Source organism: Olea europaea, chromosome 18, assembly GCF_002742605.1.
Source record: "Olea europaea var. sylvestris chromosome 18, O_europaea_v1, whole genome shotgun sequence".
NCBI classification, from domain to species: Eukaryota; Viridiplantae; Streptophyta; class Magnoliopsida; order Lamiales; family Oleaceae; genus Olea; species Olea europaea.
In genome coordinates, this window is record NC_036254.1 from 30,870,963 (window position 1) to 30,943,051 (window position 72,089).

The 72,089-nt window shown below is 36.1% G+C and overlaps 2 protein-coding genes and 1 long non-coding RNA gene across 3 annotated transcripts; all 3 read right to left on the reverse strand.

The window, feature by feature from the left end:
• Positions 1-13,081: 13,081 nt before the first annotated feature.
• Positions 13,082-19,431, reverse strand: LOC111367006. The gene is made up of 7 exons (XM_022987684.1): positions 19,351-19,431; positions 18,520-18,789; positions 18,029-18,181; positions 17,777-17,873; positions 15,930-16,007; positions 13,965-13,972; positions 13,082-13,219 (listed from the first exon to the last, which is right to left on the reverse strand). Exons 1-7 carry the CDS (start codon positions 19,429-19,431, stop codon positions 13,082-13,084), a joined length of 825 nt encoding a protein of 274 aa, XP_022843452.1.
• Positions 19,432-47,986: 28,555 nt separating this feature from the next.
• On the reverse strand, positions 47,987-48,939 carry LOC111368144. Its single transcript, XR_002697959.1, has 2 exons — positions 48,777-48,939; positions 47,987-48,022 (listed from the first exon to the last, which is right to left on the reverse strand). It is a non-coding gene; the product is annotated as an uncharacterized LOC111368144 (long non-coding RNA).
• Positions 48,940-56,487: 7,548 nt separating this feature from the next.
• Positions 56,488-56,994, reverse strand: LOC111367007. Its single transcript, XM_022987685.1, has one exon. It carries the CDS (start codon positions 56,992-56,994, stop codon positions 56,488-56,490), a length of 507 nt encoding a protein of 168 aa, XP_022843453.1.
• Positions 56,995-72,089: the final 15,095 nt, after the last annotated feature.

The window sequence follows — 72,089 nt, forward strand, 5'->3', positions numbered from 1 at the left end:
CCAGATATCTTGACTTGTCCCCAGGAAGTGAACAAGTCTTGGATGAACCGCACAATCTTATCAGCATCCTGCAAAGAAAATTGCCAATACTGAAGATTCTCACTACAACGAACAAGATGAAAATAAAAGTGAAGCAAAGATTACCTCATCAATAATCTTGGAAGATGGCATATCCTCAGCCAAGTCTGCCACCTGTGGCTCCACCATTCGCGAGGACTTCCCATTGTCTGAGAGAGAAGATGTTGCCACAACGGGCAGACTCATAGGAGCATCTGCAGAACTCAAAAGCAACAAATCAGAAACCAATAGCACAAGCAAAGGTAAAGTATCAAAAAATTGAATTGCCTTCTGCTTCGATGTTTGGGGGGTTGACGCCCTGGGAAGAAGGTGGCTCATCCATTGGTTGTGATGAAGATTCTGGGACTGAAGACGTCTCTTTAAGCGTAGTCCCTTTATCAATTGGTTTGGATGAAGTAGCCTCAGCGGAGGATGATGGAGCAGGAGCTGCCGATACCAAAGCCTTTAAAAGAGAGGCTGAACTTTTCTGAGAAGTCCAAATAAATCATCAGCACACAAGAAAAGTTTCAAGTATGGAAAAGTATGCTTGTGAGTAAGCCAATTTAATTACCTTCCTCCTGATGATAAGAGGGGTATCATCATCATCATCATCATCATCATCAACATCATCCTCCAGAATGAGAGGTGCTAAGGCTGGCCGTTTGTGGCTCGGGGCACTTTTGGCTGCAGTAGGCTTGGCAGGGAGAGAAGAAGATGGACGAGCAGACTGTTTAGCACGACGAGGAGGAGAAGGACTCCGGATGGACAAAGGAGTGACTAAAATAGGAGGAGGGGAAGAAATGCTCGGCTGGTCCAGTGAATGAAAGGCACGATTGGCATCAGTCGCAAACAATCTGCGCATCACTGACGGCCAGAGCTGTTCAAAAAGGGGATGGATGGCATGGCTAGAATTGAAGGGGGCTAATGAAAAATGGCTCATCAAAAGAAGATTGTGAGCATTTATAACCTCTGCCTCCGCCTTATTAATAATATGGGAACGGTCTATCAAGTTCCTTGAATAGCAAGGAGGAACAAGCCAGGTTTGGCCGAAACCAAGTTGGCGAGCAAAAAATTGGGGAGCATATATTTCTACCCCTGCCTTGGCATTGGTTCCAATCAAAATATCATGAAATAACTCCCTCCCGATTAAAAACTGGATCCAAATGAGCAGAGAGGTGCTCGCGCTGTCTATAGTGGAGGGAGGATGCACATAGTCTGGAGTCAAAAAGGGAGGAAAAGGAAAGAAGGAAGGGATTGAATCCAAAGAATAAAAGAATGAAAAAATGTCCATTCTAGACATATTTACAAGAGCCAGGGGCTCAATGGCTAGCCTATAGCAGCTAGCAGAAGGACGAGAAATTGATGGAGCACCAAGTAATGGAAAATAGGATCTCAACCACATTTGAGTGAACCAAAGAGATCCACTGTCAGTGGGAGATGCACCATTCTTCAATTAGTTTGAAAAGAAGCCATGCCTCTATAGAGGGCAGCCAAAAAGAAAGAACATAAATTCAGAGGCCTGCCACGCGCCAATTCATGCGCTATGGGTAAAATAGCTCAGGGAGGGCTTTATGCTTGGCACACACAAAACATATTTACAAAGCCAAACCAGAAGAAATGCCACTTGCTCAGTATGGGAAGGCTCAGCGCTCGAATGGTTATGAAGGGTTTGCAGGCTTGAATAAGACTCGGTGAGGGTTTTACCAAACTTTAGGGCGCCACCAAAAACCAAGATACCAGGAAAAATGGTATCGCCCAAAGGTGGCAAATTCACTAGGGCCCCAACATCCCTTAAAGTAATAGACATGGGGTCAAGAGGGAAAATAAAGGTATTATATTCAGAAGACCAAAAACTTAAAGCGATCGAAAAAAGTGCTGAATCAAAAGTAGGGGGGTTGAAGAGAGATTTCTAACAAATCAGAAATCCTAGTATTATCAAAAAGTGCCTTAGTAGGACCATGGTCCACAAGGCGAGCATGCCACCTACGAAAAACTACATCAGATTTAGGCCAAGTGTGAATACCTCTTTCGCGAAGTGGCCTCAGCGGCAGAGAGTTTAGAAATGGAGGGCCTTGAGTACAAGGAAACAGCTGGCCCACCGCCACTTGTTCGACTGCCTCTGTATTATTGAAGAAATGACCTAGGTAGAACTCATTGAGTTCGACATTAGCAGGTGCGAGAAAGTTCGGAGTTTTGTATGGACGGTTAAGGAGTTTCTGAAAGTCATCAAAACTAAAGGAGTCACCAGATTGAGATTGTGAAGTAGCTATTAGGGACGAAACGGAGTTTTTCAGAGTTACGTAGTATGGAAGCAAAGAGATGAACAGTAAATTGTGGGAGAGAAATGCTAAAAAGTGAGGCGTGATTTAATGGTGCAGTGAAATGTCGTATTTGGGGGTTATAAGGGTTTGCAAAACGTCGCATCTTTTTAAGCTATGGAAAAAAACAATGATTGAAATTCTTGGAAATTTCGAATGTTGCTGAAAACACAAAGTGAATATGGCAAAATTTAATAATTGGTATTAATTCTGCCATATTAGGAGGTAATTGTTGACACATAAAAATTCAGCCCAAATCAAACGGCCCAAGGAATGAAGCCCAATTGGAGGATCCCCAAATTAGATAGCCCAAAGAACGAAGCCCAATCAGACAATTCAGGATGAAGGCCCAAATAGGGAAGCCCATGAACGCGGTAACACCATCGCCCAAACTTGCAAATCGCTCAGGATTTGAGAGAATGGAGTGCCATGCAGTCGCCCAGAACTGCTACTCTATTCTCGCCCAAACCTTCGAGTCGCCCAAGGTCTTAGCAAATATGAAGTGTTGTGGTTATCAAGAAGTGCAGTTATCAAAAGCAGTTATTAAGCAGCCCTATCACGTTCCACGATTCAAGGAATTCAATTGAAAACGGTTGAATGACAAAGAGTAATGATAGCAGTTAAAAAGGCAGTTCCATGACAAGTTGGCCATTACAAGGAAAGTGGGCAGTTATAGAACGATCAAGCAGTTTTTAGGCGGTTGATCACAAAGAGATCATCCGGGGAGTATAAAAGGAAGAAAAGACATAGAGCAAAAGGCCCGAATCAAAAAACTCTCGAACAGAGAATATGTAATTTTAAATTTCTTAGTTTAGATTTAAACACTTCTTTCAGTAACTCGTGTGTTTACGCCCCTTGGAGGCATTCTGTTTTTACTTTTCGATTGTAAAGACATCGCCAATAAAGAACGCCCCTTTCTGGAACTTTGTCTCAAGAGGTTTGTCCTTTACACAATAGTCTGATCCCTTTTAATTGTTAGCGACGAACACGCACGAAACAATTCGATGCTGATTTTAACTTGTTGAATTAATTGATAAGTAGTAATCTGCATGTCTGTGCATTCTTGAAGTGTCTTAATCTTGGGATTTTCAATCTTGTGTGAAGGTCGGTGAACATGATTGTTGGTAGAAATTTGTATTTTTTGACCTATATCTAGGCATAATCTGAAATTTGAAAATTTTCTGTCTTGTGTGAATTTTGGTATAATTTGCGAATTTGGCCTTTACTTCTTGTAAATTCAAAATCTGAATTTTCTGTTGCTAAGTTTTGGTCTAAGCCTTGGAAAAAAAAAACATTTAATTTTGTGTTATAAGGTAGGTTTGGGGTAGATAATGATGTCTACTGAGTTTGGATTAGACTTGTTTGACGGGAAATATTACTATCCCATTTGGCAACAACAAATGGTAGCCAATTTGGCTCAACAAGAGGTTGATTATAAGGCTATATAGATAGAAGTTTCGGACCACTTATAGCGAGGATAAAAAGAAGGAGGAAGATGGATCAGCTTACATTTTTATAATAGGTGATAATATATAAAGAAAAGGTAGGTAAGCTAGACAACACTATGGCTTTGTGGGATAAACTAGAGGAGTTGTATATGGTTAACACTTACTGAATAAACTCTTCTTGTTATAGAGGTTTTTTAGTTTTAAGTTTGACCCAACTAAAGACCTAGGTAAGAGCCTACTCTTGTTTAACATCACCAAGTGTGGTGAAAAGGTCTTGGATAAGTATAAGGTCATAATCCTTCTAAATGCCATGTTTTGAATCCTTTAAAGAGGAGATTAAGAAAGGCATTGAGTTCGGATATGGCGATTAACTCACTAAGAAGCAGGGAATTGGAATTTAAGAGTGAAAGAATTGAAAATCAAAGGTGGAGGGGTTAATGGCATGAGGTAGGTCCATTGTGAAAGGACAATGATAATGAATCTGGAAGGAAGGGTACACGTAAAAATAGGTCAAAAACGGAATCCAGATCTAAGTGTAGAAATTGCTATGAGTATGGCAAGACGGGTCATTTCACAAGAGATTTCTATCAAAAGAAGAATGAACTTAAGGATAAGCCCAATGAAGAAGGTAATGTTGTCAATGGATCTTCTAGTAATTTAGGAGAAGTATGTGTTCACGAAATTATTTCTTTCGATTTAAAACTACTGCAAGTGTACGGTTCGTTAACAAGTAATAAATTGTATTAAATGAGTCCGAATATCGTTTCACAGAGATTGATTAGTTCAATTTTACCTATCGTCACCTTAACCGAAATTAAATTACTAAAGTGAACATGAACCTAATGAAAACCTTAATTTTGGAAAGAAAACCTTACTTATGCAATTTTTATGATTGAATTAAATTAAATCACAAAACAATATTTTTAATACTCTAGAATGAAATCAACTGTTGAGAACACACGTTTGTTGTAATCAATAGGAATTAAACATACTAGGATCACAATTTCCCATACAATTATCACTTTAAAACCCTAGCTTCACAATGTGACAAACACAATTCAATTGTGACGAATCAATGTTTCTAAGTCTATCCAATACTCTCTCTCGAGATGTATCGAACCTATTTCTATATACCACCGACCTATATTTATATGATAAGTGCATATATAAAAATGCATGCGGTTTTATGAACACTTAAAGATTCACGTAGGGCATAGCGATATATTTTTATCCCCTATCGGATCCTACAATAATTTATGTTATGTCGAACCTATTTCAATTCTCTCAAATGCAAGAATAAATCACCCAAACTCACACAATTACGGACCCTTAATTGCGGAAACAATAATTGTATATAAATCATTCAAAACAATAGAAATATGTCTAAATATCAAATTTCAAAACTAGAATATTAAAGATCAAATTACATGATACATCGATCTCCTAACACATGAAAAATCTAGCCTAACATGCTAAAAAGAAGAAAATACAAAAATAGTTGAAGAAACGTCATCACCCGAATCAAGTTTCAATCAATTCTTCAATTGGCGCGATATTTTCCTCATGTTCTCTCTTCGTTTTCTCCTTCAAAATCTCTCTTTTTCTTCTAAAAACTGCGTCCCCTTCGTTCTGGTAGAGTTTTTGTTTATATAGGGCCCTAACAATCTTATTTCCATAAGAGTTTCGGCGAAATAAGGAAACTGCAGATTCGGCCTCCGAATTGCTCTATGCGATTGCATAGTACATTTTTATGCGATAGCATAGAGTAAAAAAGATTTGAGAATAATTTCTCGGGATGCCTCTATGTGACCGCATATGAGTTTCTACCATGCGACTTCATGATTATATCATTCTTTCCGCCAGACAGCTTTTAGTATTTCGGCCATAACTTTCTTTCCTGATCTCCGATTGAAGTGATTCAATGTGCATTGGGAAGAAAACTCAAAGGTCTACACTTTTGATAGAAATAGGATTTCTAAAATTCTGATTTTTACTATGCCAAAAATGAATCTCAAATAGAGACTAAAAATCACGAGCATAGTTTTTTCGACTGAAAGTTGATACTTGATAATACTTCGACCATATTTCACCTCTTTGACTCCTTTCCTGATTTGACTGACCTCTAACACTCTTGAATCTTCATTCCATTTCCCGTCTCATCTATAGATTATTTGCAACTTGATCCTCGAACTTTCAGTTTGATTCATTTTGGTCCTTTTTACTTGTTTTTTTTTTTTTTTTTATTTCCATCATCTCATAATATCACCAAATTGGTATTTAGCTCATTCACTTCCTTGATTTGTCCTTCGGACCACCTTTTGGATAATTGCACTTTGGTCCTTGAACTATCACTTTGCTCCATTTTAGTTCTTTTTTTCGACTTTTTTTCTCCTGAATTCTACCATTTCCATAGAAACACCTACATTGCATGAATTCAACGAGATTAAGTCACAATTTAAATATTTTTCTCGTAATTAAGTCATGTTTGTGATCTAAATAAGTGTACAAAAATACACTTATCAGTATGTATTACTCAATTAGTAATTTGGAATGGATCCTAGACTCAGGATGTTCATTTTATATGACATCTAGGTGGGATTTACTTATTTCTTTGACCAAAATAGAAGAGGGGTAGATTCTTATGTGCCATAATATCTCCTAAGATTGCGATAATAAGAACTCTCTCACTTAAATTGGAGATCGATATAGTATGTAACTTAGAGATTGTAAAATATGTACACTAGCTAGGAGGTAATATAATGGGAAATTTGTTGGTGAGGTATTTAAAGGATGAGAGGTTCCTTAGTAATTACGAAAGGCATTATTAGAAATGGGCTATGTCATTAGGGCAGAACTGGTACTTGGCACAAAGGGCAAAGATATATTAGCTTAAAGGGGCTGCAACTTCTTGAAGCACAAGGGGTGTTTGGAGGAGAAGTAATAAGCAACATAGCTTTTGTGAGCATTGTAAAATGGGTGAGCCACGTAGGGTGATTTTTAAAGTATACAATGGTCGGATTCCATGTCAGATTAATTACCTACATGTAAACCTTCGGGATACACATTAACACATTTTGGACATAGGTTTTTCTTTTTCATTATAGATGATTTATCTAGAAAAGTGTTAGTTTTCCCTTTAAAGCAAAAAGCCAAAGCTTTAATGAAGTTCAAAATTTGGAAGACAGAAAAAATCATTTGGGAAAGAAAGTAAAAGCCTTAAGAACCACTAAGGGTTTAGGGTTTTGCAAACAAGAATTTGATATTTTTTACAAGACAAATGGCATACTTAGCCACAGAATAGTTACATGTACTCCACCATAAATAGAGGAAGCTGAGAGTATGAATAAGACTCATTAAGAGAAAATTGGGGGCATACTAGATAATTTGGATTTGAATAAACTTTTTAGGGAGAGATGGTAGTTAGAACTTACAACTTGCTGCTTATAGATAGATTGCCCTTTGAGTGCCTTAGATGATAAGACACAAGAGAAGATGTGGACTAGGATGCAAGCCGATTATGATAACCGTAGGGTCTTTTGTCATGCTGCCTCTACACAGTAAAATGAAGTGGAGTTAGGACTGAAGTCACCCAAGTGTATGTTTCCATGTTATCCTGAGGTACTAAGGGTTATATGTTGTGGTATTAGGGGTTGAAGGGTTAAGATAGTAATAAGTAAGGATGTCATATTTGACGAAAATGACAATGAAAAACTTAGCAGCTAAAATCACTATGGAGAGTGAAATTTAGTAGTTGGTGGAGGTAGAAAATGCAGTCCCGATTGTTACAAATGATGATACTTTAATTGAGGTGAAGCCTAACTTATGACCAACCTAAAATGTAATATCTCAAATCTAGATACCCTAGGTTTACAAGTATTATCATTTAAATTTCTCTTAAAATCCTAAATGCATAAGTGATTTTTCTTTAACATAATAAAGATTAATGACCTTCATTTATGAAAAGAACTACACACACACACACACACACACTTAACTAAATATAAGATAACAAAAAAAATGTCTACTTTATTTCGAAATGAAGTCATTATTTAAATGTTTAGTTCTAAGTCTATTTCACCACAAGCTGTCGTCTCGAATTGTTTTGCCTTCATAATATGAAAATGGAGAGGGATAAATGAAATGAGTTAACTTCTATAAGCAAATTGTGAGTTTGGGTCTGGGACGCTGCAGACTACTTCAACTTTTAAGATAACCAACTTTATGTTCCAAATAATTTATTAATTCAACCTTACGTGTGGAATTGACTAATTAGAGAAATAAGTCACTTTTAATTAGGTTTCTAGATGATTAAACATACAAGTCAAATTTCCCTATGTTTGAATGCAGCAATTATAATATGGAAAATAGTAATTTGTTGACGGAGAAACCCAACGTGGGAAAAGCTCTGAGACCAAGCCAATTACCTCAACTATAGACATTTAGGGATACAGTGCGATTCCAGTCTAGCAACTTCCACTAGTTCTAGTTTTTGTGATTCCTGTAATCTCTAAGATTCGCTGTCAATCTTCCGATCTCACGATCTATTGTCGTAGATACTGTCTAACCACTTCAATAGACTTCCCAATCTACCTCCTACAGCCTCCAAGATCAACTATCTTATTCCAGCCTCCTGATCTTATACCAATTGCCTTTTCCAAGTGGAATTCCAAGAACCTCATGTTCTTGTGCTTTTTCTGTGCTTGAAGTTGACTTCCCTCAACCCCAATGAGAGAGTCCATTCCTCAAAGAGTTAAGGAAGCCAAGTATTTTGGATTACAAAGATGTGATGTTTTCCTAAAACTATGTTGCTGGATCTTAAGAATGAATGATTGATTCTACCAATTGAATTGTGTTCTTGGATCTCTTAAAGGTAATATGAAAGTATTTCTCAATGATAGCACAATGTAGCAACCACCCAATTTTCGTCCATGACTTCTGTATTTATAGTTGGAGGTGAATAGGTATCATGGGTCGTGTAAAATTCTCGAAAATTGCAACCTAGGGATTGGTCGGATATCACTGTCGCTCGAGCAACGACTTTTCGCTCGAATGATGAAGTGGTGACGAGCTCTTTGTTTTTAACGCTTGAGCAATGGTTAGGCGTGAGGTGGGCGAAACTCCAATGGGTCTTCTACCTTGTTCCATATTCAAACCCTAACCTAAACATCTATACAAAATTACAACCCGAGTCATTGACTTTTACAGAAGTTCAATTTAGTCCTTTTTTGGTCATAGAATTGCCAATTAAAATATTGGACCTCACAATCCCCCCTTTGGCATTCTATGACAAAACTATACAAAAAATAAGTCAAAGGATTACACTTAATCAAAACTAAACTACCTAAGTACTCTATCACTGATACTTGCATTTTTTGTTAAACCTGTTTCCTGAAATTCAAAACTCAAATATCAAGTGTAAAAGCACGTAATATAGGAAATATAATAAATAAAGCACTTAATCACAAATCAATATGTTAGTTTGAAACGTGACATTAATGTCAATCAAAACACCAACTGAAACACCAACATCACTAAACATCAAAACTCAAACAGCAATGGATATGACATGGAATGCACTGCAATGGTCCTCCTTACTGCAAAATTTCATGAATTTTATGCAGTAACACAATGTGTCTCTATCTCTCCTCAATGACCCCTAGATATAAAATGCAATCGCTCTCTAGTTCCTCCCCCCTAGTAACATATTTCTCTTCCCTTTTTTGTCGCAAATGCTGAAAGGAAAGATATCAAAATCAATCAGAACAATAACATCTAACAGCTTAAAATGCAATTGATAGCATGTACAAGTATAATTGATAAGTCATAAACCTCTCCACATACTCAATTTAAGTCAGAATGAAGTAAATTGTATAATTGACTCATATGTGTAAAGTGTTACTAATCCAATGTAAGTAGGACTCCGAACCTTTATTTTGTAAGAAATGACATGTTAATCATTGCCAATAAGTATATTATCCTACTTATGAAACTCGATTTAAATAAGCGCATTAGGACCTATATTTATTATTTTCATTTTCTCCCCATGACTTTGAGCATTCTATTTTTCAAATTTTCAAAATTTTCAAGCTCATTCATTTTTCATCTTAATTGCAGATTCTTCTCAATTAGGCGACTGAGATGACCCTGTAGCAAGTTTTAGGCCAATTAATCCAAGTCAATTGATCATAGGCACTAGGTTTTAAGGAATCCCGTAGGCTTAATTACTCGAGTCAAATAGACCCCGAAAAAGAACATTAAGATATTGAGCTTTTATATAATGGGAAATATTTTTGAGCTTAAATTTAATAAATTCGGTCAATTCATGTTCAAAGTCACCCTATTAATATGTGACAGTCATCCTAAATTTTACACATGCGATAGAGTTCCATTAACAATTTCACAGTGTGTGCAGTGCATATAGTACATGAAGAAACCCATACTAAGTACTTCACAATAACCTAAGCAAGCAATGAAAATTATGTTATAGCTTATCAACTTCAGTTCATGCATGGTCACAACATACAAATTCAAGAATTATATATCATGCTATAGTGAAAGTTTCCATTTTCCTAACTTTTTTTTTTGTTTTTCATTTTTCAATTTCTTGTGTTTTTCTTTTCAAACATGAATACGCCACATACAAAAAAAATTTGAAGCACACAAAACAAAGCGCAATATGCATACGCCAATGCAAACATAATGAAAATGCACATGCAAGATACCAGAAACAAATAAAAAAAACATACAAATACAAGTGATGCATGCATAAATCATATAACAGTTAAGAATAAGCAGGCATCAAGAATACCAAATCAATTAGATATATGAGTGCACTTTCCTTTAAGAGCATCATGATCTACTTCAAGGTTTTGTAGGTCACTTTTCTTCACCCATGCTTGCTTGGTGGGAGAACAGTTCCCCGACAGTTGTGTCACCAATTTGGTTAAACGATTCACTTGATCAGTAAGGAATCTAATCTGACCAACACACACCTAATTTTTGTTCCTATTGAAGGTCATGTTCTTATTTCTATTCATGTAATGATGACATTTAGGGCGTATGTGACCTTACTCTTCATAGTGATAACATGTAGGGATAAACCTAGGACCTAAGTTATGTGAATGCTGGCATCTATTCCTAGGTCGGGTCCTACACTGTCTGGTAGACCTATATTCTACAGATCCCTTATCCTTAGGTTTGGGTTCAGGGACATGTTTAGGTTGGTCTAAATGTTGTCTTGGACGTGCTAGCAACATTATGATCTTTACCCTTGTATCCTAAACCTCTTTTATTACCAGTCGACTTGCCCATTTCTAGAATGTTATCTAACTTTGATGAACCACTAGTGAAGGCAAGAAGTTGAGACTTAGAATGCTCTAGATCTCTCACAAAGTTCTTAACCTAGATTTCTAAAGTTTTATTCTCGATGGTCAGCTCACCGACTTTCTTAAAGGACCTCTCAAGTTCACTGGTGAGATTCTTAACTCGAGTTTCCAAATTTTTATTCATAGATTTCATTTCACTTAAGACTAAGGTAGATTCCTTAATGTATGCTACTAACTTCTCTTTCTCAAATTGAAGCTCATCAATCGTTGTACTTAAGGCTTTGTTTTTATTAAGAATCCTTAAGGCTTTGTTCTTATTAAGAATCTTAAGACTCTCCTCATACATTTTCTCATTTGCCTCTTGGATATCTTCCTCACTCACAGAATCTTCTTCAATTTCCTTACCACTGCCTATGTCATCATCTCTATCACTCCCCTGGTTAGATTCATTCTTTACCCTAGCAACGAAGGCTATACATTTTTCACTTTCCTCACGAGTGAATTTCTCACTTTGATTGTCCGAGCTAGACTCGTCATCAGTGAGAGTAGCATTCATAAACTTTTCTTGATTTCTTCTACCGCTAGGGCATTTATTCTTAACATGATCGAAGCTTTGAAAATTATGGCATCTCACTGATTTATATCTTCTCCTGGATTCAATCGGGGTACCTTTTTTTCTCTCATAAGGCTTCTTTTTAATCGTAAACATTTTTCGAAATTTCTTAGCAAGATATGCTAACTCCTCCTCATTCAATAAATCAAAATCAGAAGATTCAGTCCGGTTATTCCTCACAAATTTCAAGGCCAATGACTTTTCTGTTGCAGGTTTATCTAAGGCCAGCTAGTAAATTTGGAGGGATCCAACTAACTCTTTCACCTCAATAGAATCTCTGTCTTTATTTTCCTTAATTGCCGTAACTTTAGGCCTGAATCGCTCGGGTAAGGATATAAGTATTTTTCTCACAATTTTAGGCTCGGGAATTTCTCTCCTAGGTTGAAACTAGAATTTACTATGTTGTTTAAACTCGCATAAAATTCATCAAAAGTTTCATCATCTCTCATTCTAATTTTCTCGAACCTCATGGGTAGCATTTGCAACTTAGAGTTTTTAACTGCCTGAGTTTCCTCATGTGTGGTTTCTAAGATATCCCAAACTTCTTTCGTTACCTCACACATGGACACTCGCCTAAACTCTTCTGGAGAAACAGCCATGAACATGGCATATAGGGCTTTGCTATTCCAATTACATTCATCCAGTTGTGTTTTAGACCAACTAGCTATAGGAGTGAGGGTTACTACATTATCTACGGTTGCACTAGGGGCACTCCAACGGTTAACTACACTTAAACCGAATTCTCTCATCCATAGATTTCAAAAATGCTCCCATCCTAACTTTTCAATATGTGTAATTGCTACCATTAAAATAGGGCGGGGCACACAATGAGGCACTCATATAGACATAATAAGGTCAAGACACATTTTTTTGGCTCTAATACCACTTGTGACTTCGGGCCTGGGACGCTACACACTACTTCAACTTTTAAGATAACCAAGTTTACGTTCCAGACAATTTATTAATTTGACCTTACGTACGGAGTTGACTAATTAAAGCAACAAGTCACTTTTAATTAATTTTCTAGATGATTAAACATACAAGTCAAATTTCCCTATGTTTGAATGCCGCAATTACAATATGAAAAACAGTAACTAACACACAATTTGTTGATGGAGTAACCCAACGTGGGAAAAACTTCGGGACCACGCCAGTTACCTCTACTATAGACAGTCAGGGATACAGTGTGATTTCAATCTAGCAAATTTCACTTGTTCTAGCTGTTGTGATTCCTGTAATTTCTAAGATCCACTGTCAATCTTCCTTTCCCACGATCCACTGCCATAGATACTATATAGCCTCTCCAATAGACTTTTCGATCTACCTTCTGCAGCCTCCAAGATCTGCTATCTTCTTCCATCCTTCTGATCTTATACTAATTGCCTTTTCCAGGTGGAATTCCAAGAATTTCCTATTCTTGTGTTTTTCGTGTGCTTGAAATCCACCTCTCTCAATCCTCTACAAGAGAGTCCATTGCTCAAAGAATTAAGGAACTTGGGTGTTTTGGATTATAAAGATGAGATTTTTTTCCAAAACTAGATTATCGGATCTCAAGAATGAATAATTGATTCCACAAGTTGAAATGTGTTCTTGAATCTCCCAAAGATAATGTGAAAGTGTTTCTCAATGATAGCACAATGTAGCAACCACCCAATTTTCATTCATGACTTCTGTATTTATAGTTGGAGACGAATAGGTGTCATGGGACGTGTAAAATTCTCGAAAATCGCAACCTAGGGATTGGCCGGATATCATTGTCGTTCGAGCGACAACTCGACGAAAAGCGAGCGACGGCTTTTTACTCAAGCAATGCAAGGATGACAAGCGAATGACGAGCTCTCTATTTTAGTTAGGTGTGAGGCGAGGGAAATTCCGACGAGTCTTTTACCTTGTTCCAAATTCAAACCCTAACCTAGCCATCTATACAAAATTGCAACCCAAGTCCTTGACTTTTATAGAAGTTTAATTTAGTTATTTTTATTCACAGAATTGCCAATTACAATATTGGACCTAACACAAACTTCATGCACGTGATGCATATTTATGATATATATTTATTTACACAAATTATCCTTTCAAAATACATATCCATTTTTATCATTTCTTTTTAAAAAAAATACTAACATTGTGAGCTCAATTCTATGTATCCTCTATTCAATCAGAATGTAGTGGGCCATTATTATTTGGAACATGATTCAATTACCTGTATTACTACAAGACAGTTAACAATAAACATTTGATGTTATCATTAGCCGGATGCATCAATCCCCTACACCTTATTTTTCAAGCACATTTTTCATGGCATAAATATATATCTCTTAAAAATATGGGACAAATAATATTCTTTGCCACATTATCAATTAAAAACTTTTCATTTCTTGAAACTTTACTTCATGAATGCTAATGGATGCGATCACATGTATGAAATAACAATTAATGTAAAATAACCATGCATTTAATATCGTAACTTACGAATGAACATAATGAGATATTTAATTACTTAGAATCCTTAGGAATTTGCTTTTAGAATAATAAGTAGAGATATCCTTAATCGTCTACAAAATCAACATACCAAAAGTTCTAGGCCATTACCATTTAATTTATTTATTTTAACCACAGAGACAATTTCTTAAGCCCTTGTTTGAACTCCATTCTTTTCATAAAAATACATTTTTGAATAGTGTATTGATGGAAAATGTGTGATTTAAAAATATGAAAAAAAATTAGATTTACAAGTAATATTATTTTATTGAAAAATGTGTGGTTGAAATGATGTCAAACATTATTGAAGAATGTATTTTTTCAAATAATGGGACTAAAACACACCCTAAGTATCTAGCTCTAATCTTTTTTATTTTATTTTGCTCCATGCACCATAAGCATAAGCACATTAACGCGTCTAAGAATGTGAAATCAAATATGTCATAAGCATTCACATTTTTGCCAAAAAAGACTCTGAAATACTTATCCTAAACATAAAGGGGTAACTAAAAATCAAATAATTTTCTCTCTCTATGAGATTTATAAAATAATATATGACAGATTCATCACAAAAATTATGTAATTAAATGAGTCAAAATGTTGTTTCTTAATTTTTAAAGCAATCGATCAAAAACTTTCTAGTTGCTGAAATTTTTGGACACGATGCACAAGCAAAAATTTTATCTAAAAATTTTGAAGTCAATATTGAACAAAACTTTTCAAAAACATGAGAGACATAATTTATATCATGTACGAATTTTTACAAGGTCTAAAATCATTATTTGTTCCACATTTTCTATTTTACCATCCGGGCTATATGTTCTGCTAGCATTAACACGTTCAATGTAAAGTACTCTTAGAAAGTACATATACAAATTAATTCCTTGGACAAACAACTTCATAAAAATTTATAATCATTCCCAGCATATAGAAGAACAACTATTATAAAAATCAAATCATCACATAGAAAATAAGGTATATTTAAAATGTTAAAACTCAGATTTTCAATCCTCCGGTACAGAAATGTATTGTAATATTCATTCTATATAAAATCGAATATGGATCCAATCGGTCCAAATTTTTAAGATGTCATGCTCAATATATGCAAAAATACGTTGAATAAAAACTACTCTACAAAATTTTACTTAAAATAATTTGAAGAATTCTTCAAAGATGGAGTACAAAGCAACAACATCAAATTTGCAAAATGAATTATAAGAATCAACAATAATTTACACCATATGATAATTACATGCTTAAACATGTTAACAAGGTCATAATAACAACAACAACTACTACTACTTAAAAGGAAGCTAACCTCAATATTTATGTAACAATAGCTAATCTAAGGATTATAAGCACACAAAAAATAAACATATCATATAACTTATTTAAAGTTTAATTGATAAGCGTACTAGATTTAAATTTATTAGACACTTCGATCGTGCGTCCAATGTTTATTTTCATTCCAAAACATAAAAAGTCACAATAAGAATAAATTTACTAATTAAGCATTAAATATGACATTGTAACAATCATAATTAATACACAATAATGTAAAAGGACACGAGTTAGATAAAATAGTCCGAACAAGATGAAAATGCAGATAAAACAGTACAAACTGAAGTAACTAAAGCTGAAAATGGTCAAAATATTAAAAATAGTTCACTAGTTAATTACCAATTACCTAGAGTTGAGGAAAGAAGACAAAACAGACCCTCTACTAGGCTACGATACATAGAGTTGCTCTCAGAAGTTGATATACCTAGAAGCCAATCATTAGTTGATTTCAAATGGTTTATAAGAAGCCAGGGATGACAGTAAAGTTTTTGTAATTAAAAAATGGGTAAGAAGTTCATCTATTATGTTGTAAATAAAGTAAAAGTAGGTTTGATCATGTTATGTACTTAAGAGACAAGAGTAATTACAATAAATTTGTTTTCTTTTTATAGTAATCGAGAATGTCTTTTAATTTATTTGTGAAGTTCATGTTGAAACTGCGTGTTTAAGGCCTGGTGAATCTGAGCTTCATATGCTAGATTTGCAATAGACTGAATCTGTGACAGAAGCTAAGGTTTAGAATCTGAAATTGCACTTGATCTGTAGAAATCCGGTTGATATTTTGAATCTGTATATGGGTTGTACATGGTTCTATCTTCGATTTCTTGGTGAAATCATTTGCAAAATCGCTTTGATCCATGAGTAGTAAGGTTTGAGCTTATTGCTAAAGCTTGATTTCCTACTGCACATTAAGAACTGAACTACTGGCAGGTACTGTTAAGATTTGGGGTCTATCTTAATAAGGTCAATCTTATTAAATGAAGAAACCCAAGATCTTTATAAATTGACATTTATTTCAATATTAAATCGATTTGGGATAACACATCCCTTGATAGGCCCCCGCAAGATGGTGGCTCATTTGAGCAGACCAATTTTAAAATTCACGAGGTAGCTTTGATACCATATTAAGATTTGGGGTCCATCTTAATAAGATCAACCTTATTAAATGGAGAAGCCCAATATCTTTATAAATTGGTATTTATTTCGATATTAAATCGTAGGATAACACATCCCTTGACAGGTACAAGGAGCAATGAAACAAAGGATAGGTGATAGGTTTCTTGAACAGTTTTCTTCTCGAGTCAAGTTGGAGTTTGTGATGAGTTTTGACTCAAAAGAAAAAGAAAGAAAAGTCTTTTATTTATTTTTTATTTTTTTTGCAAACACGTTTCTTGCTGTTGGAACAAATAAACTGCCTATTTTATCCCAGCCATCAGATCAGTCAAGAAGGATCAACCTTGGCAATTATATCTTGGTGATCAGATCCAAGCCGTCCTTCAAAGAACGTAAAATAGGCAGTTAATTTGGTCCAAAAGCAAGATACGAGTTTGCCTTCTTTAATTTTCTTTTGATTCTAAACTCGTCAACTTCTTTATATTTAGTAATCAAATTTATGACGTTAATTGTCCATCCGCTGAAAGTATATGGATAAAAACACAAGGTAAGCGATCATTGTGTTAATTAAGACACCAAATTTTTTGTCACTTATAAATCTTGTTATTCATTGACTAATTTAGCTAATTAATTAACCGCCGATGAACTATATATGTTGCAGTGATTAGGGAATTAAAAAAAAATCAGGTAGATATTTGCACAATCTGAGTCCAAGCAAGAAACTGTAACAGTCAAAGCGCCTTCAATTAAAATGAGAAAAAAAAAAAAAAAGGAAGAAGAAAAACGATATGAAGTTCATTAATCTGTCACTTGTAAAAGATGATGGAAATGCTCTCCTCCTTGAAATATTTTACTCAAATAAACTTTAAAATGTTGAAAAGATAGGCTTAAAACTTAACAGTTAATTAGAAAAACTGCAATCATATATCATCATCAAAGTTTACAGCAATAAATGAAAGAAAAACAAACATTAATGTTCCTTAAATTAAATGCAAAGTTCTTAAATGGAGTTTCCTCAACCTCTAGCATTAGAAAATTAAATGGCAGCCCTGCAAGGAACCCCTTTTCTAGTACGCTTACGCTTGTTTGGATTTGTAGGTTGCACAACCTCGTCCCTTCCATCTGTAAGCATCCTTGTAGCTACAGGAGATTTGCTCCTTTCATAGAATGCTTGAACCTAAAAATTTGGTCGAGGCAAAATGAATAGGTGTTGAAAAAACGTAAAAATTGCTCACTCTTGAGCCATTTTGTGTGTGCGCATCTATGTGTGCATGCACATATATGCGTTCGAACTAGACTAGTTGGTTTTATAATATTTTTAGCATTTATAACCTTGCAAGCTAAGCAGCAGAAGCTATATCGGTCAAAATCATTCAATTTTCTCTTACACACATGGCATGCTTCATCGCCGTCCATATGTGAACCTGAACCATTGTGGGGAAGCGGCTTTAGCGACACAACCCACTTTTTGTTGCATTTGTAAGGCTGCAATCAATATTTAACGAGTTTACAAAATGATGAATTATGTATGACCATCTGTAAAGCCAGTGTATGTGAAATAGTCATTATATGATAGTAAATGCATAATACAGATTCAAAGATTTATTTACTACGTTACAGAACTTCACTAATGCATTGTAAATACTTTTCGGGACTGCTGTTTTGTCTTTGCAACTTTTGAGATGCTTGTAGTATCACATCAGATCCCAAAACATATGTAATTTAGTCAGAAAATACCATATCTGAAAATTCTGTTAATTATTTGTGATGGATTTTTGTTGTCGCAAGAAATATAAGTAAAATACCATCTAAATGGAAAGTACCTGAATTGTTGAACAATCAAGATGACTCTCAATCTCCTTGAGAGGTATCACATCTTGGTAGACATGACGATAAATGGTGAGTAGCTTGTGATCGTTATGTGTACCTGATGCGATGCAATACTTGCAATTTGAGGAATCGCAAGTAATGCAATACCTATTCAAATCATTCTTTGAAAAATCATGATTCTCACATCTACCAAAAAATTTCTTTTCTAACAAACCATCAAGCCAATGGGGAATCACTTTCTCACATTGGATAGTCATATCAACCTAAAAATAAATCATGTTATCAGGAGGATATAAAGCTAAAACATGTTTAGAAATCTAAAAATAAGCACTTAAGTATCATGTAACATAAATAGAGGACTGAGAATTTAACATCAATTTCACTTAAGAAAATCCAGTGGAAAATATGCTGCAAATAAATTCAAGAAAATTGGTGTTGATCCATTTGCAACATCTCTATGCTGCAAATAAAATAAAGTTCGGGTCATTAAAGGGCACAATATTTAGGAAAAAGGCACAAAAATTAATAAATAGATTTATGTATTTATTTTTTTAAATCTATACGTGTTTCTTAATTACACAAAGGGTGTAAGACTTTTAGATATGGCACACGGTACTCAAAATTCTTAGGGCCGATCGTGAGTCATAATTGATTATTACACAATGAATTCATATTAAATACTATAAAAAAATTGTACCCGATATTGTGTATGCAATTATTCCCCTCCCTCCCCCCAAGCGCCGCCGCCCCCCGAAATCATGCTTTCTAGACAAATTGAAATCACTCTCTTTGTGCCTAATTGCCTATAGTTTCATGAATCATACAAAAATTTGGCTGATGTCCCTATCCTTCTCTGTATTCGCTTTTTTGATAATATAAACATGGTTGGGAGATCCTAACCCCATCGACTCTCATTGGTGGAGCCTAACAACTCATTAAGGATGTGTGGATATCTCTGCTAAAAAAAAAAATCTATGAATTTTTCCAAGAAAAAGGATTTCATAAATATTTCAATCAAAAATTAGTTTTTCTTTTTCGTTTAATTTGTATAGTTTTAAGATAGAAATTCTAAAATGGTATAAATAGACCCAAAGTCTCCATAAACACAGATTCAATAATTCACATTTCCCTATCAAGAAGGACATAATCATGGTCCAAAGACAAACGAGACCAAAAAATACCTAGCTTAGAATTACCGTATCTCTATCCTTACCTTTCCTATATATATGCATAAATTTTTTGAACAATGGCTATTTATCACGTCTTCTTAATTCATGCTAAACTTTCTAAATCTTACTGAAAACCTATTCTTGAGGGAAAAAGTCGCAGTTTTCATTTAAAGCTCATCCTTACAGAAAAAAGAATTCATATACAATCAAACTGAATATCAATTGTTATAAGCATTTTAAAGGGAATTATAAATAAGTATTAGCACTTCATAATGAGTGTTACAACTCCATACCTTTCCATGGATTTCAATGGAAGAAGAAGAACAAGACATCTTATTGTAGTGACAAGCACAAAGAAGTTTATAAAAAATTGCCATACTTATAGTGAATCATTATGAGGTTGAGTAGTAATTGAGATTATAGTGATTAATTAATTTCCTTTGTCCAATCATAGTAATTGGCAAATTGAAATTAATGAGGCAGTTAGCTAATTAAATTATCTTATCTGTAAAAGAAAGAAGAATAAATGTTCAAATATTTTTAAAGAGCCTATAGGGTTGAAGCTTTAATTATAAAAAAGGGACAATCAAAGTCTAGATTTTTCATGTGAATTTGACCTTTTTATATTACCTATTGTAGATTTCTTTCCATTGAAATGTAAAATGATAAATTACAGGCTGACTCCCATTAATATTCTACCTTATTCAATTCTTTCATTATCTTAACAAATTAACATGCATCATTCTTAATAGAAATTTCTCTCCGCTGAGTTCATTTTTTCTTTAATTTCAATCCAATACCTTTTTCATGTTAATATTTATTCATTTTTCTTAAAAATTATGAAGTATTCATCAATAGCTTTCTTGCAAAATTTTCTTCCAAAAACTTAAGTATTAAGAACATAAACAAACATTAATATCTATTAAAATCTCTATAGAAAATTCAAACCTTGAATTTATAAGTATATGGTTGACAAGAGAAAATATTTATAGATATAAAAGATGCATATTCACCCCAACATTTTCTCAAATTGCTATGATTTTCTCATTAATAAAAAATTCAATGTTAGTGAAAAATATTTCAAAGAATTGCAATACGCCAGTGAACGCCCTTTGCAGAATTTTGAAATAAACGATAAGTAAGCAATTTGCATAATTTTGAAATAAACAATTTATATCATAATTAAGCAATTATAGCACTTAAAATGAAATGGTTCTTTATATTTAATTCTCTGTGTAGTTGATAAAATGTATTAGTTACTATTGAGTTAAGATGTGCTCTTCAAACTTTTGTTCAATTTGTTGTACTCCTATTGACACATCATTTCATGTTAACATGTCATCAATTTGTTGTACTCCTATTTAACACTGTTCATAAAATGATGTATCAATAATACGATAGGTAAATTTCCTGACTCAAAGAAATAGTGGACCGCATGCGTGAATCACATCATTCCCAATAATACTACAGCACTTTTGATGAAAAGGACGTGCAAATCCATCTGGTCCTGGTGCGCTGGAGGATCAAGATAAAAAAATTGTGTCCAGTACCTCCTCATCCAATAGACGTGCAGTTAATACCAAGTTCTCCGACGTGACAATAGAGGGAACTATGGCCTCGACCCTCAAAAAGTCTTGATGTACTGATCTTTGGTAAAATATGTGATGAAATAATCAACCAGCCCATTCCTAATTTCATCCACATCTCCCATAATAGCATCCCCCATTTTTATGGATGATAACGACTGCAGTGATTTCCTTGCTTTCTTTCATAAACGGAAGAATGCCATGTTTCAATGACTATCCTTCAGCCATTGTACAATATTTTGTTCCCTCATCATCACTTCTTTCTGTTTGCAGACTGGCTTCCCTCAAATAATTCTTGATAATTCCATCTACTGCAATCTGGTTTTGTAACTCCCTTGTACTTCTTGTAACCTGCTCAATCCACGTAACTATATACTTCTCCATTCCAACATCGAAGTTTGCCTCTTAGAAGTTTTGAGTTTCGAACCACAACCTCAAGCAAGTACCCAAACACGTAGCATGTCAAAGCCTTCAGAATGAATCCCATGAAGGAATTATGTGTAGCCACAGAGAATATTAGCCAGCAGACAGCAGACAGATTGCATTAGCCAGCAGACAAATTACATCATTCCAGCAAACATATTGCATTATTCAAGCAGCCCAGATTGCACCAGTCAAGTTCCACAGCACTTTTATTAATATTTCCTTGTGTAGCAGTATCTCTGTTCTATATATATATAATGTAATCCTCATGTACAAAATTAATAAGATAATACAGTAACATACAAGAATATTTTCTCTTATCGTGGTATTAGAGCATCTTGATCTTTGGGATCTCTGAACGCTTGTGCACCATTTTCTTCACCATGGCTGACACCACCGTCACCCCCACACCAGCCCAACTTCTAGTGATCTCACTTCACCTTATTTCTTGACTGCCGCAGATAACTCCGGTGCTGTTTTGGTCCCAGAGTTTCTGACTGGCAACAATTACCCCACATGGCGTCGCTCCATGCGAATGGCTCTCAATGACAAAAATAAACTGGTTATTGTCGATGGATCCCTAAAAAACCTACAGAAGCATCAATTGCTACACTGTGGGAGAGGTGCTGTGACATGGTTCTTTCTTGGCTGCCCAATTCTATCATTAAGTCTCTCCTACAAAGTTTGATTTACAGCCAAATCATTTTGCTTTATGGATAGACCTAGAGCAACGGTTTTCCCAAAGCAAAAACCCACGCCTATATTGCCTTAAGCACGATCTCATTAATCTTCGTCAAGAATCAATGACAGTGACATCCTACTACAACACCATCAAGGGTCTATGGGATGAATTACATGCCCTCATGGAAACCAGCTCTTGCACGTGCTGCTCACAAAGATGACCATGAGAAAGAAGAAGTCAAACAACTCTTCAAATTTCTTATGAGTCTAAATGAATCTTTCAGAAACACCAAAAGTCGGATTCTAGCCATGGATCCTCTGCCCACAGTTATGAAAGCCAATGCCATCATCCATCAAGAGGAGACCCAACGACATCTTTATCTCCCCCTACTTCCTACACCTGATAATTTTGCCATGGCCATAGCTTGGGTTTTCCACAAATTTCTCACAATCGAGTACGGAATGGCAAGAAATGCACAGAGTATGGAAAAGTTGGTCACCAAAGAGAACGCTGCTTTGAAATTATTAAGTCCCCACCCCATTGTAACGCTTCCAAACCAAAGCAAAAGAAGGTCACCTCCACAACAAACGCCACAACAAATGCTGTGTCATGGTCGCCTTCACCTTCTATAGCGAGTGCAATCCTCGATCTCATGGGGAGCCTTTCTTCTTGGCACAGAAAGGAACATCGTGCGACAGTAGTCTGCTCCGTTAGACTATCTTTCGTCTTTTCTCGATCGCATCGGGACGAAAGAAAATTTGATTACAATTCTGAAGAAAGCTTACAACTGAAAATTTAAATGCATTGAAAGTAAATTGAACATTAATTAATAAAAAGTGAACATTACAATTGACAAAAGTAGAAAATTACAATTGCTGGTACAGGAGACGGGGCAGGGCACGCCCCGTTTACTGCCCCGTCTCTTTTTTTTTTCCCCTCAAATTCACAATTTAAAAACGTTAAATTCACAATTTAAAAACTTTAACATCCAAATTAAGTACTCTAAACAAACAATATCCAAAAATAAACAATTACAAATACAATTATATTGTAACTAAATTTCACTTCTTTATCCAAAATTAAATTTGTTGTTTTTCCATCTTTATAATTTCATTCTTCGGCAGGTTCAGAGATTGTAGAAGATGGTTCCTAAAAAACGAAAGAAATATTATACTCAATATCATCATAAATTCATAATAATGATGATTAAAATTAAAATTATGTAATATATAAAATTACTTCCTCATCAACATCCTCATCATTCATCTTGGAGCAACTTCCAAAATATGCAGATGGCGTAGAATTCGCTATTAATAAAATAAAATAATTAGTAATAAGAAAATTAATAAAAGAAACAATATAAACAGCAAATGTTTCTATACATTGTACTGTGAATATCGGCACATAACCAATCTTGAGCACATATTAAAGCCTCCAAAGTTTTGGGGTGAAGTCTATTGCTATGTGGACTAACAAATCTACCACTAGTACTGAAAGCAAATTCGGATGCTACAGTAGATACCGGGATGGCCAAAATATCTTTTACATTTCGAGATAAAGTCGGATATTTGATTGAATTCACTTTCCACTATGTCTATATATCAAAATCATCCGACCAAGGCAATATAGGCTCATCTAAAAAAGTATCAAGCTCGGTTTTCACACTACTAGGAGCTTCAATATTAGAAACAAATTTATAAAAATTCGCCATGCGATCTGATTTATTATTAGCACTCGACGTCTCGGTTTGACAAGAAGAAGTAGAAGACTGAGCTAAAGACTCACTTGAATCATTCTTTTTCCGATAATCGTGCACCAACTTGCCACAAACTTGATATATTTTGTCAATCTCACTTGCAGCATTGTGATTAAAAATACGAGGATAATAAAACTTAACTAATATCATCTTATACCTCGGATCCAACACTGCTGCTAAAGCCAAAACTCCATGAATATCGCTCCAATACTTATTAAACATTTCCATCATATTGGTTGCCATCATTTGATCTTCCACATAAGGAGATTCAAGCCACTCATACAACGACAATTTCATTTCACAAACATTTGTAAAGAAGAGATTAACAGTTGGATACTTTGTTCCTGAAAACAATTCAATAACCTCAAAAAAATCTTTAACTTCTCACATATTTCTTTTGCTAAATCTCAATCACCATCACTAGGGAAACATTTATATCGTGACTCCCTCTGTTTCAAACGCAGAAAAACATCCTTATAAATCAAAGCAGTACTAAGCATCAAATACGTCGAATTCCACCTTATTTTACAATCAAGCACCAATTTTTTTTCTCACAATCAATTTTCAACTGACGTGCAAAGAGCTCAGATTTTTCAGATCTCTTTGGTGTGGCTGTCCAATAAGAAACACTATCACGAATTTCTCGACACTACCACTAATAATGTCCAACCCATCCTTCACAATAAGATTTAATATATGTGCACAACACCTCATATGAAAAAATTCACAATTCAGTACAAGAGAACGAGTACAAAGTTAACTTAACACAATACTGATCATTGCATCATTTGTGGTGCAATTATTTACCGTCAAAGTTAGTAACTTACGATCAATATTCCAGTCCATCAAGCTGCTTAATAGAGTTTCTAAAAGCACATCAGCAGTGTGTGGGCACGACACATAAATAAACCTGAGTTCATTCAAGAACAAATTAAATCAACTAAAAGAATATCATTTTGGTAAATTATGAGAACAAGTGAATGTAATATTTTACTATATCTCATGATTCGACTCTGTAATTTTCACGCATCATCTATGAAATAAGCAGTAATAACCGTGAATCCTTTCTTTTGATTAGAAGAGGTCCACATGTCGGTAGTGATCAAAATTCTACTCTCGATCTTCTCAAGTGCAATCATATTTCTGGCTCTCTCGTATTCATAGATTTTCAAAATGTTGCTCTTCAAACTGTTGCGAGAAGGAACCTTAAATAATGGTTGTAGGTTGTGCAAGAACTCTCGAAATCCAATGTGATCAACCATAGACAAAGGATACTCATGCAAAATCACCATTTTCGAAAGACTATATCTACACTTATCTGGATCGAAAGAGTAAGTACCCATTGTGACCTTGCCACTCGTGGCATCCTTTTTGAAATTTAATATTGCTTGGTGAGTATTATCCTTATAACGGAGTACACATCTCTTCAAATGATCATGCAAATGCTTTGTACCATTTTTTGTTTCACCGCCTAACTGTTTCTTGCAATGATTGCATATAGCTTTTCATTTCTCACCAATTTTCTATCTTTTGTAGTGCTCCCATGCAGTTGAAGTCAATTACCTCTTTCCAAATGATATTTCTCCAATATCACGCTCCTCGTCACTTAAGTTTATTGTCCTTTCATCCACATATGGTAACAGTTCAACTGGATCTTCTTGCGGGACATTGCTCTCCGGTACATTGGTCGTGCTATCTTCCTCACGTATTGGTCCTAATCCAATACTTCCAGCACTACTTTGGCCAAACATCTGTGCAAATAACAAATAGTAATGAGCATAATGTCATGATTCACAAACAATAATTCCTAGGTTCAGAGAATATTTAACTTGCCAAGGATATCAATCTTAAATAAAAGGGACACCTATGTTTCTTAGTCTTGCAAAGTTAACTTTCTATTATATGTTTATGGAAGTCTATCTACTTAATGTTTGGTCATGCATTTCGATCCATTTCGAAACAAGGACACGGGAAGCATATAACAGCAGCCCAACAAACCAACACGCACATAAGCAAAAAAATAAAATAAAATATATTAATAATAATAAATTCCCAGCAGCAGAACATAATGCCATCAGAGTCCATCACAAAAATAAAGCAGATTTTACATTCCCATATTTTCAAGACTTTGTATACTTCATGTATTGTTTTCTTATTTATTGAGCCATCACAAGTATAGTCAACTACCAGGTAAATTGAGTCTAGAGTGAAATATTAATCTTGCAATCTTCTTCGGCAGGAAAATTTTATTCATGAACTTTGCTCGGAACCAAGTGATGCTGCTGCTAGGTGGTAACTAAATAACTAATCCAACCACTCCCTTGCAACTTCTCTCAAAGTTTATGGGAATAACATTAATTGAATTGCATAAGCTAAAACACCTGGATTCTCAATAGATTCACACATATCTATAAACATCAAAAGATAAGTGCTTGGATTGGTATTTGGTTTACTCCAAAACATAATTGCATTCCGAAACATCTTGATCACATTCATCCTCAAAAGAAAGTTTGCTTGACCGAATGCTAGATGAATTATGCAAAACTACTGGAGTCATCAACTCTCTCATGAACCTAGCCTTCAAATTAACCAAAACAGCATTAACCTAGCCTAGTAATCAACTCTCTCCTGTCTTTCCAGAATTGAAGTATACAATGAAATCTACGTTCATCTATCATTGATAACTTCACTTCGGTTAATATAAGATTCTATCAATAAATATAAAGACTCCAAACAGAGGCAACCAAAACAAAGAAAATCTCAATGCATCATATATCTCGCTTCCTCTTGACAGTCAATATCAGGTTGGAAACTATTAAAAGCATAATTAAATCCTTAGTCCTTACAGGCACAAGAGAGCTAACCGAAGAGATGATGCCGGTGGCGGTGCTACTAGCAGCGTATTGGCCGTGATGGAGGTAATAGGTGGTCTCAGACTCTCAATCTAGCTGGTAGAAGTGGAAGGGGGCTTTGTCGGCTGTCGCTTTGTGAATGGGTTGAAGAGACCAAGACTCGAAGTCGAACGAGGAAAATGGAAAAGGAAAAATTAGGGTAAGACTCTCAATCTAGTTGCTGGAAGTGGAAGGGGGCTTTACCGGCTGTCGCTTTGTGAATGGGTCGAAGAGACGAAGACTCGAAGTCGAACAAGGAAAATGGAAAAGGAAAAATTAGGGCAAGTGTGTGTGGGGAAGTGGCGATTTCTGCGGTTCCTTTGCTCTGTCTCTTTCTCTGTAATTTATTTTTCTTTTTTCTTTTTCTTTTTTTCACAGGGTGCTTCGTTCGGGGCAGGGACCCGACGGGGCAGCGCGGGGTGGGGCAAATTGTCATCACTACAGTGAGTTTCAAATATTTTTGAATGACTAATATCCCCTATAATTGCATTCTGAACAAAAATCTAAGTGACAGGAGTAGACGTTTAAATGACGAGGAATCATACTAAATGTTTACTAATATCAGAGTTATTTTACAACTGAAATAACTATTACAATGAAAAGAAAATTACAATTCAAACTTGAACTAATATTTACATATGCGGTCGAAGTTAGGCAAACTGCGGTTGCGATTATATCAAGGGGCTAAGTAAAGCTGCGGTCCTTGACATTCTCCCCCATTTGTTTTGACGACGTCCTTGGTGCCATCAATATATGATATGCTTCAATTAATGGTTTGAAGGCTCCAAGGTCATTTTCTCTTTCCCAAGTATTCTTATCGCTGCTGCATCTAATCCATTTTGATCAAGTGCTCTTAATGATCTTTTCTAGAAGCTCGAGTGATTCAATGGTTAAGAATAGCTTCAGTGACCTTTTTTCCAGCTTTGGTCAGTTCAAACATAGGTCGCTTTGGCTCATTTCTAGATGCGTCCTCCTTATCTGCAAAGTATGGCTTCAGCACACTAACATGAAGGACCTTGTAGATTTTACACCATGAATGGAGTTCAACTCTATATGCAACTCTTCCAATCCTTTTCAAGATGAGTAATGGTCCAATATATTTTGGCACCAATCTTGGGTCCTTCACTCTTGTCAGTTTGTACACATTTCTGTCGAAAAGCTTAATCATTACCAGTTCTCCAACATTTAATTCAAGGAAACGACACTTTAGATCTGCAAACTTTTTGTACTCTTTTTGAGCTTTCTCAAGATAACTCCGAGCAATTTCAATATTTCATTTCCATTCTTGAGAAAAGTTCTTCGCTTAAGGAGATTTGGTACTTTGTTCGATATCCACTGTATGAGGGAGTAGCGGTTGCTAATCAGTAACAATCTCAAAAGGACTTTTATTGGTGAAAGAGCTCTTTTTGACACTGAAGCAAATCTGAGCCGCATCCAAAAGTTTCACCCATTTTTTCTGCGAAGTAGAGATAAAGTGTCGAAAATATTCTTCTAGCATGAAATTGAAGCACTCCATCTATCTATCAGATTGTGGGTGAAAACTAGAACTCATGCTCAAAGTTGAACCAAGAAGTTTGAACAACTCAGTTTAAAATATGCCAGTAAAACGAGGATCTCGATCACTGACGGTGTCTTTAGGCAGTCCCCAGTATTTGATAATATGTTTGAAGAAGAGTTGAGTTGTCTTTTTCGCGGATACATACTTAGGCGCTGCAATGAAAGTCGCGTATTTTGATAGACGATCCACCACGATGATGATAGTGCCAAAATCCTCAACTTTTGGCAACCCAATAATGTAGTCAATCGATATACTTTCGAATGGTTGGGTTGGGACAGAAAGGAGCTCCAGCAAGCCCGCATTTTTCTGATGATCTGTCTTATCTTGGTGACAAATAAGACAGATTTTTACATAGGTTGCAATGTCATCCCGCATTTGAGGCCAGTAGTATGCACGTTGCAGTAGTGCACAAGTGCGTTCCTCTCCGGGATGCCCTGCGCAAATCATGTCGTGACATTCTGTAATTAGTGATTTCCTCAAATCTCCACCCTTAGGAACATATAGGTGGTCTCCCTTTGTCTTCATTAGTTTCCCATCTAGTCAGAACCGTCGAGTTTTACCCTGCTTGATAAGGTCGACCAAATATTGAGTAGCCGGGTCCTTCTCCATAGTGCCCGAATTTGGTATCTTGTGTTCGTGGTGACGGAGCTCCCTGAAAGAGCAACCACGGAGCAAATGGCAGCCAAATTGGCCCGTCGACTAAAAGTATGAGCAACATGATTACTAGATCCGGGACAATACTCTAGCATAAAATTGAACTCAAAAAGAAATTTCTATCAACAAGCCTGCTTGCTCGATAGTTTTGGTTGGGACATGAAGTGACTAACCGCAGTATTATCTGTCTTCACAATAAATGGAGACCCAATCAAATAGTGACGCCATCCTCTGAGACAATGGACTACTGCCAACAATTCCTTTTCATGCGTCGAGTAACGACGTTTTGTTTGGTTTAACTTCTGGCTCTCATATGCTACATGATGTCCTTCTTGTATAAGGACTCCACCAAGTGCAAAATCTGAAGTATCTGTATGAACTTCAAATTGTTTAGTCATATCCGGTAAGGGTAAAATCGGGTTCGACCACGTGGACTTCTTCAACTTTTCAAAAGCAATTTGACATTGGGACGACCAATCCCAATCTTTATCCTTCTTTGTCAATTCGGTAAGTGACAGTGCAATTTCTAAGTAGCCTTTCACAAATCTTCAATAGTAATTGCTTAACCCAAGAAATGAACGTACATCATGTACGCTTTTTGGCGGTTGCCAATCTTTGATGATTGTAATCTTCTTCGAATCCATGCAAATTTTACCTTGTTCAATGATGTGACCTAAGAAATCGATAGATGTCTGAGCAAATGAGCATTTAGACGGTTTGGCATAGAGTTCATTCTTCCGTAACCAATTAAAAACTTGCTCAAGTGTTGGACATATTCCTCCAATGTCTCGCTGTAGATTACCATGTCGTCCAAGTACACCACGACAAAATCATCTAAGAACCCGTGAAGTACCTGATTCATCATAATACAAAACGTTGCTAGAGCGGTTGTCAAACCAAAATGCATCACTTTAAATTTACAGGCTCCATATCTGGTTATCACCGTAGTCTTTGCTTCATCTCCCTCCTTGATCTGAACTTGCTAGTATCCGGATTTAAGATCAATTTTTGTGTAATACTTCACCCGACTCAGTCGATCGAAGTAATCTGCAACCAGTGGGATAGGATAGCTATTTTTCACGGTGATCTTGTTCAAAGCTCGATAGTCATAGCACATTCTAAGAGAACCATCGGCCTTTTTCTGAAACAACATAGGAGCTCCGTATGGTGACTTTACAAGCACAATGATTCCACTCTCCAACATTTCTCCCAGTTGCTTCCTAAGCTCTTCAAGCTCAGGTTGAGACATACGGTATGGTGCCCTAGCGGGAGGTTTGGCACCTGGAATAAGTTCAATTTCATGATCAATCATCTTTTTTTGTGGTAATTTTTTTGGTAATTCGTCCGGCATGATGTCTTTAAATGCCCGAATAAGCCTTTTAACGGGTTTTGGAATAGGACCAGTCGCCTCTTCGATCTCCTCTAATCGAAGAGTGCACAAAAAGAATGTTCATTTTTCTTGAAACCCTTACTGAATTGCATGGCTGAGATACTCTTCTCGCCCTTCCTCCCAACTTGTGTAGGGATGACACACGGCTTATTACCCATCATCATTAACGAATCGAAATACGGCAACACTGTTGTCTTAGTATCCCGAAGAAATTTCAATCCTAGAATAAGCTTGAAATCATCCATCTAAACTGCAAATAAATTTGTCCTTCCCTTGAAGAGACCCGCTTTGATCAACACTGATTTCGCCACTCCAGCTATTGGTTGAGCATATGAGTTGATTGCTTTGACCTTCCCACTACCCTTTTCCAAAACAAGCCCGAGTCGCTCTACTTCAGTACATGCAAGGTAGTTATGGGTAGCACCAGTATCCACCATAGCTCGGATAGGCTTCGTGTTGATCTTCACATCAATGTACATTAAGCCTTTGGCCCAAAAAATTCGAGCCTTCGCTTCTTCCATCCTAGCCTCTTTTAAGGGGACATCATCCTTTTCAGCAACCCGATGCGACAGTGTGTTGCACAGATATGAGAATGCCCAAATTACGTCCTCATCCTCTTCGGAGTCGGTCTCACCATGACAACTAGCCTGTGGGGCCTTTTATTTTGAACTTGACCCGCCACTTGCTAGCTAACAATATGTATTCACCATCCGTTTCTGAGGACACTTTGACACCCGATGAGGTTCTTCACATAAAAAGCACATCAATTTGGGAGTGGCATCAATTTGGCTCTCTGTTGCTTTTCCTTTATTTTAGTTGTTAATTTTGCTGCCGTTATAATTTTCTTGACGACTATTATGATAATTTCCCTGAAAGCCACGGGTGCTTTGATAGGCTCCTTCCTTATTCTGAGAGTAACGCTCTCTCACATTTGGGTTCGAGCTGGGTCTGTAAGGTCTGTTACCACCTCCAATTGCTTGATTACTCCCTGAAGGTCGATCTTTTCTGGATTCCATTTGGTAGTCGCTCAAACATTCGGCGACTCCCATGGCCGTGCTCAAATTAGTAACCTTCTATTTCTGAAGTTCTGTGCGGTTCCACGGTTTCAACCCTTCTATAAAGGTGAAGAGCTTATCCTTTTCCGACATATCTCAAATATTTAGCATATGCCCTGAGCTTTCACATACTCTTTGATAGAGCCTGTATGTTTCAGGTCTCGAAGTACCCGTCGAGCTTGATACTCGACATTTTCTGGGAAAAACTACGATTTGATCGCTTCCTTAAGGAAATCACAAGAATCTATTCGGACCCTATTGGTCTGAATGTCAATATATTTGGTTCCCCACCATAGTTTTGCATCTCTACCCAGATACATGGTAGCTATGGTTACCTTTCTAGCTTCGTCTTCGATTGAGACTGCGAGAAAGTACTATTCCATGTCAAACAAGAAGTTTTTGACTTCTTTTACATCACGTGTCCCTCCGTAGGTACACGGTTCAGAATTTCTGAGTCTAATAGCATACTCAAGTATAGGAGTTTTCCCATTGCCCACCACACGTTGGAGTACTCGTAATTGAGCTCTCAACGCTTTCATTTCATCCTGTAGATCAAGAATGATTGTAGCAATTTCAGTCATTGATGTGCAAGCTTTGGCTTTCATCCAGTTGGATGTGTAATCCACGAATCTCGGATTCTACCATCTCGACTTTTTCCTCAAGACCATCCATGGTATAACACAACCTAGTAGTTGTCTCATCAAGCGCATCTATGCGCTGTTTAGTAGTACTCTTCTTTTGAGACTCTTCTACCTTAGTGGTGTGGGATGTAATTGGATCCATAGCTTTTTTATTGAGGGTCGTGAACCGCAGCTCTGATACCAACTTTCATGGGGTGCCTTTCTTCTTGGCACCGAAAGGGACACCGTGCGGCAGTAGTCTACTCAGCTAGACTACCTTCCGCCTTTTCTCGGTCGCGTCGGGACGAAAGAAAATTTGATTACAATTTTGTAGAAAGCTTACAATAGAGAATTTGAATGCATTGAAAGTAAATTGAACATTGATTGATGAAAACTAAACATTACAATTGACGAAAGCAAAAAATTACAATTGTTGGTACAAGGGCGGACACCAGTGAGTTTGAAAGATTTTTGAATGACTAATACCCCCTATAATAGCATTCTGAACAAAAATCTAAGTGACATGAGTAGATGTTTAAATGACGAGGAATCATAGTAAACGTTTACTAATATCAAAACTATTTTACAACTGAAATAATTATTACAATGAAAAGAAAATTAAACTTAAACTTAAACTAATATTTACAATGTGCGGTCGAAGTTGGGCAAACTGCGACTGCGATTGTTTCAAGGGGTTAAGTAAAGCTGCGGTCCTTAACACTTAGTCTCTTCAATGAGCAATATCAACACCTTATGGATCTTCTGCAACCTGACCATTCGAATGACTTTTCTAGTAGTTATATTTCTATCTCTCTTGCAAATAATATGTCGTTTCAACCATGGGTTATGTCAAATATACTCAAAAAGACTCGATGCCCCTCGATATGAGAGGTTCTCTCATTATATAGAAATAAAATCGAAACTAAATATGGTAATTATCAATTCCAATATTAACTAATGGTAACCAATAATTTAAATATGATAAAAACAATCCATTTATATATAATATAATTATAATGATAATATAGAGTCAAGCCATAAACCTCAGTTACATCCCCATAAATTGATGCTACACGATAAAAGCATCAATTTCCAATCATGAATTGGTGATGGGGACAATGCTCGTGCTCGCACGGAAGAGACCCAAATTACAGAGCGACGACAAGAGACCCGTGAAAAATAGCCAAGATCACTTCAGAAAACCACCCAAAAACACTCCAGAGATCTCATTTCCCAAGAAGAATTTTACCCAATGAGCTCTATTAGTTGGGAGAACTCAATTAAGCTCATAATTTGTATTCCAACAAAAGCTCTAACGGCCAATGCACTGGCAAAAAATCTAGCAATATATTGCTGGCCAAAATACTGCAGTTGGAAGAAATTCCACTGAATAGCCCACACCACAAATCTAAAGATGATCCTCTTTTGAGAATTCAAAACCACCCGATGATTCTCTTTTGATAATCCAAAACTCTAACTCATCATCCGATCAACCAAAACTCAACAATCCGCCCTCCTATCTATATGACCCCATGGATCCGTTCTTGTAACAAAGAGTTGAAGTTGAAATTCCCAAGCAGGATTTTTTTTTATTATTACTTTTATCGTAAATCACATCAAAAGAGTCGGAACTAGTGGATGATGTGAAATTATTATCATAAAATAGGCGAAGAAACCCATAATAATGTCTAATTAACACAACCTAATAATTTCAATAAGTTGCCAAAATTTTAACAAGGCAACCCCATATAATCAGTCTAATAGCATGCAATCGTTCCAAATTCACAAATAATTCAACCCAACTTGACACTCCAACACATGTGGGGATGGCAATCGGGCTTGTTGACTTGAGCCACCTGTAGCTCGGTTCAAAAAAAGCCCAAGGTGGTTAAACTCGAGGCTTAGTTCGAGCCCCATTTTGGATTGCCGAGCCTGAGCTGACCTGTGTGGCTCACCGACTTGGACTCACGGGCCTTAAAAAAAATAGAAGAAGACAGTTTAAAGGCAGCTTGCTGCTGCCTAAAATAGGTAGCAGGTTGCTGCCTTAAAAAACTCTAAGTTCATTGAAACACTGCAACATATAAAGTCAAATGTTATGAAGTCATTTAACTGTTGGGAATATAACATTTGAACTTCAAATGAAATGAAATGCAAAAAGATAAGCATATTACTCCATTTTGTCTCCCAGACCACTTTTGAAAGGCGAGCTGCCTCTCTGGACTAAAGTCACTAATAATCGGAATTGGATTGCGATCTACTCTTTCTTTAGATATCTTCTTGCCCTTCCCGTGTCATTTGTCTAAGTACGGACTTTGTACGGAAGTCGTTAGTGTCCTCACTCTAGTTGGACAACCAGTACCCACTGTTACATTCTCTGGGCCCACCAGCAATTGGATTTCTTACTGTGCCACATCCTTCACGTCGTCGTCTAACACGTTGTCGCTTAATTCTGCTGTCGTGCCTGTGCCTTCACAATCCTGTCTATTACTCATCAGTTGCCGCACTAAGTCCTCTAACAAGCTTCCCATTTTGCTAGTTACCGGCTAACAGCTCATAGTGTGCACACAAACTGTCAAACAGACTATCAATTACTTTCTAATATTTTAGGAAATCATAAAAATTAAAATTAAAAAATTGGATTTAGCACAGCCGCTATGTTTAAATTTTTTTTCAAGAGAGATTGAATTCTTAAATAATTCAAAGAAATTGCTCTTTTTTAATTTAATGTATATAGTTTATAAGAAAGAAAATCTAAATATATACAAATAGACCCTATGATGAAGTCCATAAGGGATTAGAGTTTATGATGAAATGGGACCGTCGCAAGGCAAAATAATGATTTTTGATTTCATGATAACTTCGAATTTGTTTATTTTTGGCGAATTACTAATCTAATTCGATTGGAATCGAGCCAATGAATAAATCCATCGTTTAGGCCCTCGTTTAGGCATTTTTGCTATTTATGGTAATTTTTGTTTTTGCAATATCTTTTTCCATAAAATTCGAATTTATATTCCGTTTGTTGAAGGATGATTTTGAAGTTAAGGATTTTCCATCTTAGTAATTATCTCATATTTTTCTATTTTTGGAAAAATATCTTTTTATTCTATTTTTCGAATTTTGCTAGATTTTTTTTTCTATTTAAGCCATTTGAGGCGACAGTTCTTAAATTCAATAAAATTTTCCTGGAGAGTTTTCTCATTTTGTGATTGTTCATCTTCTCTATAATCTTCCGCTACGTCACCCTAAGTCCTCGTAAAGCCAAAGTTTAATAAACTGCATTTCCTTATCAAGAAGTACATAATCCTGGTCCTAAAATCTAAGATCTCCACAAATTGAATATTGTTGGAAAAAATAATCAGTTGCAGTAACATTCAGAACAATAAAATGCAGAAATATAAAACTTATCGTCCAATTGAGTCTCATGATAACACGGTGTCCTAAAGTGAAATTGCCCGTCGATAACTGCTGCAACATCCGTGGACAATCACTCTCAGAATACAACAATCGTAAACCACTTGTGCAGCAATCACGAATGGCTTTCAGAACTATTAAAGGTACTCTAGAATTTATGTAAAAAAAATTGAACATAAAAAAATTCAGAATATGAGAAATAAGATTTCTTTTCAAATGATTTTCTGTTTTTTTTTTATGTGTCGCTTTCCCAAACCAAAACATAAGTTTATATAGGCAAAACTGAAAGTAACTATCTCCTCCATAACCAGAGAACAATGTAGAATTTTAATGGCTGTGATTAGTGGGTATTTTGAAGGCTGTGAGTAGTGGGTTGTTACAAAAAAATCAGAAAATACTGACTAGTTTGACCCATTAAATAATTTTGAAAATAAATAAAAAAAGAAAAAATTGATATCTAATAATTGCGTGGGGAGTGACCTAAATCCCTGATATCCTACACAAATGCCACATTTCCCACCATTTGGGTACTTCATCTAATTTGATTATTTTTTTTACATTTTATATTTATACTATAAATATCTAAAAAATATCAGTTGATAGCTATATAAAAAATTAAACTAAATTATATATAAATATTAGTACTTCATAATGGATTTTGTTGCTCCATACCTTTGGAACGATTTCAATCGAAGAGGAAAGAAGCCATTTTTCTGAATTGCCAACCACAAGATGAGTATGAAAACTGTCGTACTTATAATGAATCATAATTAGGTTGAGTAATTGATACTATCATAATTAATTAATTTGCTTTGTCAGATTATTATAGTAATTGGTAAATGGAAATTAATATGGTGGTCAGCTCAAGAATAACAAAGTGAAAATCATATGAAGTATTTTTTATGTGAATTTACCATTCTTTTAAACAAATCAAATCTTTATCAATTGAAGTCGCCAACAATAAACGACGCAATAATGATTGGTTCACAAATGACCCACTTCGAGGCAAACGGGGAAGAGACAACAAATAAGGCAAGATGGTGGGACATTTTATTCTCCTCGTGAGAAAAATTGGCAAGATCAATATCCTACTTCATGAAAGAGAGCTAGATTATCTAAAAGAATCAGTGCATTTGGCACAAGATAATGGATGCAATTCACATTATTGACAACTTTCCATGCATCCCACTCAACCTCGTCAGTGTTAAAACTTCTTCTATGTCAAAAAGAAGGCCCAAATTGATGGTTGGATTTTGTGTCCTTTCTCGTGAAGCCATTCGTTAACTTTTTATATTTCATTTTGATATATTTATATTGATTGAGATGTATCGTCTCTCACTAATGAAGCTGTCAAACCATGATAAAATAAGCAAACAAAGCAAAATAGAAGGCTCATTAGTGATTCTACTCATTAAATCAGTGCTCAGTATTCATGTAGAACCAATGAGATCTTAATTTGAGTTTGTTATCGATATTCAGATGAAATCAATGATCAATGATCAATGATTGATTAATTGATTCTCGGTATTCATTGGAACTAACATAAATTGTCCATTTCTTGTTTCATATTTCATGCTACATTACTATATCTTAATCTTAACAGGACATTCAAACCTATATGCTTTTATAAGATATAATAATTGTACAAATCAATGCTCTCAAAACATTATAGTTTCCTCAGTAATAATTAGAAAATCTAAAATTCTTAGAAGAATATCGAAGAACTTAGTTTATCAAAGCAGTTCAATTTATAATGTCCTACAAATATATAGCAAAAGGGTCTTTCATGGATAACACGATTATTAAGATACAATCTAAAAGGTTATTGGACTGTATCACAAAAAGAAATATCTAAAAGTTAAATTTATTATATCTTGTCAATACATCTAACTTGCCATCCGCGTTTTGCCCAAGAAAAATGAACTACTGGAATTATAATATCAAATTGTTAAAAGAAAATATTTAAAAGGGAAAATTATTAAAAACACCAATGCTTGCAGTCTTAATTTTTGAATGATTTCTCACAATATGAAATGGTTAAAAAGATTAACTGGAATCATATATTATTTTTGAAGTTCAAACTTCCATAGACTATCTTTCGATGTTTATACTTTATAGAAATAATTAAAAGAAAAACAAACATTTGCCATAAATGGAACTCATGATTGTGCAAATAAGTGACATTCAGGAAATTCAATTCTCCTGCAACAGAAAAAAAGGAGCTATCCAAGGAACTCCTTTTTCGCTCGCTTACGCTTGCATGGATTCCCTGTTTTCTGTAACTCTAGATTTCGTTTTATAGTCATCCTCAAAGCTATATGAGAATTCACGTAGCTCTTCCTTTTTAAGTTGCTGGTACCCTGAACTTTGATCGAGTTAAAAAAAAGGATATTGAAAAACTTAAGTGTTGCTCGTCATTGAGCCTTTGTGTGCATGGACATGCAATCACGGGTGCACAAAATCTAGACTATTAAGCGTGAGAGTGTGCATAAATTTTTGCACTATACTAGTTAATTCTATAACAGTTTTAGTATTTAAAGCCTTGCAGGCTAAGATGCTATAGTGATATCATCAGGATCAACCAACTTTCTTGCACTTGCAACTTCGTCTCGATCCGTGTGCGAACTTGAGCCATTGTTTGGAATAGGTTTCAAAGACAGCAACTTTTTATTGCATCTGTGTGGATGAAAAAAATTCAATTGAGTCTAAAAAATGAATAATAACCTTATGCAAAGCATGTATAAATAGAAAAGTGCAACCAGTTCACTCCTCTTCAATTTCGAACCATAAGGTATCCACTTCGATATACTTGCAATAGTGGGCACTCTATCTATCTATCATCAATCTAACTAACGTGATAATTATCATGGACGTTGAAACTAATGGATGGATGGCATGTATGAAGAATGAAAATGATTGATAATGTTTTCACCTCTTCAAAGTCTATTGTTTAGTAAGCGAAAAAATGAGTTCTTTTGTTTGAGCATTTTCTAAAAACATGCACTTAAAGTTTTGTGATGTGGAAATACTTTTAAAAACATATATTTTAAGTTTTGTGATGTGGAAATACATTTCATTCCGCAGTTCTTTAACATCCAAGGTAGGGTATCAAGTTAGATATATGAATGGTGATAGATAGAGAGAAGATGGTTAGATTCAAATCAAATATGAGTGAACTTTTTGCTCGAAATAAGATTAGCGACCCAATTGCATGTTCATTATAAGTTCGAAGACTATCAATAAATTTAAACCCTTATGTTATAGCAATTTCACAAGAATCGAGCTGGGTGTACAATGTTAAGAAATATAGGATTACTTATTATTTGTTAAGGGTAGAATAGTCCTTTTTAGTTTCCTTTGTTTAGCCTATATATATTCTCTTTGTATTTAGGTTAAACCATCTTTTAGCATTCAATTAATTACGTAGTATCAATGAAACCCTAGCCTCCTCCTTTTTCTTCTTTATTTTCTTTGGATTGTTTAAGATTAAGATTTGGGGTCCATCTTAATAAGGTCAACCTTATTAAGAGGAGTGATCCAATATCTTTTTAAATTGGTCTATATTTCGGTATTTAATCGATGTGGAATTTATTCGACCTGCCCCCGCAAGATGGTGGCTTTTTTTTTAGCAGACCAATCTTGAAATCCATGTGTTCATTTTTGAGACCTAATCAGATCGAGTAGCTCGTTGAAGCTTATTGGGCTCTAATACCATGTTAAAATTTGAGGTCCATCTTAATAAGGTCAACCTTATTAAGAGGAGTGGTCTAAGATCTTTTTAAGTTGGTCTATACCGATGTGGGATTTATTCCCTTAACATGCTCCAACGCCACTGATCAACTCTTAGTTCTAATTCTCGACCTATGACAGTTATCTCAACTCATCTGAATTCTAAAACAAATTCTCATAAATTTTGCAAATTTTTAGTTATAGAACTTAATTAACTATTCAAACAAACATCAACGTTTAGTTAATCTCACAAATTTAATTATATCGAATACACTGAAATTAGACCTTATTCCCTGTGAGACGATAACTCTTTTATCACAATTATTATTTGTACAACGAACTCGTACGCTTGCGGGATTTTAACGAACCCCAGCTCATAGACATCTTACAGAGGTCTCACACATAGGTGGGGTAGGAATTTTTTTGTCATTTTTTATTACATTGGGTCCCGCAGTAGGACCAACCCTTTGTGAGACTTCTAGTTTTCTTCTGTAAGTTCATTTCACCAAATATGTCAAAGAATTTACAATAACTTTAGAACTGCATTGTTAATACTTCTTGAGACTATCATTTATCACCGTAACATTTGAGATACATACTGAGTCAGATTCCAAAGCATAGACTATCAGGCAGTAAATAAAATTTGTGATGATTATTTTATTTTTTGTAATTGATCTCCTTCGTTGCAAGTAAAGTAAGTAAAATTGCAGCTATATGAAAAGTACCTGAACTAATGAGCAATCAAGATGACTCTCTATCTCCCAGAGGGATACGAAATTTTGGTAGACACGATATGGTATGTAGCTTGTGCTAGTTGTCATACCATGCAATACTTGCAATTCGATGAGTTACAAGTAATGTACTACCTATTTGAATAATTTTTTTGATGATTATGAGTTGAACATTTACCCAAAAAATGTCATTTTCAGCAAGCAGTCGAGCCAATCTGGCAGCTTCTTCACACGTCGAATTTTACTCTCAACCTGAAATAAGAAATCATGTGCATTTGCGTACTGAGAATATATACAACATAAGTTGCGTTAAAAATTTTCGAATAAGCACATAGGTATAGTGTAACATAAATAAAGACAAGAAATTTAATGTCTATAGTCACTTTAGTTAAATTTTTGAAAAAGTTAATTAATAGCTAGATTGAAGAATGGAATCCTTAGTTCTAGGAAATTCCTAGATTTACCAAAAATCGGTGAAATCATAGTGCAAATAAATCAGTTCATTTTGCCTTAAGATTAGAGTGTTGAGCTACTAGTTTATGTTCACAAGATATTTTTCGACATCAATCTTTATAATAATCAACAAACAACTTTCAATAACGATTCGTACTTGAACAGTCTGTTTTATCTCGAATTTAATTGTTTTTAAGGAGTCATAACAATTAATCTTCAATAAATTTTATCAGATCTTCTAGCATGGAAGTATTTCAAATCTTTCAGTAATTTAGATTTTTCCAAATCTAGGAAGTTTGAATACGTACCTGTCACACAATTTGTTACACTAGAATAATTTTTTGTTCCAAATTTATGTGTATATATGCTATACATGAGGAAAAAAGTCAGAATTTTATTTAAAGAACATTTTAAATAAAAAGTAATATCTTATGGGAATGAATGTCGACTGATATAAACATTTCAAACTGAATTATAAATATATATTAGTACTTTAAAATGGGTGTTACTACTCTCCACCTTGTAAGGATTTCAAAAGAAGCAGCAGAAGAAGAAGTCAAGTGAAAGAAGATTATGATGAACGTTAATTACCTTGAGTAGTTGAGGTTATCATGATTAATTAATTTTCTTTGGCGAATTAAAGCAATTGGTAAATGGCAATTAATATGAAGCTTAGCCAATTAATTTTTCTTATTTGGTTAGGTGGGAGGAATAGATTATAGAAAAAGGGCCTATACGTTGAAGCTCAATGATATCAAAGGGACAACCAAAGCATGAATTGTTTATGTAACCTACAACATTTGGCGCAAGATTACACACACAATTCACATTATTGTCAACATGTCGTGCATCCCACTCGACCACATCAATATTAATAACTTTCTTTGGTAAAAAGAAGGTCCGAATGAAGAGCGATGGGTTTTTCATCCTCTCGCCCAAAATTCCCATTAACCATCAATCTCGTGTCAAGATATAAATCTAGTTTGTTGGTAAAATAATGTTATGAATATGGTTTTTCTTATTTTTTGTTTTAAATTCAAATTTTGTTAATAGTAATCCGAAGAAGTTTAAGGAAATTGTGTTTTACACTTGTTAACTCACTGAACTCATGTTGAGTCGGATGGTTCATGTATTGGTTAGTATCTATATGACCACGAACTTACTATATCGGTTAGGTGTGGATTCTGCTTGTATAACTTTTTACAGGGCCTGTGAAAAGCAACACACATGGGGGTGGGGGCCCCACAATTTTTTTTTAAAATCGATGTGGGACTCGCCTCAGTACAGTGAAGGGCTTGTGAGGCCCCTGTGAAGAGCTGCCGTGTACGTTTAGCTTTATTGTTCATATGAATGCTTATATATATTGTTGAAAATGAGTTTTGGCGTAAAGAATCGGTTTAATTGCTATCAATCTTTTTATGCTTGGAGAGAGAGACTTTCTTTATTTCATTCTAGGAAAGATTTGATTAAATATTGTTTGAAATTCTTTTATCATTATGCTTATGGACATACTAATATCTTTCGTGGAGATTCTTGTGCATCAATTCGTTAACAAATCTAAAAAAAAATTTCTCATGCAAGAGGAAAGAAAATCGTCTCTATATGGAATAAAGGCCACATAATTTTATCACCACTAAATTCGTGACTTGGTAAGTTCATCTATGCAGATCACCGGTGAACTCGTGACTCGGACTCATTAGTAAACTCGTGGCTGAGTATCCGTTCATAGTGAACTATAAGGCTCAACGATTTCACGTGCACATTGGATTACATGGCTTAATGACTTCACGTGCAGAGTAAAATAGAGAATGTTTCTAGAATATTAGACTTCGAAATAATAAATGATTCTTGTTGATAAGTGTATTTTACATGCTTATTCGATCTTCTATTCTTATTTAATAATATATAAATTGAGTAATTATTTACTTAATTTGTATAAATTATGTTCATCGTAGAAAAAGTTCCAACGTTGATACATTTGGTATGAAAAAGTTTAACTGAAATTGATTCGAAGCAATTGAAGATCAATCAAATTACAAGTGATCAATTTGAAGTATTAGTGGTGCATTCAGTTAAAACTCACAAATCTCGGGAGTTAAATTAGATATTTAAAAAGTTTGAAGACTAAATTATAAACTTTCGAAACTTACATTGGGTCAATTATTGATATTTTGGAATAAAGAAAAGTTGAATAAAGAGAATTTAATTGCAAATATTAGAAGACTAATAATTAAAGTTTCAGAGTCTAATTGAAAAGGGGAATTGTTTCATTTTTCTTGTAAAACTTTTTGTAGAAACCCATTTGAAAGGATTTTGCACAAATCTTGTCCATAAATACAGTTCTAGTCCAACAATTAAAGGAGTCTCGTAGAATTTTATTACACACATATATCTAAGCTGAGGCTTCATTATACACATATTATAATCAATAAAGAGCTAATTTTTACAAGAAGAAGCTGGAATTTTGGTGCAAGATCTTCATTTTTTTTCCCGTTTTCCCTTAAAGCTTGATGATATACTTTAATTCTTTCTTGTTATAATCTTCTCCCATAATGTGTAACTAAGTAATATGATGAACGATTGTGACCTAGTTTTGAACCTTAATTTTAATTAAAAAGTTTTAAATCTCCAATTGATATTGTAAATTGTTTTTACATTTACATTTAATGTTTTGGATTAATTGGCTTTTAATTCATTGATTTGTGAGCGATAATTATGTTAAGAGACAGATTATTTATTTAGACCATGTAGTATAATGAATATAAAAGTGAGAAATGCATTTTCTAATTAGTGCGATCGTTAAATGTATTCTTATAATTTTAAGGTGTTTAACTAAGTTGTATCTGAATTCACGTAGAGATATGAAATTGACTTAACTAAATAGAATCAATTTGAACTTCAGAGACGTAAATTGAATACATTAAGACTAATTTGACAGGTACACATAATCAATTGTTATAAAAATTGGTGATTAAAACTAAAGTGATAGCCATGGTGAATTCGTGAATCCCAGTTAAACTATCATTAAAAAATCATCCTTTATTGTTTTTGAGAATTACATTTAACAATAAAAACAAGATATACACCTTCTATTTTTTTTCAATTAAATTGAAGCTGAAAATAATTTAACCAATGGTTAGATAGCAATCCTTACGGAAATGATCACGTGAACTCTTAGGTCCATTTTATTACTTATTACGATTCATACACTTACAGAAAATATAATTAACATGAAGTTTTTGATGATCTTTATATTTTTATTATGTAAGATAAACTTTAAGTAATTGAAGATTTACTGGACTTCGTTTAACCTTTCTTATCAATTTAAAAGATTATCTAAGATAATGACTTAGGTTGCTCAAAATTTTTTTCCTACGTTCATGATGAATACTTTGGGTAGCAAGCTTTTTCTCTTAGGAATATTTTCCTTCAATTAATAGAGAACTCTTAATGTTAAGATTTGAGGTTCATCTTAATAAGGTCAACCTTATTAAGAGGAGTGACCCAAAATCTATTTAAGTTGATCAATATTTTGGTATTTAACTGATGTGAGATTTTATTTCCTTAACATGCCCCCATAAGATGGTGTCTTTTTTTAACAGACCAATCTTGAAATCTATGTACTCATTTTTTAGATTTAATCGGATCGAATAGCTTATTGGAGCTTATTGGGCTCTGATACCATGTTAAGATTTGAGGTCCATCTTAATAAGGTCAACTTTATGAGGAGTGGCTCAAAATCTATTATTTAAGTTGGTCAATATTTCGGTATTTAACCAACGTGGGATTTAACACTTAAGAAAATAGATGAGCATCTTTAACAACAAAAAATATGGTCACATGGCTGTTAAAGAAAAAAAGTAGAGGCAGGCTCCTGGATTTTTAAATTACAAGTTCTTAGCGTTCTTTTGGTCCTTCAATTTTTATTGAAGGTCATCATTCTTGTAGAGCATATTGAATACAAACACACACAAAGCAAATGCATTTCAAGATTAAAATAAAGATAGAGTACTTATTCCAATTTATGTTGAAGTCCAGGTGCTATCATAGGAGTGAAAGTAGAACAAGTTCTTTGACTTCGTTCCATTCCTCAACAAATCGAGAAAGATAAAAATGGGAGAAGTTATCAGTTGTTCCTGATTTTGTTTATTTTTGGTCTTTATTCCAAAGTTTATTAAGATGAATGTATCCTTTTTCAATTTAGTAAATTATTTATCGTGACAAGGGGTCGTAGGTGTTTTGCTTACAAGTTTATCATGTTACATCATGTATTCCGTACTTGAGTTATTCTTTTTTCCGTATATTATTGTCATATTGGTGAATCACGAGATTATGTAGCTTGGTTGCAAACTGGTTAACTGTGAGAGTATACGTGAGCAGCAGAACTAATTTTGAATTGAGGTCGATTAATCAATAGTATCCGCATAAAGTTAGAACTAATTTCAATAAATTGCCAACCAATAATTAAATCCAAATGTTAAAAATTAACTAGTAATTACCTAGGTTTTAAACATTCATTATAAAAAAAATTGTGCAAGAAAGAAAATCAACTCTATATGGACTAGGAGGAGGGAACTAAACTAGTGATTTAGTTAGTCCATACATCTAGACTCATTAGTGAACTCGTGGCTTAGTGAATTCACACGTAGAGTGAATTATACATCTTAGTGAGGTCACATATATAAAGAACTAGAGGAATTTTCAAAATTTCCAAAATATTCTACTTCAAGATTACGATAAATTCGTCTTTGAGTTTTTATTAGAGAATGAAAACTTTAGGGAATACAAGATTTATGGGACTTTCCTTGAGACTTCGTTGTCAATTTAAAAAAATTATATAGAATTATGATTTACAGGGGTGTTCTCAACTAAAATTTTAATGAATTTTAAATGATTATAAATTCTAATGAATTTGGTGGATTTAAATGGATTCTTACAAATTTCTTAAGAATCTCATCAAATATGATGAAATTTTTAAAAATTTGCTTATATGTATTTTTAAACTTGAAATCCATCCAAATCTTTTAAAATCATTCTATTAGTAAAAATTTTTATGAATCCACTAATTATTAAGGATACCTAAATTTTAAAGGATTTCATTAACATTTTAATTGGGGACACCTAAATTTTAATGAATTTAATTAAAATTTAATAAAATCTCAATTGAAAATACTTAAATTTAAAATGACATTTAAAATCCAATGCAATCTCAATTGAGGAAATGCTCGTTTTTTGGTGTAACGTGTTATTAGTGTGATCAAAATTGTTTTATTTCGAGGAGGAGTCTTATTTTCTTAGGGGCGCTTCTCTTTAATTAATAGAGAGGGAACATTACACAATAAGTAGTTGCAAAATACAATTTCAAAATTAAGAAATTAGGTTTATTATTTCAAAAATCATGTTGTTATTAAATTCTATTAAATAAATAAATATTTTAAGCTCACAATTATACAACTTTTTGTGTTACAATTACGTACTTATACACGACAACTTAATTATCAGTCACATATTATTAATTAATTGATTATACATTATTTCTCGATTACAAATAAAAAAATTTATGGGTCACAATTTATTTATCGATTACAAATCACAATTTTATAAATTATAATTTATCTTACGGTCACAAATTATCAAATTAATTGATCACAAATTATTTCTAAATCACAAATTTTCGAATAAATCGTCACAAATTTTAAGTCATGGCTATAAATTTAGTCATAAAACAATTTTTTTAGGTCAGATATTAATGATTACAGTACAACACCCCCATATAATTGATCACAAAGACTCTCCAACCCACTCCATCGCCATTGCTACCGTTATTGTTGCTGTTGTCACTGCCGCCAACACCTACGCCACTACCAATAATACCCAAACCTAATTTCTCTTAGGCGCACCATTGAACGCTATATGAACGGTAGCTTTGGTAGCAGCAGCGGCGTCGAGCGCCACTGCTATGAAATCAGCAAGGATTATTTCTACCGTTAAATCGGAGAAAGAGAAAACGGCGCATAAAGAGAAGGGAAAGAGGGAAGATAGAGAAAAAGAAGAATGAGGAAAGATTTAGGATTTGAGAATGAAATTTGATGGGGTGGATGGAGGTAGGTGGGTATATAGATTAACTTAATTTTATATTATTATTAATATTAAAATGTGGAATTATCACCTGATTTTGTATAAACAAACCTAAAACTTGATTTATGAAATCGGAATTTAAAGAACCTGCCTCCATGTAATTTCCACTGATAGAGAACTCCAAGAAAATAATTGAATGTCTAGAACGAAAAAATCGGGCCACGTGATTATTACATAAAATAATAGGATGACTAAGTTTTCATACTACAAGTTCTTGGAATTCTCTTGTTCCTTCAATTGGGATTGAAGGCAATCATTCTTAAAAAATGAATTGAATCAATATAGAGAAAAAGGCATTTTGGCTTTAAAATAAGAATGGAGCTCTTATTTGGATTTGTGGTGAAGTCCTTGTGCAATATAGGAGTGTTGGTAGAATAAGTTCGTTGCTTTGATTCCACTCTTAAACGAATTGAGAAAGCTAAAAATGAGAGAAGTCATTAGTTGTTCGTGGTTTTGTTTACTTTTAATTTTAATTTGTAATTTAAAAGTTTATCGGGAGATTGTATTATTTTTCTATAGTAAATTATTTACTCGTGGTATGAGGTTCGTGGATGTTTTCCTTAGAGATTTATCACATTACATCATGTGTTGTGTAATTGGGTTATGCTATCAGTCTATGTGACTGATATGATAAATGCTTGAATCGTGCTATAAAATTAATCATACTTTAAAACGATATATGATTGCACACATTTGAGTGCCATGGAAATTAACAAATTATGTTAGAATACAATTGCTAATCATCTTGAACTGATTAATGGAAATAAAGGTTATATCTCAATGTCTCAAGTTGAAATGCTATCTTCCAAAGTGTTAGTATTAAAACGATTAAACAATTTATACTATATTATACAATTCACTCTAATTGAACCTACCACACTAAAGTAAAAATGGCCACACTTAGAAACCGAAATTCACATATTAAGAGTATTTTAAGAATAGCAAAAGGATAAGCACTATTCCGCAAATACTATATCATGAGGTCTAAGTTCCCTTCTGTTCTTGAAGATGTCATTATTAGATGAATGAGTGCAGGGGATAAAATTCCATTCAACAAATCTGTCTTCAGTAAGAATTCACATAAATTAAGTAAAAAGGTCCATGTAAGGAAGCACGAATCTTGTCTTCGATTTTCATTCAGCTTTTATTGAGATATCTCATATTCAGTGATCATTGGCTTCGAAGGCAGGTAAAAAGGAGTTGAACTTTTGCATCAGATCTGGCTCACAACTGAGAAAACTGCCGATCTGCAATGGGTTGAGCAGTAAGCAAAGATCTAGGAAGCAATAGAAAAATTATAACTATCCAATAAAATTTCCCCGTAATTCAACACATTCTGATCGCTAAGAGAATGAAAATCATATAGCCCATGTTTGAGCCACATTATTTTCATAAGAATGCATTTTTGAATAGTGTATTGGTAAGAAATGTATGGTTGAAAAATAAGAAAAAGTTTTGGATTTGTATATAATATTATTTTATTGAAAAATGTTAGTCGAAATAATGTAAAATCACTATCTAAGAAGGTATATACATATATATATATATATATTTTTTTTTTTTTTTAAAGAATGTGGGTCAAAAAGGGCCTAATCTTCACTATATACAACGATAGTATAAATAAACAAAAAGCTGCTACGCATCTGGAAGAGCGAGGGACCTTAGTACTGCACTTACGAATTTACCTAAAAACAACTTCAAAGTTCAAGGAAAAAGTTCCCAATACCCACTATCCAATGCGAAAACCGCTACTAAGTGCATAATTGTGAACATGAGGGTGTCTTGTGAGGTGCATTAGACAGCAATGGAAACTAAAAGTTACACTCTCATCTTTTGTACTTTTTAATACAGTTTAATTCTATGTACCAAATGCACTGAATGTACAAGTCCTACACCTGTTGTCATTCATGGATTAAGTTATAGTTAGGAATTCATGGACAATATCTGAATATTAACTTAAAGTTCATGTCCACTAGAAAAATTTAAATGATTAAACGATACCTCAGAGCATAAATTCTCAATACTATTTCTCGTATCTCCATGTTCACAGAGAAGCTTCAAGAAGTGAGCGTAATCTTCAGCCTTCAAATGTTTCTGAAATTTGCAAAATTATACAAATCTTAAAAGCTTTTCAAATTTAGGAATATTTAGAGTCTGTTCGAGTCTTGATGCTACCAAAAATCGTATCTGCTGATTTTCCGAGTTTGATGATTCGGGTTGATCACGATAGTGGTCTTCCCGTACCTGAAACAAAGGCAACGAGATATGTTCTCGTCGCCCCTCCGATGCTTAAGTCAGAAAGGAAAATATATGCATGAGGCTATGTGCTGAAGAACAATGAAAAACGTACTTGAATAATGGCCCAAGGTTCTGCTTTTATAGGGGTAGGTAGTGTACTCCTAGTAGGATTGTGCTGATTGGATGTTTTTATCCAAGGGAATTTCTATTTAGAAAGAGTGTCCTACTTGTAATGGAATTGTTTGACAAGTGGTATAAGGGTTGATGTAGAATCCTTGGGTGTTTAGGTTTGTTTGTTAGATACCCAGGTCTTAGGAGGTATGTTGGTGGTATATGTCTCGAGGACTTGAGAGGATGTTAATATGTCCTCGAGGTATCTCGAGGACAAAAATACCTCGAGGTCTTAGGGAGACCCCGAGGACCATAGCAGAGAGATGAGATGGGGTATATATGGAGTCCTCGGGATGCACTCCTCGGGGTATATCAATATTGGCATCGTCACTGGCCCCCGTGCACTCGTCCTACAGATCGAGCTCTTAGGATGGGGTGCACATGCATTATGTCATTTCTCGAATCGTCGTCGAGAAGTGATGGCTGATGATATAGGTCGAGATATGACCGTTGCAGAGAGTGGCTTGGATTTGTGACACGTGTCTTCGTGGACGGTCGTAGATAGCGACCTTTGGCCTCCCATCGTTTTCACCTATAAATACTGTTGTTCTCACCTTTATTTTTCACTTTTACCCACTATAAATCAGAGTTCTGCGAGGTCGTGCTCGAGAGAAACACTTTAGGAACTTCTCAAGTCATCGGGAACTCCAGGTAAGGCTCGAGACTTTAAGTTATTCATAAGCTAGGTCTTAAGTTTGCTAAGTGATGTCGAGTAGTGAGGGTCAAGATTCTTCTAGTAGTTCTAGTAGTAGTGAGGACGTAGAGACCTCGATAATACCGACGGCTATTCCCCTAGAGGCTACTCCCGAGGCTCAGGTTAATATAGTTTTTGAGTATCCCGACGAACCCTGCAGGCTTAATGAGCACTCAGTCATAGCTGCAGCTAGGGAATACGGTATAATGCCTAATTGTGATGTTAGATTTCCTGACCCCGAGGATAGGATTGTTCGAGCACGACGAGGGGAGTTTGTTATTTTTAGGGAGACCCTTAAGGCTGGCTTTAGGTGGCCCCTTCACCCCTTCTTTATTGCTCTATTAGTCGAGCACTCCATGTGCCCGAGGCAGTTAGTGCCCAATGCCTGGAGAATGCTCGTTTATTTTTTTATAGCATGTAGATACTTAGGTATCGAGCCCAACGTTGGCCTCAGTAAATTAGTGTTCGAGCTTAAGAAGCATCCTCGATACACTTGTTTTGGCTATCTCTCGACGATTGGGGGTTTTAAAGTCCTGAGGATGGCGAGCTCTTTGAAGGAGTGGAGGGAGGGGTGGTTTTATGTTATAGCCCAAGAACCCGACCTTCCTTTCTGGCCTGATTGGGGAATCCCCGACGTCGAGAAGTTCTGTGAGGGCCAGGTGTATCCGGATGTTTTGGAAGAGCATAGGAGGATGCTGGTCGGGCTCAGCCCCCTTTTCTCGACAATGAAGGAGATTGGGGAAGAGGTTATAGACCTGGCAGATATTAGAGGAGTCGAGGGTAGGGATGTTCCTTTATTATTATTATTATTTTTTGAAAAATAGCCTGACCTTGTGCTCGTTCTAAAATGATTGTAAATTTTTGCAGGTATGTCTTTCAATCCTCGGGCTCTTCAGAACTTTGTCAGCACAAGGACAGACGCACATCCACAGGGGCAGCCCCCAAGGAAGAAAGGCAAGAAGAGGCCTCGAGGAACTCCTGAGGGTGTGAGGGGGCCTGCCGAAACTTCTCGAGCAAATCCTCAAGTCTCGACCCCTCTGCAACCGAACCTTAGATCTCCCACTCCTCGGATCGTCACTCCTCGGCCTCCTTCTGAAGTGGTTGACCTTGAGGATGACCCGTCTCTTACGGGGGACTTTGAGACTTGCCACCTCGCTCCTGATCTCGTGAACAAATACAAGGAGGAGGACAAGCTCGAGGATGGGATGAAGGTCCTCGAGGGTCTTACAGTGAAGGTAGTCTTCGAACTTTTGACTTTAGCCTCAAGTTTTTTGGTCGAGATTAATACTTAACATTTTCTTCATTTTTTCCAGATGTTGAGGGTAGCTCGAGGACTTTCTCTGCAAGGGCTCGAGGAGGCCAAGAGGGCAGCTGGTGTCGAGACGTCCATGGCCTCCAAGGACAGTAGGATTCAAGACCTCGAGGCTCAGATCGAGGTTTTATTGAAGGAGCGTGATGACGTGAGGATGGAGGCTGCAAAGGCCAGGGATGACCTTGTTGTAGCAAAGGATGAGGTCGAGGGTGCGAGGCTCGAGCTTATCCAGAAGACAGAGAATTTTGAGCGCGAGCTCGCGGCTGTCAGGGAGAGGGCCTGGGACGAGTTTAAAACCTCCGAGGATTGTGACAAGATAAAAGGGGAGTACGCATCGGGGGCGTACTTCCATGCTCTGAAAGAAGCCCAGGCCTTCCTCCGTCAGAAGTTGCCCGACGTTACTCCGGACGACTTGAAGACAGTGCCTTCCATTGCTGATACATTGGAGCTCTCGGGTTCGGAAGATGGAGGAGGATCGGGCGGAGATGATGAGGACGGTCTTGAGGACGACGTTGAGATCAACATCAGCAACCTCGACCCTCCTCTTGGCCACATTGGATGACTTCCCCACCCCGATCTCTTGTAATTTTTGTTTAAACTTTGAACATGTATTTTGATCGAGGACTATGTATGTTCTAAAGTTAATTTATTTGAGCTATTTATCTCGACCCCTTAGACTTCATATATTCGAGCAAACAAATTGGAAATTAACTGCTCATGCGACATTGAAGAGTTTACTCGAGGATTCCACAACTCGAGCATATTTAAGGGATTAAAAAGTGATAATGTGACATTCTCGAGGACTGTAAACCTCGAGCACAACTAATCTTAAAAAATAATATGATAATGTGACATTCTCGAGGACTTCTAAACCTCGAGCACAACTAACTTAAAAGTTGGGTTGTGATATTCTCGAGGACTTCTAAACCTCGAGCACAACTAACTTAAAAAGCTGGGTTGTGATATTCTCGAGGACTGTAAACCTCGAGCACAACTAACTTAAAAAGCTGGGTTGTGATATTCTCGAGGACTGTAAACCTCGAGCACAACTAACTTAAATAGTTGTTATTTGCTCATGTGATATCCTCGAGGGATTGTCGAAAATGATGTAGGATTTTTGTATGTCCCCGGGTGATACTATAACGGTTTATACTTGAGTATATGATCAAGGCTTTTTGTGCTTGTGCAGGGCAAGGCTTTGGTGCTTGCTCGGGGCAAGGCTTTTTGTGCTTGCGCGGGGCAATGCTTTTTGTGCTTGCGCGGGGCAAGGCTTTGGTGCTTGCACGGGGCAAGGCTTTTTTGAGTGCTTGCTCGAGGCAAGGCTTTGTGCTTGCGCGGGGCAAGGCTTTTTTGAGTGCTTGCTCGGGGCAAGGCTTTTTGTGCTTACGCGGGGCAAGGCTTTGGTGATTCCTGGGCGCAAAGTAAACTAAAGGGCTGTTATACCTGAGGTTTGAATTTACTAATTTCTCGGACTGGACTTAGATTTATATTGTATCCAAGCTGTCTACATACCCAAACGGGATCAAGCCGAACATAGTTCATTATGAGAGAAAACAGAAAACATGCTTGGGCACGCAGGCCCACTAAACTAGAGAAATAAAATGTAAGGGCGCGCAGGCCCGAGGAACCAAAAATAATATTCAGAAGAAGAAATGCAGGAATAAAAAGAAAATCTCCTAGATGTTATCGAGAATGTTGCTTGAAATATATTTTCAGATTATCAGCATTCCAGGGCCTTGGAAGAGGTGTACCCGAAGTGTCTCTTAGACTGTATGCTCCCTTGCGAACCTGTCGTTTAACCTCAAAGGGTCCTTCCCAGATGGGCCCGAGCTTCCCTGGTGGGTGACCTGCAGCTTCGGCCCTCCTCAGGACCAAGTCGCCTGCTCTAAACCTCTGAGTCTTGACTTTGTTATTAAAATGTTTTGCTGTCTTAGTTTGGTAAGAGGCCACCTTTATAGTGGCTTGCTCCCGCACTTCTTCCAAGAGATCAAGATGTTCAGTTGTATGCTCCGAGGTTTCTGGCACGAGCCTCCTATGGCTCGGGAGTCTAATTTCCACCGGGACCATTAATTCAATGCCATAGGCTAACATAAAGGGGGTTTCTCCTGTGGTTGTTCTATACGTCCAAAGTATAGAAGGCAGCTCATCGGACCAAGAATCCCTAGCATTGCCTATTCTTGTTCGGAGGTCTTGTAATATGATTCGATTTGTTACCTCGGCCAGACCATTACTCTGAGGATGCGAAACTGATGTCAGACGGTGATCAATCCCAAGGTTTGAGCAAAAGTCCCTAAACTGTTGATTGTCAAATTGCCTACCATTGTCGGTGATGAGGACCTTTGGTATCCCAAACCTGCAAATGATAGATCTCCAAGTGAAGGCTCTTAGCTTGGGCTCCGATATTGTGGCGAGAGGTTCGGCCTCTACCCATTTTGTGAAGTACTCTACTGCTACAACAACAAACTTTAATTGACCTCTTGCCACAGGAAAGGGGCCGAGGATATCAACTCCCCATTGTTCAAACGGGGCCGAATAGTTAATGTTGGTGAGGTCTTCGGCTGGTGAGTGGATAACATTACCAAACCTCTAGCACCTATCACATCTTTTAACATATTCTGAGGCGTCTTTTTTCATGGTTGGCCAATAGTACCCATATCGTACGAGCTTAAAGGCCAAGGCCCTGGCTCCTTGATGATTCCCGCACACACCTTCATGAACTTCAGCAAGGGCCTGGGATGACTCTGATGGTCTGAGGTACCTTAGGTATGGAAGAGTAATACTTCTGCAAAAGAGGACACCGCTGATCATGCAGTACCTAGGAGCTCGAGCTCTGATGCTTCTGGCCAACCTGGCATCGCTTGGTAGATTTCCACTTGTGATGAATTCTATAATTGGGTCCATCCAGGATGGTTCGTTGTCAATGTCCATGATGTCGAGGATTTGACTGATGCTGAGTTCTGTGATGATTTTAATGTGAACTGTTCTGTCAAGGCCGTCTACCCCCATGAACACAAGCCTGGATAATGCGTCGGCTTTTCCGTTGTCCTTCCGAGCAATTTTTACAATTTCACAACTCTTGAATTTTCGTTGAAGATCTTGAACCTTCATACAGTATAAACTCATTTTCTCATCTTTCCTTTCAAATGATCCTTCAATCTGTTCGACCACCAGTTGTGAGTCGCTGAATATCTTTACGAACTCAAGCTCGAGGCAAAGGGCTAGCTCCAGAGCAATAACGACGGCCTCATACTCGGCCTCGTTGTTGGTTGCTTCAAACTCGAACCTGAGAGCGCATTGGATCTCTGTTTGTTTGTCAGGGCTGATGATGACGACCCCTGCGCCCGATCCCGAGGAGTTCGATGCTCCATCCACAAATATTTGCCAAGTGTCCAAATTCGTGCTCATGCTCGAGCTGTCACTTGGCCCCCGAGGCCTAGGGGTTAGTTTTGCAATTAAGTCGGCTAGTGCTTGGGCTTTGATAGATGGGCGTGGTTTGAATTTTATGTCAAATTCTCCAAGCTCGATTGCCCATTTCATCAGTCTTCCCGATACGTCCGGCTTCTGAAGTATATGCCTATGAGGTTGATTGGTGAGCACCACAATAGGGTGAGACTGAAAATACTGCCGGAGTTTTCGTGCTGCTATAACCAAGGCAAGGGCAAGTTGTTTCGCCAAAGTATACCTTGTTTCCGCATCCAGTAGGACCTTGCTTACATAGTAGATAGGTTGTTGGACTTTGTTAACCTCTTTCACCAAGACCCCGCTGACCGCGTTTTGAGATACGGTCAGGTACAAAAATAAGGTGTCACCAGGCTCAGGCCTAGTGAGAATAGGAGGAGATGCCAATGTCTGCTTGAGCTACTAAAAAGTTTTCTCACAGTCTTCACTCCAATCAAAGCCTTGGTTTCCTTTGAGGACTTTGAAGAAGGGATAGCACCTGTCTGATGCTCGGAACATGAACCTGTTCAAGGCTGCTATCCTACCAGTCAACCTCTGTACCTCTTTCATTTTCCTTGGTGATTCCATAGACGCCAAGACTTGTATTTTGTCAGGGTTGGCCTCTATCCCCCGGCGAGTGATCATAAAACCCAAGAACTTGCCTGAGGCCACGCCAAATGCACATTTTGCGGGGTTCAGCTTCATTCCGTACTTTCGCAAGGTGTTGAAAACCTCTTCAAGATCTGAAATATGCTGGTCTACCTGTTTGCTCTTGACCACCATGTCATCAACGTACGCCTCCACATTCCTTCCAATCAAGTTAGCAAAGACTTTGTTGATGCGCCTTTGGTATGTTGCCCCTGCATTCTTCAAACCAAAAGGCATGACTTTATAACAGTATATGGCGGAATCGGCCATGAATGATGTCTTTTCTTGATCTTCCTTGGCCATGAGGATTTGATGATAACCAGAAAATACTTCCAAGAAGCTGTACAGCTTATGTCCAGACGTGCTATCCACCAAGTTGTCAATCCACAATAGGGGGTAACTATCCTTTGGACATGCTTTGTTAAGATTTGTGAAGTCAATGCAGACCCTCCACTTACCATTGGCCTTCTTCACTAAAACAACATTGGCAAGCCAATCGGGATATTGGACCTCCCGAATGAACTGAGCACTGACGAGTTTGTTAATTTCTTCGCGAATGACCTCCCAACGTTCTGGGGCAAACTGTCTTTTCCTCTGCTTTACTGGTCTAGCCCCTGGGCTAATGTTAAGCCTATGGACTGCAATTTTAGGGTCTATCCCTGACATATCCTCAACCTTCCAGGCAAAAATGTCAATGTTGCGAGATAAGCAACCAACAAATTCTGTCTTTAGGGTGACGTCAAGATCCCGACCAATCGTCACTTTCTTACATGCTCGAGCTCAATTTCCATCAATTCTTCGACAGGAGCAAGTCTGATTTGTTGCCCAGCCTCGGGGTCAATCCTCGAGATTTGCAAAACGTCGTTATTTATTTCCCGAACGCTGGCAACATAGCATTGTCTAGCAGCTGTCTAGTCACCACGGACGACCCCAACGCCATTACTTGTTGGAAACTTCATGGCCAGGTGGAAGGTCGACACAATGGCTTTAATCTTGTTCAGGAGTGGTCTTCCCAAAATAGCGTTATAGGCCATTGAGACACGTACCACTTGGAAAGATGTCATCTCTGTAACCTGTTTCTGGCCAGAACCCAAAGTTAGAGGAAGCTCGACGACACTCTCTGGAGTGATGACTCCTCCCCCAAACCCTTGGAGAGGAGTTTTAACCGCTTTGAGCTGCTGAGATGAGATTCCCATTTTGGCAAAAGCTTCTTATGAAAGTATATTGGCTGCACTCCCGTTGTCAACCAAGATCCTCTTTACTTCAAAATTGGTCACAATCGCTGAGATTACCAAGGCGTCATCATGTGGAAGTGATACGTCTTCTAAGTCCCTGGTCCTAAAAGTAATATCCTCCAGGCTTCCGTGAGGCATCCCAGAGGCCAGGGCATATTGTTTTCTTCCACTGTTGGAGTCTCCTCCCGAGGCAATACCTCCAACGATGATATTGATGGTTCCAGCAGTGGGTTGACCATCCCTTTTTGCCTCAGGGGCTTTTTTCCTGCCAGGATCATTCCTCGGGCGTTTGTCGTTACCGACGTAGGAGCTCAGGAGTCTTCTTTTAATAAGGGCTTCAATCTCCCATTGCAAGGCCTTACAGTTCTCCGTGGTATGTCCATGATCCCGATGGAACTCACAGTATTTGTTCATGTCCCTGGATTCGGGTGGTGACCTCATTCTGACAGGCCATTTGAGTTCCTTCATATCCTTGATCTCCATCAATATATTGGTCTTTGACGTATTTAAACGCGTGAACGGCGTCGGGGGAACCTCCTGTTTCTATTTTTTCCGATGTTGTTCTTCACGGGGGTTCGGGTCGTGCTGTCTTTTATGCTCGACCCTATCATGGGATGGTCCAACCTTTCTCGGTTTCAGTGTTTCCTCCATATTTATGTACTTCTCGGCTCGGGTAAGAAGCTCGGTGACTGTCTTTGGCGGAGTTTTGGATAAAGACATCTTGAAAGCCTCGCACTTTATGGCATGGTGAGGGCAGAAACTGCTGCAGTTATGTGTAGGTCCGGAATCTGAAGTCTTTCCTTGTTGAACCTGGTCATGAAGTCACGTAGGGTCTCATTTTGTCCTTGTCTAAGTTGCATGAGGGAAGCCGCTGTCTTCCTGATGCGTTTGCTGCTTACGAAGAAAGCAGAGAACTTGTCCGCCAAATTCGAGAATGAGGCTATGGAGTTGGACTCTAAGGTTGAGAACCAATCCCTAGCAGCATTCGTCAAAGTCTGCGGGAAGGCCTTGCACATCACCTTATCTGGTGCAACCTGTAGATTCATGACGTCCGTGTATACGTTCAGATGATTGATTGGATCAGTGGTCCCATCATATTCTTTGATCCTAGGATACTTAAATCTGTTTGGTAAGGGGAATGTTAATATCTCGAGAGTAAAGGGAGTGTTGGGACTGAATCTTGTCGTCCATTTGTTGCCCTGAAGTAGGCCCGCCGTGATTCCTTCTTGAATAATTCTAGCGAGCTCTCCGAACTCCATGGTCACTGATCTCGAGGCCGAGGTCACATGTGGTATACCCGAGGCCCCTGCTCCGCCATTGTCAAGGACATGTGTTTGAGCTCGAGCTCGAGTATCAGCCATAAAACCCCCCTGGGGCGCTGGTGTGGCTGACGGATGCGAATTTCTTTGACTTAGCAGCTGAGTCAGTGTGGCGACTTGTTGTCTGAGCTCTTCAAAGGCTCCAGCAGTGACGACTGTCGGCTGGGGCTCTGGCACTTCTGATGATTCCTCTTGAGGAACAGGGATTTCCTCAAGAGGGGGTTGGTTTGGAGCGGATGAGCTTGCTGGTGGAAGACCTGAACGTGTGTTTACCATGGCTTTTGGTAGAGCTTCCCACAGACGGCGCCAATGATGCTACCAAAAATCGTACCTGCTGATTTTTCGAGCTTGATGATTCGGGTTGATCACGATAGTGGTCTTCCCGTACCTGAAACAAAGGCAACGAGGTATGTTCTCGTCGTCCCTCCGATGCTTAAGTCAGAAAGGAAAATATATGCGTGAGGCTATGTGCCGAAGAACAATGAAAAACGTACCTGAATAATGGCCCAAGGTTCTGCTTTTATAGGGGTAGGTAGTGTACTCTTAGTAGGATTGTGCTGGTTGGATGTTTTTATCCAAGGGAATTTCTATTTATAAAGAGTGTCCTACTTGTAATGAAATTGTTTGACAAGTGGTATAAGGGTTGATGTAGAATCCTTGGGTGTTTAGGTTTGTTTGTTAGATACCCAGGTCTTAGGAGGTATATTGGTGGTATATGTCCCGAGGACTATTCTCGAGGACTTGAGAGGATGTTAATATGTCCTCGAGATATCTCGAGGACAAAAATACCTCGAGGTCTTAGGGAGACCCCGAGGACCATAGCAGAGAGATGAGATGGGGTATATATGGAGTCCTCGGGATGAACTCCTCGGGGTATATCAATATTGGCATCGTCAAGTCTTTTTTTTTTTGTCGAAAATGCATTTTGGAATAATATTTTGATGGAAAATGTATGATTAAAATACAAAGAAATTTTTTTGATTTATGTGAGACATTATTTTACTGAAGAATGTGTAATTGAAAATAATAATGAGAAAAATATATTTTGAAAATAATAGGGACCAAACAAAGGCTTAGTTTTATTTCTTTTCAAGTTACCTTGACATTCTTAATGAATTTATGCGAGTCTGCTAAAAGTTCCATTTCCCTTTAAAATGCATCAGCCTCGAGTGTATCAGAAATCTCATATCCTCGGGGCAAGAACAAATTGAAGCCTGCAATAAGTACAATGTGCATCTTAAGAAGTATCTAGCCAGTTTTATACCTTGCTTAGCATTAATTCTGCACAAAAATAGAAACCATTAATTCCATTTGAATGCTAGTAAAACTCATCCCATAATATAGATAAATTTGTATCTTCCCCAACGTCACTAGATGATGATAATATAAATACACAATCACCATGAACAGCAAAAATTAGGATTTGATAAATTTCTGACCCTGATAAATATAGAATTTATTTAAATATTGTTGAGAATTGAACCGGTGACCTGTTGCTTCCATAAGTGTGCTTCCAAAATTGCAAAAAAGGGAAGTCGTGTTTCTTGAAGTAGCAACTTTGAAAGTGGAGTCATTATCGTGACATGTGGCATTGTTCTGATCGTTGGATCTGATTCTAGATCCTTCCATCCATAAAAGTCTCGTGACTCTTCTTAATGATGGCAACGGGTGAGGACGGGGCAACTTTTTGTCCCGTTTGTTACCCCGTTTAATTATATATATATATATTTTACATTTTCAAAGTTTCGAGTTATGTTATTATTAGAGAATAAAATAAAAATTCAAAATAGGTTTTTAACGAGTAAATTGTCTAGAAATAAAATTATTTTTAAATTTATTTTATTTTTTCTTCACGGGAGGGTCCGCGACGAGGCGCCCGACCCGGCCCCACCTCGCTAACTCGTTCAGGGTGGAGCGACTTGTTTTGCCATCCCTAACTCTTTTTCTGGGTTTTGGTGCAACTCTCTGATTTCCTCTCTCTCTCTCTCTCGAAGAACCTTTCTTCTTCATGTTCTAGGGTTTTATTTTGAGTGCTATTCTGAAAATAAAGCATGTAATCATCAAGAAATACTCTAGATACATATGGGTGTTGTGCTATTCTAGCCTCGGTTGGGTCGAATCTATGTGATTCGAGTTCTGCCCGATTTTTTGTGAGACCTCAGTGATCTCGGCCTCTTCTTGTGTGCGGTAGTGGCTGATTTATTGTGTTCCTTGGTGGAATGTTACTTGCTAGGTAATATGTACTTGATGTTGAATAACTTAAGAGACGACAGTTCATATTCTTGGTGAGATCTTTGTGATCTAGTGTGATTACTCTGAGGAATAGTGGATGGTTTTGTTGTTCTCCATAAGATAAGACTATGTGACTTATTTCTTTGTAATTTCTGGAATGTTTCTTGTAAACTTGCTACCTGTTTTTGGCGTTTTATAATGCAATCGAGCTTTATTCATTTTAATGGATGCTAAATAGGAAATTAGACGTTAGAAGTAGTCATCGAACCTCTAGGGTTTCGGCCGAAAAAATCTCTGTGTTGTTTTTATATTTCTACACTATTATTACTGTTAATATTGTGGTTTGTGAATTCGTGTTAATCTTGGATATTTCTCGTCCTTTCAAATATGTCTAACTCCCTTTGAAATTTAAAGCATGCTGCAAGCTTCTACTTCAAGCAAAATATAGAATTTATTTAAATTGTCTTTCTTGGTATCCGTTGTTGGCCACCCAATCAGCAACAAAGTTTCCCTCCCTCCATATATAGTTTAGTTGAATCTTCATATCTCTTTCAATTTGCTTAATGTTTTCAAGATAGTACTCTCGTTTCCTTCTCGATCTATTAGTGAAACTGAAACCTTAGAATATTTCTCAACCCTCACATTATTTTGTCCTTTCTGTTTACATAACCTCAGACCCGTTATGAGTGCTCTCAATTCAGCTTCCAGTATGCAGAGACATCCATGGATCCAACTGGATTAGGTCGAGAATTTGTATCGAAACTTGGGTTCTAAGAAGAAATTATAGGAAAAGAAAGGAGCTCGGTGCTACAACCCTTAAAAAGGTAGTCTCTTCAAAAAAGAAGAGAGGCATCTTGAGGTAGTTAGCAACAAGTGGTCATGCTGAGGGTTTGGGAACCACAGTCCCCCATGTAAGCAATAACTAGCCGTGCCTACACATGAAAGTCATAGAACCCAAACTCTAGGGTTCCAAACCTGCTACCATATTTGACCTGTTCAATCACCCATCAGTATAGAGTTCTGCTACATCATCTTAGGGGTTTATCCATGTTACTATTTCAGACACAGGCGATTCAACCTCTTTTGATGACTTTAGAGGAGAACATTTTGATATCTTGATGTTTACAAGAATTTATTTAAACTCACGTGTACCAAAAAATACTATATGGGGAATAACAGTTATGATACAACCTTGCCCTTGCACTCCTTTAGGAAATCTCCATAGTTCGAATAATAGTTAATCACAAGAAAAACTTCAGTAGGGACCGCCCTACCAGGGTGCAACACCTCGACAGGTGGCCCACCACACACCCCTGAGGTGTGTGGGCCACGCGCCAAGGTGGTGCCTCGGCATTGGGCGTCGCACCACCGCTAAAGTTTCTCTCATTAATCACAGGCTGGTTTCTCCCGTCTCTCTCTTTTCTAATATAATCAATATAGCATTAAAATTCCCTTTAATCAACAGTTAGGGAGAGAGTAAATCGTTTATCATGTCGGAAACTATGATGACATCATTTTAATTCATCTTTAGATATTAATTAGAGTTTAAATTGGACTCTATCAGTTCAAACCATGTCGAAAATTGTCAAGTAGTTTTAGAAACTTTTAATAAAACTTACTAGTAGTTCAAGTATATTCACACCACGATACCTAATTATAAATTTTCTTAATCAATTTTATGAAAAATTGAACCGGTGACCTGTTGCTTCCATAAGTGTGCTTCCAAAACTGAAAAAAGGGGAAGTCGTGTTTCTTGAAGTAGCAACTCTGAAAGTGGAGTCATTACACTGGATCGTGACATGCGGCATTGTTCTGATCGTTGGATCTGATTCTAGATCCTTCCATCCATAAAAGTCTCGTGACTCTTCTAAGTGATGGCAATGGGGCAGGGACATGGCAACTTTTTGTCCCGTTTTTCACCCCGTTTAATTATTTCTTTTATATATATATATATATATATATATCAAAGTTTCGAGTTATGTTTATATTAAAGAATAAAATACAAATTCAAAATAGGTTTTTAACGGATAAATTGTTTAGAAATAAATTTTTTTTTATTTTTTCTTCGCGGGGCGGGTCCGCGATAGGGTGCCCCACCTTGCCCAGCCCTACTAAACCATTCGGGTCGGGTCGGGTCGGGGCTGGGTGGAATTTTTTGTCATTCCTAACTCTTCTTCTGGGTTTTGGTGCAACTCTCTGATTTCCTCTCTCTCTCAAAGAACCTTTCTTCTTCATGTTCTAGGGTTTGATTTTGAGTGCTATTATGAAAATAAAGAATGTAATCATCAAGAAATACTCTGGATACTTATGGGTGTTGTGCTATTCTAGCCTCAGTTGGGTCGAATCTATGCGATTTGAGTTTTGCCCAATTTCTTGTGAGACCTCGGTGATCTCGACCTCTTCTTGTGTGCGATAGTGGCTGGTTTATTGTGTTCCTTGGTGGAATGTTACTTGCTGAGTAATATGCACTTGATGTTGAATAACTCAAGAGAGGGCGGTTCATGTTCTTGGTGAGATCTTTGTAATCTAGTGTGATTCCTCTGAGGAATAGTGGCTGGTTTTGTTGTTCTTCATAAGGCAAGTCTCTGTGACTTATTTCGTTGTAATTTCTTGAACGTTTCTTGTAAACTTGCTGCCAATTTTGGGGTTTTATAATGCAACCAATCTTTATTCATTTTAATGGTTGCTCAACAAGAAATTAGGCGTTAGAAGTGGTCATCGAACCTCTAGAGCTTTGACCAAAAAATCTCTGTGTTGATTTTATTTTTCTGCACTTTTATTACTGTTAATATTGTGGTTTGTGAATTCGTGTTAATCTTGGATATTTCTCGTCCTTTCAATTATGTCTAACTCCCTTCGAAATTTAAAGCATGCCACAAACTTCTACTCCAAGCAAAATACAGAATTTATTTAAATTGTCTTTCTTGGTATCCGTTGTAGGCCATCCAATCAGCAACAAAGTTTCCCTCCCTCCACATATTGTTCTGAATCTTCATATCTCTTTCAATTTGCTTAATATCTTCAAAATAGTATTGAACCTCCCAAGGCTCGTTTCCTTCTCGGTCTATTAGTGAAACTGAAACCTTAGAATATTTCTCAACCCTTACATTATTTTATCCTTTCTGTTTACATAACCTCAGACTCGCTATGAGTGCTCTCAATTCAGCTTCCAGTAAGCAGAGACATCCATAGATACAACTGGATTAGGCCGAGAATTTGTATCGAAACTTGGGTTCTAAGAAGAAAACATAGAAGATGAAAGGAGCTCGGTGCTACAACCCTTAAAAAGGTGGTCTCTTCAAAAAAGAAGAGAGGCATCTTAAGGTAGTTAGCAGTGGTCATGCTGAGGGTTTGGGAACCGTAGTCCCCCATGTAAGCAGTAACTAGTTGTGCCTACACATGAAAGTCATAGAACCCAAACTCTAAGGTTCCAAACCTCCTGCCATATTTGACCTGTTCAATTACCCATCAGTATAGAGTTCTACTACAGCATCTTGGGGGTTTATCCATGTTACTATTTCAGACACAGGCGAGTCAACATCTTTTGATAACTTTAGAGGAGAACATTTTGATATCTTGATGTTTACAAGGATTTATTTAAACTCACGTGTACCAAAAAATACTATATGGGGAATAACAGTTATAATACAACTTTGCCCTTGCACTCCTTTCGGAAATCTCCACAGTTGGACTAACAGTTAATCACGAGAGCAACTTCAGTAGGGATCGCCCTATCAGGATGCACCACCTCGACAGGTGGCCCACCACACACACCTGAGTTGTGTGGGCCACCCGCCGAGGTGGTGCCTCGGCATTGGGCGTTGCACCACCACTAAAATTTCTCTCATTAATCACAGGATGGTTTCTCCCGTCTCTCTCTTCTCTAATATAATCTGTATAGCATTAAAATTCCCTTTAATCAACCAAGGTCCCTCAATAGATTCAGCAGTTAGGGAGAGAGAAAATCATTTATCATGTCTGAAACTATGATGACATCATTTTAATTCATCTTTAGATAGTAATTAGAGCTTAAATTGAACTCTATCAGTTCAAACCATGTCAGAAACTATCACGTAGTTTTAGATACTTTTAATAAAACTTATTAGTAGTTCAATTATATTCACACCACGATACCTAATTATAAATTTTCTTAATCTATTTTATGAAAAAATTCAATGGACGTATATTCATTTATGTGTCGTATCTCACATTCCTTTTTACATCGACACTTTGACTTTTAAATAGACAGTATTTTTTTTCTTCTTTACAAAAATAGGCGGACTTTTAAGATTTTTCATTTAGGTATCGTATCTCCTATAAATTATAGGACTTTAAGATTTCTCTATTATTAGTAACTTTCTATTACTCATCAAGTTCAAGTTTATTACTCATTAAACAAAATATATGCAAGTTAGGGAGAGAGTAAATCGTTTATTTTCCATTTCTAGTTGATCGAAAGTAAAGGTAACATTATTGAGCACGTCGCACATACCCTGAAGAAGGCCCGAAGGAAGACCTAAAGTGACACAACTCGTCTCGAATCACCTAAGTGGACTCGACACGTGTCGTGCGCCGATGGTAGATACCAACTGAACGCAAAACCCACCATCAAGGCAACCTTGAATTACTTGATTGAAAAATATTTTTAATAGAATTTTGACAGAGTTTCCCCTGAAATACAAACTAAAACCACCTGAACAATTACCAGTTTTCCTCAAATCAATACATATAGTACAAAACAAGGTACACCAGCCCCTCAAAATCCAAACGGTTCAAATAGAATAATGGCAAATCGATAATAACTTTACTCTACAACCAAAGGTCCCCAAACGTACTAAAGATATCAAATAATAATCTGATAAAGTAGGTTATACAACTACTGACGTGTAGCTCAATTAGGTGAATTGACAGGCTCCAAGACTGCTCAACTCTGCTACTATCTGCTCAGAAAAATATGAGCTTGTAACTCAGTGAGTGGATGGTTTGCAAATAAATATACTTTTCTCATTTATGCATATTTTCTGAAAATTCTTGCTCTATTGAAACTTTAAGAAATTCTGAAATCTAGTAATACTTTTTACAATCAAACATGAATACATAATAAAATTCTTTGTTCTTCATTCTAGATAAGTAACTATAAAATGTAATAAATATAAATAATATGACATAGTGAAAATCTATTAAATATTGTTGTTGATCAATACTATAAGCTAAAAGCTTTAATTTGAGATCTGAATAGACTAAATTCTACAATCTGAAATCTGATAAACTGTAGAAATACTGAAAAATCACACCAAAAAGCTACCCAATGAATAGCCTTACTCATGTACAGAGTAATCTCGATGTACAAGGCAGAGCCATTCAAATCTAATAATCTGGTCATACGTACGCAGAGCTACCCCAAAGACTAATCACCCTAGTACACAGCCCAAAACCTGTGTGTGTACGAGAGTGGATCCCAAAGACCTCTGATAATTTGATAATCTGGTCATACACTATGAAAACCCATTCACAATAGTGCAGAGCGGGTAAAATCACCATAACTAGTCATACATTGTGAAAACACATTCACACCAATGCTAACTAGGGTAAAATCACCTGGGTATTTTCTGGTGGTTTTAAAATAACTTTAAATATACTGAAATATTTAATATTCATATAACATGCTAATCAAATAATTTAAATGAACTGAATCAAACATTAAAAAGAACTAATTATAAAATCAATTTTAGTCCGACAATCATGCTATCAACTTAACTTTATAAAATAAGTAATTTCAAAATTTGATGAATACTTGTTTCTGAAAATTAAGTTTTATCCACTCAACAAGTTATGGATTGATCATGATTTCAATCTTCTTGTCATCTCTTGGAATACGATACAAGATAACCAATTTAACAACCACCCTACCAAGTATTCTTAACTTTTAACTACGAAATACTCGACTTCTCAATACTTGGATATATTCTTTAATTTCTTTCACAATTGGAAATAATTCTACCTTCTAGTCCTTCATTAAAATCTAATTCATCAAAATAATCTTTACTCCAAACATAAAAATAATTCCTTCTTCCAAACTATTAAAACTAATGATTATAATTTAACCAATTTAAATATCCATCTTGCTCCATAAATTCATGCCTTCAAATGAGTATTTCATCTCTACAATTATTCCTGTTAACTATATTCATTCAAAAACCCAAATAAAAATTCAAGGTTTTTTTTCCAAAATTGGTACTTCATACCTTAATATAAGTAGCCTTCCCAATTCAAAAATATTGGCTTGCAAACATATCCCTTCCTTCAATCTGGAAATTAAACCAATAAATCGCAACCCTAAAAAAATTAAGCATAAAATATACCAAGAAATTTGTCAAATTGAAGATGAAATTGGAATAGCCAACCCTACCTTTTTTCCTTTCTTTTTCCTTTTCCTTTTTCCTTTCTTTCTTTTATTCTTTCTCTCTTTCCTTTCCCTTTCCTTTCTTTCTTCTCGATTTTTCCAGCTTCTCTGCCCGTTTCCAGATTTTTGTAGGTATATATCAATTGAAAATGGCTAATAGTTGAGCATTTGACAGTTGCAATCCACTAATCCCTCATTTGCATTCAAGTCTCCACTTCCATATAACATCACATTAAATCCTTAACTTCCATTGGATATAAAATCTAAACTTTTTGCTTTCAATAATATATAAGTAAATCTCCAAAAATTAATTTTTATCCATCTTAAACCTTAAAATATTGACAATTTATAAAATAAATCCCAATAAAATAATTTGATCAATTAAGTCCCAATAGAATTATTTATTTCATTAAAGTCCCTATTTGACTTTGACTTGAAAATTCAACTCTTGACTTTAACCAAGAATGAGGGGTGTGACATAGAGTCAATCCCAAAAAGGAATCACGGAGGGAACCTAGCTGAGAGCACTCGAAGAAACTATTAAATGATAGGTTTATTTATGCTATATTATGATTTATGACTTCCAGTGTTAGAACTTTTATTTTGAATGAATGCTTGGTATGCATCGTAATCCTCTTGTTATGCAAGTTATCGAAAATTTATGAAATTACATATGTTATTCTTTTTCTGATTCTTAGCTCGTTGAGTATTTAAAACCTTGAGTGTTGTTTTACTTAAAATGATGAAAATCCACGATAAAAGTGCTAATAACTTAAAAGTGCTAAATTCAATAAATATTTGCCCCTCAATTTTTCAATATGATGCGCAACATAGGCTAAGTAAGCAAGCCAGCTACAAATAGTGGAGGATAGGAAAATCCCTATTTCTAGGATAGTTGAGCAATTCAGGAAATTACACCCTACAACTTTCGAGGGTGGCATAGATCACTTTATAGTTTATAGTAGAAAACTGGTTGACCTGCGTGGAGAGGGTTTTCGAGTTTATCTATTGCTCAGAGTTTATACACCAAACAAGGCTGCCCTGGCCGAAGGCAAACTAGGCCATTGCCTTAGGCCTCATCATTTTGAGGGCCTCCCAAAAAAAGGGGGGGGGAGTCTCAAAAGCTGTCTCTAATTTAAAATTTTTTGATTACCCTTCCAAATAATATAGATTTCTGGCATCATTAAAACAAATTTTGGATTTTTGACTTGATGCTAATATAGAAACTTTTTCAAAAGAAATTTGACCTTACCAGAAGAAAAGCAGATCTCTCATCATTAAATTATTTTACTTCTGCATTTTTATTAATTAAGAAATACACCACTTTGACAAAGGAAATCAGAATAAAGAACAATTTCCTTGTGGCCACAAAATTGCACATATTATATTACTTCACGGTACACAAAATAGGATGAAATAAAAATTATTATATATTCTCTATATTTGTGAGAAATATTTAATTTAATATATGAATTTTACATTTGCATTCTTATATTTAATTTCTCAATGAACATTTAATAACTTAAAATGTGTACCACTTCCTTTTGCATCTCAAAATGTGAGAATGTAGTCTAATCTCTCGAGTTGCAAGAGGGAATTTATTTTCCTATTCTATCTCTTGAATTGCATGAAATATTCATTTTAATAAAGAAATATTATTTGGTTAAATATTTAAGTAGTGTTATGATTACTAAAAAAATTATGTTTGAGGGGCCTCAAAAAAACTAATCGTCTAGAGCTTCCGAATTCTCGGGGTCGGCCCTGATACCAGACATGTCATCAATGTTTTGCCAACCAAATAATATACTGGCTGTCAGTTAAAATTCCAAATGGCTAAGCAATCATGATTTATAAATGATTTCTCAAAAAAATTCTATAATTTTTTTTCAATATAAGATAAAAAAAAATTGAAAAGAAAATCATAAAATTCATTTCAAATAGTTAAAAGATGGACAATAGTTTCATGATTAATGAAGTTCACAAATTTGCAAGGATGTGACATTTAGGAAAATCGTTAAACAAGCTCTAACAATAGAAGAAAGGAACCCTACAAGGAACTCCTTTTCTGCTTCGCTTACGCTTGTTCTTTCATTTTGCAGTCATCCACAGAGCTATACGATGCCTGCACTTGGCCTGAAATTTTGATTGTGTGAAAATAAATAGATGTAAATTAGAAGTTGCTCATTGTTGAGCCTTTATGTGTGTGAGCATGCATGGATATAGGGGCGAAGCGAGGATTATAGAGTTATGGGGGCAAATTTCTATAACTAAAATAGCAGGGATAAATTGAAGTACAAAATTTTTATTGCGGGGCAAAATTGATAAGTATGAGAAGTTTAAAATAAAATTGATAGAATTTGGAATTGAGTCTTGGGCAGCCGATCATAATGTCCCCATACTAAATCCGCCCTTGCATGGACATATATATGCATGCACATGTACATAAAATCCAAACTAATTATGCATGAGCATGAACATAAGTTTACGAACTAGACTAGTTAATTTTGTAATAATTTAAGCATTTAGTACTTTGCAAGCTAAGCAGCAGAAGCAGTATTGTCTGGATCAAACAACTTTCTTTACAGACATTGCATTTCCATCCATATGTGAACTTGAGAAATTGTATAGAAGGAGCTTTAACAAAACAACCCAAATTTTATTGTAATTTGTATGGCTGCCACCAAAATCTTGTTGGAAAATTACACCGATAATTGTGCATATTATATTCACAATAAACATAGCGTTTATTTGCATGAAATCGAAACGTATTCCAACTTACTGAAATTGGATTTAATAAGGCAAAATGAGAATTTACCGATTCCGAAGAATATGAATGTGGAACCTTCTCTTTCGATTTTTGAACGATTGAACCTTGCAATATAAATATATAAATTAGATTAATCATTTTCTGAAATCAAATCATAATAAAAGGAAATCAAAAAATGAGGATGAAGATGCAAGTGATAAATTTTTTGCCGAGATAAGTATTGGACACTTTGTACTTAAGACAAATTTGCCCCGCATCGGTGCTAACGATTTTTCGGCAATCATCTCCCAAGATACAACGACTACGTTGAGATATAGGAGCACTCCAAATAACGTCAACCAGCGAACTCGAACGGAATTCCCTCTCTACCATGACAATGACTTTGATGTAAATGTTTTATGCAAAACCAAAGTATAAATTGGAATGGAATGATATGGTATCTATGACTTTTCTAGAATGAATCAAATTCAAACACATGGGGTCTATATATATAGTAGTTGGAAAGGTATGTCAAAAGACACAACTATACCAAGATACACATCTCTTGAAATTCATAATTATTGGACATTAATCATACTCATACCAATAGTCATGATCTTTCATATGAAAAGCCACATTTTTTTCATCCATATATTTCTAGAATATTCCACAATATTCTATACGATTTTTTCAATAATTTATTGTATTTAAGCGGTTTACATTTGGCTTAATTTCTCATTCACCAAATAACGAATTCCACTTAAATAATCATTTAAAATTGGTCACAACCAATTTTTGATTAAAAAAATTTCAACAATCCCCCACATGAATGAAAATTAATGCAAATGTCTATGCAGACACTAGTAGAGAGAGAGCGGGAAAACACTGCATCAGGTAAGGTAGTTTCTGGCTTTGAACCTTCCCTAGTGAAATTCCATCGGATTTACTAGCTAATTGATGAACGCGATGTTCTTGAACCATCAGCCGTTAGTATAAACCAAGACAACAGTACTCATACAATGTCTCCCATAAACCGTTCATGGTTCTCATGACTTGGTTCATTTTAGCCCTGAACTCATCTTGGTTCTGTAAGTGTTTAAAAAATTCAAGTCTTGAATAATTCTTATTGAAGCGGCCCCACTTCACACTTACATAGGTGATCTCCTATTAAGAGTATTCTGCCCTACTCCACTTGACTTAATCAAGATATAGGAATCATTAAAAGTTTATCTTAACCTCCAATCACTCTGTAGAAAGCACTTTGGTATCACAGGAATGGGTTAAGAAATTAGTTTCCTAAGTACTTCATAGAATCTCCATAACTCAGTTGTCCCTTTGAACCAAGATATTGGGATCTCTAGTCAACATGGTAGGGTTACCGTTATAAAGATCTTACTCAGTAAGCTTAATCTCATTCCCTTCGATGTGCAGTATACTCGATCTCTTGGTAAACATATATAAATGGATCCACAAGTTTATACCAATGAGATCAACTGCTTATAGTATTATGTCTACGACATACATATCTAGACTTACCATCATATGTGACTTAGTATCTTTTCAAATTTAGCTAGTCAACGATCGTTTCATTTGATAGATACACATTGTCACCAACTAAGAAATCCCCTCATGAAACTACATGCTTCTCATTAGCTTTATTTAAAACTTTATCAATTCCAAACAAAAATGTTGGAGGATTTCTAACAAACCGTTAGACTTGTCAATCATATTTACTAGTGGATTTCATAAATGGGTATTCAATATTATCATTAAAGTATTGCAATGCATTCGAACTTTATGAATATTTTCAAATATTCTAATTGTTCTTGTATATCCAAACAACCGTCATGATTGGTTTTCATCCCATTTCATCCACTTTAGACTTAGTGTATATCATCGCATCACAATATCCTTTCAATACCGCAGGATATCTTGTGAAATGTAATCCACAGGCCATGGTATATTTCAAATATCTAAGGACCCCTGTCAATACCACCCAATAATCATGGCCTGGATTACTCGTGAATCTTCAAGTTTATTCACAACAAAAGCATTATCCGGTCGAGTGCATTTCGTAATATACATTAGATTGCTAATTACTTGTGAATATCTCAGTTGTGACACGCTTTTATCCTTATTTTGACCAAGTGTTGACTTGTGTCAATACTTCAAACTTTTTAAATATTTTGACACGCTTTTATCCTTATTTTGACCAAGTGTTGACTTGTGTCAATACTTCAAACTTTTTAAATATTTTCTCAACAAATGAGATTAGGAAAGTACAATTCCTTCCGATGTTCAAGAGATTTTTATTTCTAGTATTACATCTGTCACACCCAAGTCTTTCATGTCATAATGCTTCGTAAGCATTTTCATGACGTTTAGCACCACTTCGTGACTATTGTCCATCATCAACATATTGACTACATACAAATACATAGGCATCTGATGTATTTTTCACGCATACACATTTGTCACATTCATTTATTTTGAACTCATTTGACAACATCGTTTTGTCAAACTTTTGGTGCCAGGAGCTTGTTTCAGTCCATATAATGACTCAACATGTTTATAAACTTTGTGGCTTTCACTTGGAGACACCTTTAGGTTGCTCTATGTATATCTCTTCTTCTAATTCACAGTTTAGAAATCCCGTTTTCACATCCATTTGGTGAATCTCAAGGTTATATATTGCCGTAGTTGCTTTTAGTAACCTTATCGAAGTAATTCTGGTCACGGGTGAGTAGGTAAAGAAGTCAAATCCTTCTTCCTGCCCATATCCTTTAGCAACTAATTTAGCCTTATATTTGTCAATGGATCCATTAGGTTTTAATCCATTTACACCCTAAGGCTTATTTTCGGGAGGTACATCTACCAA

What these genes read in the sequence shown, in the direction of transcription:
- LOC111367006 (XM_022987684.1), bottom strand. Translation starts at nt 19,431, where the DNA reads ATGGGGTTAGGATCTCCCAACCATGTTTATATTATCAAAAAAGCGAAT. An exon ending in TTGATTGTTCAACAATTCAG is followed by an intron (nt 18,182 to 18,519) that starts GTACTTTCCATT and finishes TATTGATTGCAG; the next exon opens with CCTTACAAATGCAACAAAAA. An exon ending in ACCTACAAATCCAAACAAGC is followed by an intron (nt 16,008 to 17,776) that starts GTAAGCGTACTA and finishes ATTGGCTTCTAG; the next exon opens with GTATATCAACTTCTGAGAGC.
- LOC111367007 (XM_022987685.1), bottom strand. Translation starts at nt 56,994, where the DNA reads ATGGAGATCAAGGATATGAAGGAACTCAAATGGCCTGTCAGAATGAGG.